This window comes from Lethenteron reissneri, unplaced genomic scaffold, assembly GCF_015708825.2.
Source record: "Lethenteron reissneri isolate LAM-NWPU_2019-01 unplaced genomic scaffold, ASM1570882v1 scaffold_1640, whole genome shotgun sequence".
Taxonomy (NCBI): Eukaryota; Metazoa; Chordata; class Hyperoartia; order Petromyzontiformes; family Petromyzontidae; genus Lethenteron; species Lethenteron reissneri.
Window position 1 is genome coordinate 2478326 of NW_026891378.1, and position 60948 is coordinate 2539273.

General features: G+C 49.6%; 1 protein-coding gene and 1 pseudogene across 1 annotated transcript; one reads left to right on the forward strand and one right to left on the reverse strand.

The window, feature by feature from the left end:
* Nucleotides 1–9350: 9350 nt before the first annotated feature.
* Nucleotides 9351–27923, forward strand: LOC133339108 (E3 ubiquitin/ISG15 ligase TRIM25-like; annotated as a pseudogene).
* An 18908-nt stretch (nt 27924–46831) lies between these two features.
* On the reverse strand, nt 46832–53448 carry LOC133339098 (E3 ubiquitin-protein ligase TRIM62-like). Its single transcript, XM_061547216.1, has 6 exons — nt 52878–53448; nt 51611–51706; nt 50565–50798; nt 49364–49386; nt 48731–48825; nt 46832–47385 (listed from the first exon to the last, which is right to left on the reverse strand). Exons 1-6 carry the CDS (start codon nt 53436–53438, stop codon nt 46832–46834), a joined length of 1563 nt encoding a protein of 520 aa, XP_061403200.1. The 5' UTR covers nt 53439–53448.
* Between the last annotated feature and the right edge of the window lie 7500 nt (nt 53449–60948).

Sequence of the window (60948 nt, forward strand, 5' to 3'; positions counted from 1 at the left end):
GCCGTCTGGCAGGCCCCCCGTCCACTGATAGGGGTGCTTAGGGGAAGTGAGTTGGGTGAGGGGGCGTGCAATCTCGCTGAATTCCTTTACAAATCGACGATAATAGGTGGCGAGCCCCAAAAATGATCTGATACCCGTCAGATTCCTTGGCCGTGGCCACTCCACTACGGCGCTTACCTTCTCCGGATCGGTGCGCACGCCTGCCTCGCTGACACGATGCCCGAGGTACCCCACCTCGCGTTGTGCGATGTAACACTTACGTGGCTTTAGCTTGAGATGAGCCGCTCGCAGTCGCTGGAACACCTCTCGTAACCTGGACCAGTGCTCCGACAAAGATCTACTGAACACTATCACATCATCCAAGCAAATCAGGCACTGTTCCCATTGCAAGCCCCGCATCACCAACTCCATCAGCCGCTGGAACGTCGCGGGCGCATTGGTGAGTCCGAACGGGAGTACTCGAAACTCGAATAGTCTCATCGGTGTGGTGAATGCGGTTTTCGGCCGATCCTCCTCCGCCATCTCCACCTGCCAGTACCCGGACGCGAGATCGAGGGTGGAAAAATTTCGCGCTCCGGCGAGGCTGTCAAAAGTGTCATCGATGCGGGATATGGGGAAGGCGTCGCCGAGCGTGACTGCGTTCAATTTACGGTAATCGACGCAGAACCGGGTTGACCCATCCTTTTTCGTTACTAGTACCACTGGGGCTGACCAGGGGCTCGCCGAGGGCTGAATTATGTTATCGCGAAGCATGTCCCCAACCGCCTCTTTGATCTGGGCGCGTTCGGGTGTGCCCTCTCGGTACGCAGGGAGTTTGATGGGTCGGGCTGCACCGGTGTCAATTTGGTGCTTAACAAGGTCGGTCCGACCCACGTCCGAGTCATGTTCGCTGAACACGTCGGCATACTCCTGCAGTTACTCGCGCAGCCGATTGTCCTCTCCCTTAGGTAAATCTGCCCATGGTACATGTAACGCGTCGAGCAGGGAAACGACCTCGGCTCGGGGAGTCGGGCCGACTCGCCAGGCCAGGTCCTGGTCACCCTCAGGACGACCGGGGTCCTCAGCCCAGAGTGTGAACACCGGGTCGTCAGAGTGGCGTGCGTGCAGGGGGTGTACGGTGGCTATCGGGGTGCGCCGTCGCAGTATCGCTGGGGTACTGTGAGGGTTAAACATCCGCATAAACAATCGGTCCCCATCTGCGTTTACCAACATGGCGGATCCTACGACCCCATACCGTTTTGCCAACTCCAGGTGAGAAGTTAGCATTACCTCCCCTGATGGTCGGAGCGCGGGGTCGGTGAGGGATGTTGCCACCGGCACCAGCATCTCGGTGAGCGGCCCGATGGTGACTGCCGTCGCCAGAGTAGCGGCCACAGGTGCGAAGCGGGGATGCATCGGTTCTCGTCCCAGGAACGGAATCCGCTCGCCGTTGTTCTCCATGGTGGCACATCGCTGGCGGGGTTGCACGTTAAGTCCCAGCTGTTCTAGGAGGTCGGTACCTGCAATACACTCGTGGCACAACACACTCGACACGTAGAACTCCTGGGTGCACACCTGGCTGCCTATGTGGACCTCTAGGGTGGCTCTCCCCAGCAGCCCCATTCCGGCTCCGCTCGCCATGTGCAGCGCGCGGTCCGGGGCCTGCAGGTGACGCACGTCGACCCTGATCGCGCTGCAGTGCGGTGCGCTCACGAGCGAGGCCACCGCCCCCGTGTCCAGCAGGATTCGGGTACGCATTACGTTTACCTCTCCTTCCACCAGCGACGTGGCCCCTTGATCCCCGCCACCAGCTCCCGTAGCCAGTCGCCAGTAGTCACCGTTTCCGTGGGCGTTGTTGCTGGAACCTGTGTAGAGATCACTCGCTCGCCATTATTCTCATTATCGTCTATTTGTATCGGGACCGCATCGATTGCACCCCTAGTTGGTCCACGCTCTAGGGGGCGTTGGAGTTTAACCCCCGCGTCTGCCTAGCTCGGGTGAGTTCAGGACAGTCTCTCATTAGATGCCCTCGGCGGTCGCACATGTAACATGTCCGGGGAGGGGGGAGGCGGCTCCGTAGTGGGCCCCCTGCCAACTCCCTCACCCCCCATTACGCCGCTGTCCACCCTCCGCCTCTAATCGGGCTACCCTTCCAGATAACCCTCCTACCGTGGCGCGTAGGTCCCCCATCTCGGATCAGATGGTCTCAACGGAGGATTGCAGTTTGGTCATATTTTTATTCGCTTCCTCGCGTACTTGGGTTACCCTCTCACCTACTTGGGTTATCATATCTCCCATGCCGGCCTGTAACCCGGCTACCCACCCCGGGGTTGTCTCGCTGGGTCTCTGGGGCTCCCTTGCCCGTCCCCTTACTGCGATGGCGAGCTCCTCCTCCTCGTCTGAGAGTAGGCTCGCTACGGCGCACTCTCGTCCCCTCCCTCGAGGCTGCACGCTCTCACCAGAGAGCTTCTCGCATTTACGCGCGCGCTCGACAAGTGTGTTAAAGGAGAGGCGTGCACCGTCTATATTTGGCTGCCACCACGGGGTGCGTGCCAAATATCGCTGGACCTTCCCGGCGGCGAGGCTCTCAATTACTTTCGCCTCGTGCTCCGGGTACGCGAGCTGGGTCAACATGCGTACGTCCTCGGCGTAATCTCGCAGATCCTCGCCGGGTTGGCGACGGCGTGCCTCTAAGGCCGTCTGCGCATCCTCCTCGTCATAGGCGCCGAAGCGCCGTTCGAGTTCGCACATTAATTTTTCCCACTGAGTTTGTGCGCTTGCGGGCAAAGCTTCCACAAAGTCAGCTGCTCGCCCATCTAAATGTAGCTCTAACTGCTGCAACGCCTCCTCATCTGACCACCCATTAACTTTTTTAGCCCCCCTGATGCTGCGGGCAAACGATTTCCATGATGGAATTCCTTTGCCCGTAAATGTGCATTTGATTTTAATCTGGGTTGGGGGGCCTCTTTCCCTTGGGGGTGCGGGGGATCGTCCCGTTTCTGACACCAATATGTGGGGGTCGCTGGCCCCCGAGATCCCTCCCTCTGTACCGCTAACGGCCGGGTTAACCTCATTACTCGCCCCCTCGCTACTAGGCGAACCGCTGTTGGGTTCTTCACCCATGGGGTAAGAGCCGTCGCTCGATGATTCCCCTCCCCCGCGGGTCCACGTAGTAGGCATGATTAATTACGTACGCGCACACCCACACACAGCTCTGCGCGGCACTCACTCAACACTGACCACTCACGTTAGGATCGCGCACCTGTATTATACACGTAGTGAACGTGCGCGCACACACGCATACAGCTCCACACGCGATACCCACTCTTGCGCCGCTCTGCGCAGCACTCGCCGCCTGCTGGCCGCTCACGTTATGATCGCGCACCTGGGGTACGCCGATTACGCACGCCGCGAGCTTACGCATACACAGTACCACACGCGTTCACACTTATAATACGAGATCACACGAGGCCACGATCAGCTGTTAATGATTTATTGTCTGCTACCTGGGACTGGTTGTTGAGTCAGTTTGAATCGACGAGGCTGCCTACTCTACTATCCCGGGACCTATTCCCTATTTATCGTTCACGAAATACTTTTACCTCCTTACTCACGGTTTGAGGCATTCGACGTTCCGTGGATTTTCCTCGCTGCTTGCCTCGACACGTCGCACGGAAGTCCGGAGGGCAGAGCTGGGGGCCGTCTTGGACGCTGGCTTCTCAGAGTCAGAGAGAGCTCTACCTCGCTACGCTCCCTTTTATCCTAATTCCCGGACCCAGGCCCCTACCCCCTTCCCACGTACCGTGCGCCTTCGATATGCTAATCGGATGTTCCGCAAGTGCGACGTTCCGCAAGTTAATTCCTTTCTCACGCATGCCTTTGTTATTGCAGATTATGCGGCGGCGTCCATTACAAAGGTGCGCCGTGGGAATTTGTGCACGGCTCCCCGCGTGACCCCGCTCTCCCGATTATTCATACTAACAGCCTTATCCTTTAACTCCCCTAACAATGGTGCCTGCGTGCCCGAGCGTAATTATGCCGTCCCTCAGCTGCCTGTGCGGGGGTGCCTGATTATGCAATTCAGATGCGCTGCGTGTTTTCTAATGATGCTCCTCCATCACAATGCTTATTCCCTCTGCCTGCCCCGTCGATACTGGCGTGTGTGGGGTGTGTGGGATGCGTTTCACCCGCGGTGGCCGAGTGGCCCCTCGCTGCGACCTTGCAATCTTAAGGCCGGTCGCAGCGCCGCGGTGCAAAGTAGCGTCGGGGGAGGTCGTCCAATTCCCTGGTCGCCGGAAACCGTGAAAGTTTAATCCCGATAAGGGCTTCTCGGATAAAAACCGGTCGGCCAGGTGACCTCCCCTCGGAGCTCTCTGGGGGGGGGGGGAAATGCGTGCGGGTGTGTTCATGTGAGGTGAGGTGAGGGGGACGCGGGGTCGGCTCCGTCGCTTGGTGGTGGCGAGGTCGTAGATGGGGCGCCTGCTGAACGGCTTCGTGGCGGCGGCATCACAGTACTATACGATTGCAATTTGTAGTTATAAACTTAGTTTAATTAGTATTTATCTAGTTTCAGTGATTTGCACACCTGTCCTATATTTTACACCCATATCCGTTGTTTGGACTGTTTGTTATTGTAACTTTCTGACCCACCCCTACTGGACATCTTTGAAAAATATCTTTAAAAATTATTGGATTTCTCGAGTTTAAAGATGCTGATTCAGATTCTATGTATGTATGTATGTTGAACTTCTTTCGCACCGTACATAGCCAACCGTGCTAATCGGAGGTGCGGGGTGATCACAACAAACGAAACAGAACCATCAGTTCTAAAGAAATTTGTCTTAAATGTTCGAGTGATCCAGACGCCAAAATTCCTGTCCTTCTAGAATGCTTGTCTGAAGCAAAACTGGCTGCATTTAAACCTGGGCAAGACAGAGTACAAGATAGTTGGCTCAAAGCAGCGTCTGAGAGCGTGGCAGGGCCACATCGATCCTCTACTGATTAGGAGAGCTCGCCCTCTCCGTGTGTCCAAAGTATGCAATCTCGGTGTTCTGTTCGATCAGAGCTTGAACGTACGCTCACAGCTCATAGCTACGTTCAGACACTGGCGGAGCCAGTGGGGGGGGGGGGGGGGGTGGCACGTGCCCCCACAATGATCCGATCGAAATCCCTAATTTAGATCGGATCATTGGGGTTTATTAGTAATAAATCGGCATTTTGCGACCCCCACTGCCACTGTGTAGCATATTATTATGTGCCAGGGACTCTATGAGATGACAGGAGAATAGTCTTAGTCCATAATTGGTAATAAGTAACGGCAAAGCAGTTATAAGTGACTCAGAATTGTGCGCAGTTGCGTATACAGTACACGACTTCCCTGAAGGCATTCACCTTCTGCGAGCGCGATGCCGATCACACACGGTTCGAATTCGACCCTCGATCGATGGCTGCGCCATCGCCGCACACGCATCGAATAAAAAGCAAAGTACAAGTCCTTACTTACTAACAACTCCTATCATTTTTCATTACTGGAGGGATTGCCCCCTACCTGTTTACTGTGGGGGAGATTGTGAGTTTTAGGTATCCGTCTATTCGTGATTAAAGTAAAAACTTGTTTTAGTAACTGTTGAAAGAATATAGATTGGTCTATAATCATTCTTACAACGTCCGCACTAACTAAACTGCCCACATTCAGTAAAACAGTAGCTGTGCAGGGTGCAACGGTCACATTCTAAAGGTGTTCGTGAACCTTATTGCATGCAGTCCCGTATTCTTAGTATAGCAAACAGCCTATTATCTCCGAAGTGTAATAAAGCATTTCCCCGCTTTTCAAAGAATGCACTTTATTGGTGCCGAGTCACCTATTTTTGCGTACAAAAATGCAACTGGCTGTTTCTTAAAACGTTCACATAACATCCGACTTTTTCACATATTCACCAATGATTCAGACCCTAGTGAGTCAGACACGTGACGGTATACCACAAACATTTCAATAAAAATCCTCATTCTGTCCCGTTCCAATCCTTAAGCGGAGAGGTAATTCCTCAAATTATTACCCGTACCACACGACCGTTCTATTTCTATACCCTGAAACGTAGTCAAATAATCCCCACAAACCGCACGGCGTGCAGCGGCCTTCATCCCGCAGTGGATTAACAAAAGGGCTGTACACGAACAGCGTATTGCATTGTGGTTAGGATACGGGATCAAGAATTCACGAACGTGTGTTGAACTTGTTTCGCACCGTACATTGCCAACTGTCCAAATCGGTACGAACTGTTTTCTGTGAAAAAAAAAAACGCAAATTAACGTAAGTTAAATTGCGTCGACACCCGAGCAATAATTTGCATGTAACTTGGCAACTTGGGTGTATGCAACGGAATCGCTTCTACATGGACGTCTCTGCAACATTTTGCTCACAGTGTAACGAGACTACTTTCAAGCATCTCCTTAGCGAATCATAGCAACGTTTCGCATCATCACGCGCTGCACAGTTCTGAATTGTGATAAACAGTTACAATCCAAATGCAGGTGAGGAGTCGTGTTAACCAGAACAGGGGGCAAACATTTTAGTCACTGAGACTTGTTTTTTGTTGTGCAACTACTCGCACAGATTTTGACAAAGTAGCTGCAGGTTACTAAATCGCACAATTTCGAGTGATTTGGTTGCGCAACTCATCTTTAATTTTGATTAAGAAAATGTGAGACAATCAGTTTTGTCATTTTCCAAATTATATCATTCAATCCGTGTTCATAATCATCAGCATTGTCCTTACCACTGAAACATGTAGGATCAGTAACACGTTACCTTGATGATACAATACCACGGTAGAAGCAGTAAATGCTTATACAGTATGTGGTTAATTTAAGCGACAGCTGATTGTGGTGTACCTCGAGACATCTGTCACTTCTACCTTACAGTACATCCCCTGCTCAAAGGAGACAAACTTAACTCACGATTCATGAATGCACTTAACAATAACGCTGGCATGCGCTCACATACAGCAGGATGGATAAGAGAAGGAGGTGTCAAGAGGAAATACTCCACATATTCAAGGGCCTCTCAATCAAAATTGATAGTTGGGGGATGTTTGGCTGTTCCAATCACGGTTCTTATCTTAATGGCATTTATATAGCACCTTTACGAAAGCGCTTTACAGCCATTATAAAATTGTATACAGCATGATAAATGAAATGAAGAATTGGGTTATTTTAAGGGCCCGTTGTGATTTCTAGAACGCGGGCTATCCCATGCTTGTGGGACAACGACTTTTCGAATAGAATGCCCTCAGAAATTGACGGAGTAGAAGTGTAAGGGAGGCGGGTGCAATGTCGCCATTCAGGCATTGGTGAGGGAGTCAGTAGAGATCACCGCTGGGCATAGAGATGTCGGTTCCCTTGCGGTACCGGAAGCAATTGCATTCGGCTGACCCAGATGCGGCGATTCTCCTGAAACCATCTAACAGTGTGACACACGAGCTTACGCTGACTCATTAATCCCCCCCTCACTTTGTGCAAGAGCGCAGAAGTGTGGTCACCACATCTACGCCTCTAAATAAGGAGCAAAACAGTTAGACTTCTCTACATATCTGGCTGTCGCCTGATGAAGCTAGTTGTAATTACTGGCGAAACGTCGTACTCAGATTGTACATGTTGTGGCCTGGCTCTCCAACACACAGGTGTGCTGGACTAGTGACGAATTGGCATGTTCTGTTGACGTGACAACACTTACTAGTTGGCTGTGTCGGGTGGTGGCGGGTTTTAACTACACATGTATATATCTACGCGATCTTAAACACAAGTACTGAGTGGTTAATGAAGACATTATTCCTTCCAAAAGTATTTGTTTGGTGATTGAACATCTTAACACAACTGTTTTATTTCCAGAAAGGGTAACACTTATTCTTATATTTGAATACTGGCAAGGGAGGTCCCATGAGGTGTTAAGATGTTCATACACAAAATGGATGTCTTTTGCAACGAATAAGTCTGCATTAATTACACAAACTTATTTGGTGTTTGAACATCTGAAAACAACTCCTGTTTTATTGCCAGAAAGGGTAAAACCTATCGTTATTATTTTCTCACACTTTGATACCGGCAAAAAAAGGTCCTATTTTTTTTTTAAAGCGCTGATGTTGATGTGTTACGGCCAGACTACCCCTGGGGCGCCTGCCCCCCGCCCACGTGAGCGTTTAACGGTGCCGGGTTCAGCAAAGGGCCTCGCCCGGTGGTTTGTGACTCCACAAACTGGACCCTGAGCCCCAGCCACGTGACCGAGTTAAACACGGAAACTCCCACCGGTGTCTCACAGCTCGACAACTGCATCGCGACTTTGAGACAGGAACACATTATTTTCATGAAGTAGTTTAAAGTGTTAAACTTAAAACAAATAAAATGAGGCTGAAAAACGAAGATAAGAACAACAATCTCATGGAGTAGAGCGGCATGAAGCAACGAGTTTATTCGCAGCGTTCCCCTGCCAATTCAGCTGATACGAGTTGAGGTGAGGTGAGTTGAGATGAGGTGAGTTGAGGTGAGATGAAGTGAGTTTAGGTGAGTTGAGGTGAGGTGAGTTGAGTTACGATGAGGAGAGGTGAGTTGAGGTGAGGTAAAATTAGGTCAGTTGAAGAGAGTTTAGGTGAGTTGAGGTGAGTTGAGGTGCGTTTAGTTAAGGTGAGGTGAGTTGAGTTACGATGGGGTCAGGTAAGTTGAGGTGAGGTGAAATGAGGTGAGGTGAGTTGCGATGAAGAGAGGTAAGTTATAATGGGGTGAGGTGAGTTGAGGTGAGTTTAGTTAAGGTGAGATGAGGTGAATTGAATTGTTATGAGGTGAGTGAGGATGAGGATTTGAGACGAGGTGATCCGAGTTGTCTTTTTTAAGCCACCCCTGTAGTGGAGACGTCTGTACTTGCTCACACGTCAACACATTCCAGGGCATATCTCGTGATATGCAAATCAAACTGAAAGACTTCCTGCTTCCTTGTCACCTAGTTACGTGGCTTGTTCCTTGTTTAGCGTCTCAGACGCAGCCAGCGACAGCCTCAGTTTAAGACAGAGACTGTCTGAGCTACAGTCAGCAACTGTCTGAGCTACAGCCAGAGACTGCCTGAGCTCCAGCCAGTGACTGCCTGAGCTACAGACAGAGACTGCCTGAGCTAAAGCCAGAGACTGCCTGAGCTACAGCCAGAGACTGCCTGAGCTACAGCCAGAGACTGTCTGAGCTACAGCCAGAGACTGCCTGAGCTACAGCCAGAAACTGCCTGAGCTACAGCCAGAGACTGCCTGAGCTACAGTCAGAGACTGCCTGAGCTACAGCCAGCGACTGACTGAGCTCCAGCCAGTGCCGTCTTTGAGTTTAGCCACAGGGCCATGGCGAGTGCGGCTCCCAGTGGTAGCGAGGCTCCAGGGGAGTTGACCTGCCCCATCTGCCTGGACGCCTTCCGCTGCCCCTGCACGCTCAGCTGCGGCCACTCGTTCTGCCTCAAGTGCGTGGAGGGCGTCTGGGATGCGGCAGAGTCCTTCTCCTGCCCGCAGTGCCGAGTGACCTTCCCTCAGAGGCCCAAGCTGAACAAGAGCTTCACGCTCGCCAATATGGTAGAGCAGCGTAGTGCTGCAAAGAAAATGGCCACCGTGGTCTTGTGTGACTTCTGCAACGATGGCACGACCTCTGCCTCCAAGACCTGCCTCAAGTGTGATACGTCCTACTGTGCGACTCATGTAAAGCCTCATCAGGAGAACCAGAAGTTCAGGAGACATATTCTGGTGGCTCCAGGCACGAATCCTGAAGACCGCAAGTGCAAGACGCACAGGAAGAGGATCAAGTTTTACTGCCGACAGGACAAGAGCTTGGTCTGCACAACCTGCACCATCGCAGGAGACCACAAACGTCACAATGTGGCTAAGCTGGAGGATGAGCACAAGACACGGGAGGTGAGACGGTCTGCGTGTGTGAGCGGGAGCCTCTCCTGCATGAAGTCATCATTTCCCAGTATGAGCTGAACAATAACATCCAGCTAAATATAATTCCTCTCTCAGCTGCCCATTGTTTCTTCACATTTTAACAGACATGTTTTACTATGAAGTATGCTGAGGTTGTCATAGTGCAGAAATAATACAACCACAAGTTAGTATCAATCCTGTTTTTTGGCATTTTTTTTATAAAACTGAAGAACTGTAATGCATACAATGTGTTCTTAAAATTACGTGAGTGCATAGACTGTGGTTTGTATATAAAAAAGTGGTTTGTGGTAGAAAAGAGCAGAAACTTTTTTATTTTACCAAGGGAAGCTCACTGAGCTATGTAGATTTTTTTTCAGAGGCAACCTGGCCACAAAAGACAGATCAACAAAATGGCTTATCAGGTCTAAATGTATAGCAGCCAAATACTCACCCTTCCTAAACGTGGACAGAAACACCGGAGGACCCGGAGAAAAATCCATGCGACCATGGAGAGAGACATGCAAACTGCATAGAAACAGGCATCAGGGTCGGGTTCGAACCAACGACCTCCTGTATAGCAGGCAAGGCAGATAACATCTCGTAACTCCGGCACCCTGTCCACCCACTACTCAGCACCGCTCACTACTCACGCAGCCCCAACCACTACGCAGGTAGCCCAATCCACTGCGCAGGTATCTCCACCAACTACTTCAGTAGCCCCCCTCCCCACTGCTCAGATCGCCCCACCCGCTACACAGGTAGCCTCACCACACTAGTTAGGTAGCTCTGCCCACTGCTCAGGTAGTCCCATCCACTACTTAGGTAGCCCTCCGCACGATTTAGCTCCTCGAAACATCAGTTCCCTGCTGCGCTTGCTCCTCCGGAGCTCCTGCCCCCGTCACTGTGCAGGGGTTCGCGTGGAGCGGGGGTGAGAGGGGACGCTCGGAGAGTGAATGGAGTCTCACCTGGTGACGTCTCTCACAGAAACAAATTGGAGAGGAGACGCGGGCGGTGGAGGGGAAGAGGAGGGAGGCGGAGGAGTCCGTGAGGCGGATGGAGGCCGCTCGCAGGGACGTGCAGGTACCGCGTCTGGGCCGGACTCTGTGACCCGTTGATTCCACCCTGAGTAGGGGTTGTGATGGAGGACAACTCCATTCATTCACGCGGGCTTCCATTGGCTTCGAACACATCGTGGGACGAGAGGCAAAACAGTCAATGCACCTCAATAATCAGGACAAGCAAAGAGGTGGTTCTCATCTCTACTGATATACTCAATCATTGGTTGAAATTCCACATTCCCATATCTCCATATAACTTACCACTTCAACGTTCTTTTATCTATATTGATCAGATGAAGTGCTCCATACCTATTATCCAATACTCTGGTGGCAGAGTTTGTGGATCACATGCAGACTTTTGTATGCCATTTTATTGAAACCAATCAGGCATTAGAGTGGCCAAGTGCAAGTGTAGTGGTTTCACGGAGAGTGGAGGCGATTTATAGAGGCAACGCATTTATTACAACAACGGTAACAATAGCAGTCTCACACAAAGGGGTAGCGGCCCCTTACTCTACTGCCTGGGGAGGTACGGCCTCACCTGCCCTATCAGTGGGGCGATGGGCTCTTAGTCCTCCGGCTAAGATTGACCTAGGGGAGGCTACACTGACCCGACCCAGCCAAGGTACGGGTCCCGACCACTGGCCCACTGAGTCCCGGCCCTTAACAGGGCAGCGGGTCTACGGGTCCCAGGGTCCTAGGCTAGCTGGTCTTCTGGCTTCAGTATTCGGATTGGCCCCAGATCCGTCCAGAGGTCCGGCTTTTATACGCCTCCCCAGGTTTGTCCGCCCCTGACCACGCCTCCCTTCCAGAGAGTTCCAGGGGGGAATTTATAAAACCCCACAGCCCCCCCCCCCTGCTTTGGGGCTGGGGAATATGGCGACACTTGTGCCGGTCCAAGTTACTGCCCCCGCCAGTTATGGAAAATCGTGTTGTAGTGAAAATGCACAGTGGCGTTATCAGAGGCAGAGGAAGAATGAGGCCGCAGTGCTGCATACTCGTATCACTGTCTGGAGACCTTCAGAGTTGCACTCGAGTCACCGACCTGAATGTCATTTCACAAAGGACCAGCCATTTAATGAACAGAGGAAGCATTTCTTTCACTTTGCAGGGATCCATAACAGATGAAAAGGCCTCAATCTCGGTCAGATTCGCACACGCGAGAGCAGCGTTGGATGCGGAGGAGAAGGCGGCTTTAGAGCAAGCGGAGAAGAAATGGCGCAAGCTGCTGTCCCTGATCGAGAAGAAGATCGCTCACGACCAGCGCGAGATCAGCGAGCTCCAGGCAGCAGCCACTCGCCTGCAGGCCCTAGCGCAGGAGAGGGACTCGCTCACGTTCCTGCAGGTGAGCAATGAGTCTCCAGTGTCGCTATTGGCCCAGAGCCCTCTCACCAGCAGCAATAGAGGGAGGCTCCTGAATGAGAGCTCGCATCCACTGGGCTTGAGAACACAGCTCCACTCATGGACTCGCATCGCAGCTCCAGTAGCTGCCATGTGGAAGGCCAGCTCATATTTTTTCAGTTAAATTAATTCTCTCTCCCGTCCTTTAACAGATTCCCATTAAGTTTGTTTCATTGTAAATATAAACTAAATATTATTGGAATTGCACTTTTTAAATAAACCCTGTAACAAAAATGTACACGGTATTCAAGATTGTCATCAGCCATGATCTATTCACTGATGGATGAAGGCCTCCCCAAGCTGTTGCCACATCTCATGATGCCGCGATGCAACAATCCACCAGCGCCTGCTCACGAGCCAATATCATCTCTGCTTCTTACTTCGTGTACATCCTCTTGGATGCGCTACCTTCAGTGTTCATATTCGTGAAGCTAAAATACATACGAGGCCTCACACGCTTATTAGTGATATCCTTGTGTATTGACCACCACGTCTACAAGACCTGCCACGTGTGCATTGGTGACGCCTGAAATTACCAGTCCTAAGTTACTCTCAACACAGATCAATATCAACCGGTCTCCCTGAAATAATTGCCCTGCAAATTAGTGTTGGTCCTCATGGGGGTGGCGAGACGTTAACTACCTCGCCTGGTATACCGGAGGTCGTGGATTTGATCCCAAACCTGACATTCCTATTTATTTTGAGTTTTCATGTCTCTCTATGGTCGCATGGATTTTTCTCCACGTCCTGCAGTTTTTCCATCCACATTTGTAGTGGGCTGCTATCATTTGTGGCCAGGTCGCTTCTGAAAAAGAGCTCTATCGCTTCGTGGGACTTATGTGGAAAAATATAATTAGTTTATAGTTGCCTTTCAACCGGTCTCACTCTGAAATATTTGCCCCGTAAGTTAGTGTTGGTGATGATGGGGTCATAAGCCAAGACTTTGGGGTTTATTTTCCACCCACGGTGTTGCAGTGGGAACCCCACTGATCACAAGGGAATGGAAGTAGAGTCACAGTAACGCATCTCTCTCTTTCCCATAGGGGCACCTGGAGGAGAAGCGCAGGAAAAAGACGACTATCACTCACGACTCGACACAGGACAACATGGGACTGAGTGTGGGGTGCGGGCAGTGATACATTGGCTGTGTGGTGATACTGTGTGTGATGATGCCGTGTGATGGTAATGCTGTGTGATGGTGCTGTACTGAAGGCGATCAAGAGTCTGAGACCAGGAAAGGCACCGGGCAGAGATGATCTCCCAAGCGAAATGCTGAGGGAGGGTGGCGTTTGTGCACACTGCCCTATATGACATCATACAACAGTCTTGGCCACTGGATGGATTCCGCAGGATTGGAAGGATGCGCTGGTGGTTCCCCTCTTTAAGAAGGGGGGTCCACACAGACTGTAACAACGATAGGGGTATCTCAACATCGCCTTGCTAGGCACGCTGAGGAGAGGCTTGCGGAGCCCCTATGCAGTTTCAGGAAAGGGCGGTCCTGCACATAAGCCATATTTTCTGTCCGTCTGCTACAGCAGAGGTGTAGGGAATTCCAACAAGACCAACATCTCTGCTTTATTGACCGGGTCAAGGCCTATGATATCATCAGTAGGCCTGGGCTCTGGGTTGTTCTTCGTGCTTTCGGAGTCCCTGACCCTCTGCTCACCCTCATTAAGGACCTTCATGATGATGAGCGGGCCCGGATAAAACTACGTGGCTGGGAGTCAGAGCCATTTCCTGTACACCTTGGGGTGTGACAGGGATGTCGTCTGCCCCCCACATTATTTAACATCAATTTTGACCACGTAGTTCGTGAAGCCTTCAATAGCTGTACTGGAGGATTTTCCATTTGGTACAGATATAATGGGAGGCTGATCGATGCCCGGGTGCGGTCAAGGGATGGCTCCCTATTGCTCAACCACGGAATGTATGCCGACGACCTGGTAATTGCTACTCACTCGGAGGAGGAGTTCGAGATGCTGCTGCTGAAACTGGAGCGTGCCACTACGAGGTGGCGCCTTACCATCAGCCCCACCAAAACTAAGCACCTGCCTGGGTATTTTGTACCATCGTACACTCCACCCCCACAACTCTCAATCGGTGATGGGGCAGTTGTGGAGAGAGTGGAGAGTTTCCCATACCTGGGCAGTGTGGTCATGACCGGCTCCGGTTTAACAGCAGAGGTCTCACTCCGAATCAGTCGAGCGGCAATATCTTTTCATTGGTTGCGTAACGCTCTGTGTAAGCTACCTGGTCTGTTGCTCCGCACGAAGTTTCAGGTCTTCTCGGCCAAGGTCATTCCCTCCCTTCTCTACGCTTGCGAAACGTGGAATGCCCTAATTGAGCATCTTCGCCGGTTAGAAACATTTAGGCTGGCCTGCCTACGATCCATCCTGGGTTTACCAGGCTGGATTGTGTGAGGAGCTTACAAATCCTTGAAAGATCTGGACAAAGTCCCATCGGTGAGCTTCTCCGGCAGGCAAGGCTGCGTTGGCTGGGTCATGTAGCTCAGCATGCCCAGCCAACGCATGCCTAAACAGCTTCTGTTCGGCCGGATCGAGGGGGCTAAACGGGCGCAGCATGGGCTAGAGAAGAGATGGAGTGATGTGGTACAGGAGGATGTGGAGCTGAGTGGACTTGCCAATGACTGGTACAACAACGGAGGACTGAGGAGCGACGCTCACAACAACGAGTGGAGCGCCGGGTGGCTAAAGCGCAGCAAGTTGGCACAGTCTAGGGCACAGTTGGTGCTCTAGTCAGTCATCTCAATCATCTCAGTCAGTCGACCCGTGGCACCTGGGTCTGCCCCGTGACCTCCTGCCAGCGGGCGTTCGACACTTCACGTGGCCTCAAGGTGCACATGGCCTGGCACAAGCGTCTTGGTGACGTCACTGCCACTTAGTGGCGAATGGCGGTTGTTGTTGGTGCTCTATGTGATGATGCTATGTGTGTGGATAGTAGTGCTGTGTGTTGATGATGCTGTGTGGTGATGATGCTGTGTGCTATGTGGTGATGCTGTGTGCTGTTTGGTGATGCTGTGTGGTGATGATGCTGTGTGCTGTGTGGTGAATATGCTGCGGGTGATTAGGCTGTGTGTGATGATGCTGTGTGTGAAGCTGTGTGGTGATGCTGTGTGATGATGCTGTGTGCGTTTATGCTGTGTGTGTTGATACTGTGTTGTAATGCTGTGTGATTATGTTATGTCTGGTGATGCTGTGTTTTGATACCGTGTGTGGTGATGCTGGAATTGTGAGAAGAGTGATTATGCTTTGTTTGATGAGTGCCTGTGTGATGGAGCTGTGATGATCCTGTGAGTGACGATGCTCTATGTGAGAGAGTAGCCATGTCTGCTCTGCTTTCACAGGACAGGGAGGGCTACAGCAGCTCCACCCTCAACTCCTAGTCAAGAGGACATTGCCTCGCTTAAAGGCACCGAGGGAACTGTGGCCAAACTCCTGTGTGAGTTATTCAGTGTAAATCATGGGTGATGGGTCCATCTTGACAATAAAATGTGTGCACGAGGTCGACTCAGCCTCAAATAATTACCTGGTGTTTTATACGCATCACCACTAGGGAGACAAAGGCGGGCAGGCGTAGTGGTGGCCACCCACCCCCTCGTGTGTCGTGCCAGCCCTCAACGGTGCTGATATTCTCCAATAGTCTGTAAAGGCTACACGGGAGATCTTAGTCATTGCTCACATCCCATCCCAAGGCCCTACTGAACAGAGCCATGAGACTCAGTGTGGTGTTCTTGGGTAAATAATCAGCATTACGAGTCAGGGGTAATTGTTAATATTGAGATTCACTGAGTGCCTGTGAATGTGTCTGTGCATTTGTGCGTGGGGGGAGTGGTGGCATAGTGGTTAGCACACTTGCACTACGAACCCAGTTACCTGGGTTTGATTACCCGCCATGGCTAACATCAGTGGTAGGTGATATCTGATCCCGTCCTGGGCCTCTGCTAGGCAGTTTCAACCTCACATTAGTTACTGATGCTGGTAATAGTCAAAATGATGGTGGTCGTAATGAGAATGGTGCTAATGATGCTGATGTTAGTGATAATGTGAGTGATGGGAATGGTAATGGGATTGGTGATGGTGTTGGTCGTGGTGATGGCAGTGATGGGCGTGCTGATGGTAATGATGGTCACATTGGTGATAATATAGGAGGTGGTGATGGTTTTGCTGATGGCGCTGATGGTGATAGTGATGATGATATTGGTTAAGGTGGTCATGGTAGTGATGGTTGTGATGATGGTTTAGATCAGGGGTCCTCAATCTTTTTAAACAGGGGGACAGTTCACTGTCCCTCAGACCGTTGGAGGGCCGGACTCTAGTTAAAAAAACTATGAACAAATTCCTATGCACACTGCATATATCTTATTTTGAAGTGAAGAAACAAAACGGGAACAAATACAATATTTAAAATGAAGAACAAGTAAAGTTAAATCAACAAACTTGCCAGTATTTCAATGGGAACTATGGGCCTGCTTTTGGCTAATGAGATGGTCAATGTCCGGTTCCATATTTGTCACTGCTAGTCGTAACAAGTGATGCAAGTGTGCATCCGTTAGTCTAGATCTGGTTGGAGATTTCAAATGTTTCATTCTGGAAAAAGTCTGTTCACAGACATAAGTGCTGCCAAAGATGGTTGCCATTTTGAGTGCATGGTTCCTGAGATGAGGATATGTCTCAGAGGGGAGAGATGCATAGAAATTATGAAGGCTGCTTGACTTGAATGCGTCTTTCAGAGAGTCACATTCTGCAGTTCAGCCAGATCCATTTGGTAAATTGTATCCACATTTTTAATGTCAATAGAAAATGGGTTACGGAAAAGCTGTATGTCCTGTTCATGGAGATGAAGCTCTTTAAATCTAAATTGGAACTCTTTTTGCAATTTTTCCAGTGAATCCACACATGTTTTGTTTGGGAATGCAACCAATGTTTTTTCCGCTAACAGATTTTGAGTTGTGGGGAGATGGCAGAAGTTTTCCTCCTTCACTTGTTTGATGAGGAGGCCTAATTTTACTGCAAATGCTTTGACATGTGATTGCATATCACAGATGAGCTTACCCTTTCCTTGAAGTTGCACATTGAAACTGTTGAGTAGCTCTGTTACATCTGTCAGAAAGGCAAGGTGCCATTTACATTCTGCATCATTGAGCTCTGGTACTTCTTTGTTTTTTGAAAGCAGAAAAGCTGTAATCTGTGGAAGTAAGTCATAGAAACGTTTCAAAACTCTCCCTCGACTCAGCCAACGGACTTCTGTGTGGTACAGAACATCTTCATAGTCAACATTTATCTCAGACAGAAATTCCTGAAATTGTCTGTGGTTTAGTGCATGAGCTCCAATGAAGTTAACACAAGATACCACAATTTTCATAATAGAGTCCCACTTCAGTGATTTACTACACAGCGCTTGTTGGTGGATGAGGCAGTGTATGGCTATTGGATGAGAATGGTTATGTTTGTCCATCTCTTGGTTAATGCGAGCAATTACTCCTTTCTTAGACCCCACCATGCTAGGAGCACCATCAGTTGTCACACTGGCTAGTTTAGCCCAGTTCAGTTCCAAACCATTCACAGTTTGGCAAACATTTTCATAGATAACCTCTCCTGTAGTTGTTCCTTTGATGCTTTGCAGTGCAGCAAGCTCTTCTGTGACTTCGAAATAGTCATTCGTCCCACGATTAAAAATTATAAGTTGTGCAGAATCACGAACATCATTGCTTTCGTCGAGTGCCAAGGAAAAATAGGAAAGTTTTTTTTTTTATGGAGTTTTGCAAATGCTGATGCAAATTGTCTCCCATTTCTTCAATCCTCCATGTAATTGTAGGTCCTGAAAGACTCACTGTACTAAATAAATCGGCCTTCTCTGGACACATCTCTTTGGCAACAGAAAGAAGGCATTCTTTAACAAATTCTCCCTCCACGAATGGTCTGCCAGTGCACGCTATTAGCTTGGCAACTTGAAAACTTGCTCGCAGTGATGAAATATTTAGCTGCTTCTGATTCACAAAAGTATTTTGCTGAGTTGTTAATGTATTTTTCAGTTTTAATATTTTATCTTTTCTCACTTCTCCGACCAAACAATCATATTTATCTTTATGTTGAGTTTCATAGTGTCGACGTAAATTGTATTCTTTGAACACAGACACTATATTCTGGCATATCAGACACACAGCTCTTTCCTTGTACTGCATGAAAAAGTAATCATAAGTCCACTGTTCTTTGAATATCCTACACTCCGAGTCAATTTTTCTCTTTCTTGACATCATTGTTTCCGAGGGAGTCAAAATTGCTATTAGTAAAATACCAATATATATACAGCGCTACAAAAACAATATACCAGCAATAACTTTTCCTACACAGAGACATACAGACTGCACTGCCCATCAATGCAGTCTGATTGGGGGAACTCCGCTTTTACCCCAGGCTCACACTGGTGCGGGTGCCATTAAAAAGTTAATTAAAAAGTAACAGACAGGCAGCGGCGGCAAAAACACCCGGCGGGCCGGATAAATGTCCTCGGCGGGCCGCATGTGGCCCGCGGGCCATAGTTTGAGGATCCCTGGTTTAGATGGTCGTTGTAATGGTTATGATGATGCTGGTCGTGTTAGTTATTTTGGTGATAGTGATGAAGATGGTAGTGATGGAAATAGTGGTGATGGTAGTGATGGTGGTGATTGTTTGTGATGGTGCTCGTGGTGGTGATGATGGTTGTGATGTTGCTTATTGCTATAGTGATGCTGCTGATGTTCATAGTGTTTATGATGGTGGTGATGGTGATCCTCATGTTGTTGTCATTGATGATATTGATGACGAGGATGCTTGGTGATGGTGATGTTTGTGATGTTATTGTTATTGGTGAAGATGATGGTTGGTGATGGTGGTGATATAGATGGTGGTGATGGTAGATGATGGTGATGACGGTGTTTTGTAGTGATGTTGTCATCACTGTTGTCACAGATGGACGCTCACCGACTCTGGACACAGACTCAGCTCATAAAAAACTCCAGATCTCCTCGGATCTCAGGACGATGACGCTGACCGGTTCCTCCCAGTGTCGCCCCGATCACCCACACCGGTTTAATAGTTGTCCACAAGCCCTGTGCCGTGAGAGCTTCTCGTCGGGCCACCACTACTGGGAGGTGGACGTGGAGGACGCGCGGATGTGGCGGGTTGGAGTCGCGTACGGGATGATCCCACGGAAAATGAGTGGTGGTGCTCCACATCTGCTGGGAGACAGCGACACGTCCTGGTGTTTAGAGAAAAGTGACAATTTATATTCCAACAAGTTCTCAGTGGTTCATGGTGGAGTGAAGACTGCACTGTCGGTGAAGAAGGCCCCCTCCCCCAGCAGAATTGGGCTTCACCTGCACTGGGAGGGGGGGCTCCTGGCGTTTTACCGCACCGACTCCATGGAGGTGATCCACGAGGTTCGGCAGAGATTCTCACAGCCTCTCTACCCTGGGATGTGGGTGCGGAGTTGTAATGAACCATTGAAGATCGTGGATCTGCATCCTGAGGATGAGGAGAGATAGAAACCCAAGAAACCGAGACAGGAACCCAAGAAACAAAGGAGAGGGTGGATGTTGAGGAGAGGGCGAAGTGAGGGTGAGGGGAAGGTGGAACGGAAGGTGGGGGAAGGTCACGGGTTAGCGTGGAGGGTGATGGTGAGGGTGAAGGGTGAGGGGAGGGTGAGGAGAGGAGAGGATGTGAAGGAGGGGTAGAGAGAGGGTGAGGGGTGTTGTATATGTCGGGTTATGATATTTTGATTAAAATAATAAAAATTAAATGAAGATTGGAAAAATGCGCAAGTTTTTTGAAATTATGCTAATTTATGTAATCATATGCATAAATTGTGATAATTATGGGATAATCATATTACTGTATGCGAATGCTTGCGATTATGTTAATGTGGGCAGTTATGATAATTAGGCTTGGCTTCGCTGCCCAGTGTCGTATTTAACAATTGGGATAAAACAATTATTCTTGCTTAAACATTTATTGATTATCTCTTAGTGTGCTTATGTTATGTTAGGTCTCCAAATGCATATCTCAACGCAGGATACAGTTATTATAAATAAGAGTTATGCATGGACTTGGAAAGAAACACTCAACACATCTGTGTTAAGCAATTTCAATTCTGAACAAAAATATGACACTCTAATATGCGAACTCTCATGCTCGGAATTATCCACGTTACCATCGGGGAGATTTCTCTCAGTGAGCAGCACATTTAACCATCAATGCTTTTTTTTTTCAACCGCACATACCATTAATTCCACTGCGTTACGAGCATATCCGGCAACAGGTAGAGTCTTAAAACAGGCATGCAATGATAGTCATACAAAAGGCAATAAGAAAATTATTATTATATCCCGAAGGCAAAAGCATACGTCAATAGATTCGTCGGCAAGATTACATTTTTAACGAAATGTTTTGAAACAATGGTGTGCGAGTGCGTGCGTGTGTTCTTTGTGGGAGAGCGTATTTCTGGCTCCGCTTTAATTAATTCTTAAGCGAGATTCTATGACAAAGGAACAGGTTTGACACGATATTCTCTCTCTGTAAACGTGTAGATTCGTGATGAAGATTTCAAGAGTTTAGTTTGCGTCGACGAATCTATTGGTCGTATATGCGATAAAAAGATATGGAAAAAAAAACTAAGGCACTTATAAATGACTTATTCTAATCACGCGATGAGCCGCGATGCCTTCACGGCCAGCTGATGATTCATACTTTTATAATTGGTCTTCTTATGATTGGCTAGGGTTGATTCCATTGTGTGGGTATGTGGGATTGTTAAATCCTTTATTAAATCCTTTATATTAAGTTCGCTTGCTTGCTTGCTTGCGTGCTTACGACCGTGCAAATCTTTCGGTCGTTTTTTAACCCACTTCCCGTGATCCAATCGAGCTGACATTTTGCACACAGACTCGTTGTGCGTGACAATTTATTTTCGTGAAAAAAATATTTCCAAAATTTCCCACTTTTTAGGAATTTTTTTTTCATATTTAATTTAAAATACCAATGTGATAAAAATGAAACTCTTACTCAAGAAAAACAGAAATGAATAATAAAATAAAACCGATGCCACGCATATAAAGGATTTATAGTGAAAAACTCTGTTTTTACGGGTTAATTTTTAAATCCTTTATATTAAGTTCACTTGCTTGCCTGCTTGCGCGCTTACGACCGTGCAAATCTTTCGGTCGTTTTTAAACCCACTTCCCGTGATCCAATCGAGCTGACATTTTGCACACAGACTCGTTGTGCGTGACAATTTATTTTCGTGAATTTTTTTTCCGTAACTTTACATTTTTTAGGATTTTTTTTTATTTAATTACCAATTGCTTAATGGTGGCAGGCAATCATCTGACCCATAGGTTGCAGCCATCTTAAGCCAGAGGACGAGAGGACTCTAGCCGCCACGCATATAAAGGATTTATAGTGAAAAACTTAGTTTTTACGGGTTAATTTTTCTCTTTGGTAAATTCTTGCGTGAGTAACGCCGGCGTGTTTCGTGGATTTGTGAGTGTGAGGGGGGGATACGAACGGCTTCGGAGAAGTTGCCTCTGGCTCGGCGTGGTTTGCAGAGAGCCGCGGCTTTCTCTCTCGCTGCGAGATGAGTGGCGTCGGCCCGATGCTGTCCTTGGAGAGGCTCGGTCGCTGGGTGGCGCCCGGTGGGGCTCGGCGTGGTGCTTGGCGGCGCTTGGCGCTGGCACCCGAACTCTATAGGTGCTCGTTCGCTCGTTCGCTCGTGCGCTGGTGGCTGGCACCTTTGTGCTCGGCGATGGAGGACGTTGGGTTGACGTTGGGTGTCTTCGCTATTGCTCGAGAATGATAACTGAAATCACCGTCAGTTTCACTCGCACCTCGGCGGCTTGGTGTAGCGGTGGTGCAGACCCCTGCCTGGCTTAGTACGTCGCTACTCAGCCAGCCCCTCCATACTTGCTGATTTTGCTGAGTCTTCGGTGTCGGTGGCGATGATGTTGAGATGCTCCTCGGCCAGGCTCCGGTGATGAGATGAGATGCTGATGACATGGCAGTGCCTCGGTTTATATCTGAAAAACCGCTCTGCTCTCGCGATGCCTTCAAAGTGCCGGAACCATATACATTTTTTCGTTTGCTTGTGTCTGAACACAGCTGCGTGTGCGTGTCCGTGTGTGTGCGATTTATTGGAGTAATAAAGTTCTTCAAGCGAAGCAGCTGTCTCAGATCGTCTGTTCAGCCTCTGCAATAATGAACCTGGAAGGGGGGGGGGTCTTCCTCGTGAAATTGCATCGCACCGTGCATGCATAATCCCACCCCTTTTTCCGTTCACAAAAGACCAACTTTGCTTTGATGTCGCTTGGTGTGGGCAAAAAAGGGGGGGTGAGGCTTCCTCGCTGGCCCTTCGCAAACAAACGAGTTTGCTTCAGATGCCCCCCCCCCCCACGTGCCTATAATTGTTAACTTGGAAGGAGGGGTGGTTTCCCATCTCCGGCGTGGGTGTAACTGTTTCACACAACTTCCACGTTTTCCGTTTCTCTTTAGAAGTAAAAAAAATGTGACTCACTTTAATTATAATATTACTTAGAATTTTGATTGTAAGTGATTCAAGGTATGTTGTAGCCGGGTTCACGGTATTTCCATCGAGGTTTGATCTTTTTTTATGGGGAGATGGTCTCCTTTGTGTGTGCAAATCTCGCCATCCGTGCTACGGGAAGACAAAGGCGGTCGGGGGCTCCCTCTCCACAGAGCACACTCCATCCTGCACCCCGGGCTTGCTATCTGCTCTCGAGTCATTATTGTTATATATATCCCAAAGTTCGGGAATTCGCTTTGACCTAGGAACGACCCTGACTGCCATAGTTATTATTGTTATTTTTTATCAGGTCGCGTAGAGAATTATTAAAGGTAACCAATAATTAATATCGAATTAATAAGTGAGGAGTCATGGTCCACTGGTGTAGATTGTAGCCTGGTCTTAAATTGGAGTGAGAATCAATAATGTGCGCTTAATCCTTTTCGCTAAGTTTTGGTTTTTCGTTATTAGAGGAAACGTGAAAAAGTTAATCAAAGCGAAACGCCTGTGTTCGCTCTCGTCGGGGGAGGCGGGCGTGTGTTTTTTTTACGACTGCCTCTTCCGTTGGCGGGAGGTTGGATGTCATAATCTTTATGGTTCATCTCCTGCCCTCTGGCCTCGAGTGTGAAAGGCAGCTGTGGTGAGGATTGGGTGTTACGGCCTTTGTTTGCTTCCACGTGGCTATGTGAACCAAAAAAAATTATTGGCAGAATTATTCTTAATATTAATTTTGGAAAAAGGGGCATATATACAACAGGTGAGAGGGGGCACTCAGAGAGTGAGTGGAGTCTTCCCTGGTGACGTCTCTCACAGAAACAAGTGGGAGATGAGACGCGGGCGGTGGAGAAGAAGAAGAGGAAAGCGGAAGAGTCCATAAAGCAGATGGAGGCCGCTCGCAGGGACGTGCAGGTACCGTGTCTGGACCAGACCCTGTGACCTCGTAACTCCACCCTGAGTAGGGTTTGTGATGGAGGACAACTCCATTCATTCACGTGGACTTCAATAGGCTCTGAACACATCGTGGGAGTAAAGACACAACGGTCAATGTGCCTCAATACCCAGGACAAGCAAAGAAGTGGTTCTCATCTCCAAAAGGGAACTGAATCAGTGGTGGAAATTCCACATTTTTCGGATGGGGTACCAATATCCCCATGTGAGCTGCCAATTAATGTTCTGTTATATGTCTATTCTGGCAAGATGAAGTGGTACATACCTGTTATCCAGCACATTGGTGGCAGGGTTCACATTATATATATGTTTACAATATGTATCGCATTGTGCTATGAACTCAAGTCACCTGAGATCAACTCCCATCAAGGAATTACATCAGTAGCGCGTAATATCTGTAAAGCCACAACAATGCAATATACTCAATGCACGCAGTGTGATTTAAATAATGTGCATATTCACGTAATCTATTCACAGTACATCCCAATTCTGTAATTTGCAATGTGTTATGTGAGCATAAAAGTTAATTTGAATTTAAAAAGAGTATCCGACATGTCCAGTTCTCATCGGTGCACCGATCTTATCACTGCCAAGTCAGGAAACCCAGCGTCGTGTCTAGTCCCAGAGAGGCTTGTTTTGTGGTAGGAATACAGCTTGGAAGCGTTGCTGACCAGGTAGCTTCAATGATGTCACTCTGCTCGCATTACACACACGTTGTGCAACTCTACGAAAAGTCGGTGTTCATATTTAATTAGAATTGAAATTCCTTATTTTTCTCAGATTTGTGATTCACTATTTGCGATTGAGTCCTGTGTAATTTTGAGGGTTATGATAGGTGATAATTGTATTGTTTATTGGCTATCGAAGCCGTGATATACAGGAGGGGTTCATCCTCCATCAGGTCAACTGGGTTACAGGTCAAAACGTCTCCCCTAGGGTGGGTTGCATGGCCACAGTGGCAATACTGTGGATTGAAGTTAATGCATCTCGATGGGTCTCGATGGGTCTCTGTGTATCTCTGAGTGTCTCCATGGGTTTAGTATACAGTTCATAGTTTGGGTTGTTTGACCACAGTCACATTGCCCTATATTGACTCAAATGGGTCTCTATGCATCTCTATTTGTCTTCATGTGTCTCTGTGTTTCTCTATGGGTCTCTATATCTTAGTCTCTATGTATCTCTATGGATCGCGAGGTATATCTATGGGTCTCTATAGGTTTACTTTATTGCCCATAGTTTGCGTTGTATGGCCACAGTGGCTTTTCCATTAATGATTGAGGAAAGAGAGGTGTAAACGCCACCTCCCTAAGAAATAGATCAATCGTTGCCAGATTAACTCCTCCGTTAATTATTTAATACAAACAAATCACACACCCTGGCAGGGATCGATGACCGAGGTGAGGCAGAGAATCTACGGCGAGTTCGCCCGCATGAGAGCAGCTCTGGACGAAGACGACAAGGCAGCTCTGGCTCGTGTGGCCAAGAAGGGGCACGAGCTGCTGACCCAGATCGAGAAGAACATCGCTCACTACCAGCGCGAGATCGGCGAGCTCCAGGCAGCAGCCACTCGTCTGAAGGCCCTAGCGCAGGAGAGGGACTCGCTCGCCTTCCTGCAGGTGAGCTATGAGTCTCCGGTGTCGCTATTGGCACAGAGCCATTGGCAGCGTCAGAGTTGAGGCTGCCGAATGAGGTTTTCAAATCGACTGCGCTTTGTCAGGTACGGCCTGAGCTTCCGCCCGGTCCTTGCGTGCCGTCGTCCCCAAACACAGTTTGCAATGTTAGTCAGTGTTGATGCTCATGAGGTCATAAGCCAGGACTTTGTGGTTTATATTCTACCCGCGGTGTTGCAGTGGGAAATCCACTGATCCCATGGGAATGGAGGCAGTCACAGTAACGCACCTCTCTCTCTCTCTCCCACAGGGGCACCTGGAGGAGACGCGCAGGTACAGACGATTATCACTCACGACTCGACACACGATAAAATGGGACTGAGTGCGAGGCACGGGCAGTGAGACACTGCCTGTGTGGGGGGATGCTGTGTATGAGATGATGCTGTGTGTGGTGAAGCTGTGAGTGGTGGTGCTGATTGTGATGATCCTGCAAGTGATCATGCTGTATGTGGTAATGCTGTGAATGATTGTGATGTGAGTCGTGATGCTTTGTGTGATGCGTCTCTATGTGATGGAGCTGTGATGATCCTGTGAGTGATGATAATCTATGTGTGAAAGTGGCCGTGTCTGCTCTGCTTTCACAGGACAGGGCGGGCTACAGCAGCTCCACCCTCATCTCCCAGCCAAAAGGACATTTCCTCGCTTAAAGCCACCGATGGTACTGAGGCCAAACTCCTGTGTGAGTTCTTCAGTTTGAATCACAATAAATTATCACCGTGTGTGTGTGCACGAGGGCGACTCAGCCTCAAATAATTACCTGGTGTTGCGTATAAACATCACCACTAGGGAGACAAAGGTGGCCAGGCGTAGTACTGGCCACCCAGCCCCTCATGTATGGTGCCAGCTTTCAAAGGTGCTGATTTTCCCCGACAGTCTGTTAAGGCAACATGGGGAATATTTTTCTTTGTTTACATTCTGGAACCTGATCCTGTATTTAAACAAAATCGCCACGAGGGAGAAAAAGGTGGTCGGGCGTGGTGCTGGCCACCCACCTCCTCGTGTGCCCTGCTGGCCATCATAGATGCACGCTAACAGCACTTGCCCCAATGGTTTGTTTAGGCTACACAGGGGAACTAAGTCTTTGTTCACATCCCACTACTGAACAGTGTAAGTAATCAGCATTAAGAGGCAGGGGTAATTGTGATTTTGAGATGCAGTGTGTGCCTGTGAATGTATGTGCATTTGTGCGTGGAGGAGTGTTGGCATAGTGTTTAGCACACTGCACTACGAACCCAGTTACCTAGGTTTGATTACCAGCCATGGCTAACATCAGTGGCAGGTGATATCTGATCCAGTCCTGAGCGTCTACGAGGCAGTTTCAACCTCAAATGAGTTATTGATGCTGGTAATGGTCATAATGATGGTGATAGTGGTCATGATGAGCATGGTGGTAATGATAGTGGTGCATCGGCCAGTCATCTCAGTCGACCCATGGCACCTGGATCTGCCCCATGACTTCCTGCCAGTGGGCATTCTACACTTCCCGTGGCCTCAATGTGCACATAGCCTGGCACAAGTGCTGTGGTGACGTCACCACCACTTAGTAGCGAATGGCCGGTTGTTGATAATTGGTTGTTTACCCTTCTATCTGGCAACAAAACTGACACCTTTTTACAAGGAGTCATGTTTGCATAGACCGCAATACCTGCAGTCATAATACAAACAAAAGACATAACTCTGATAATGTGGTTGGTGATGGTGATGTTATTGTTGATGGTGAAGATGATGGTTGGTGATGTTGATGGTGGTGATGATGGATGATGATGACAGTATTCTGTACTGATGTTGTCATCGCTGTTGTCACAGACAGACGCTCGCCGACTCTGGACATAAACTCAGCTCATAACTAACTCCAAATCTCCTCGAATCTCAGGACGATGACGTGGACCAGTGCCTCCCAGGGTCGCCCTGATCACCCACACCGGTTTGATTGGTCACAAGCCCTGTGCTGTGAGAGCTTCTCGTCGGGCCACCACTACTGGGAGGTGGACGTGGGGGATGCGCAGTGGTGTCGGGTTGGAGTCGCGTACGGGACGATCCCACGGAAAGGGGATCGTGCTGCACAGCAGCTGGGAGGGAGCGACTCATCCTGGTGTTTAGAGAAATGTGGCAACAACTTCTCAGTGTTTCATGGTGGAGTGGAGACTGCACTGTCGGTGAGGGGGGCCACCTCCCACCGCAGAATCGGGCTTCACCTGCACTGGGAGGGGGGGCTCCTGGTGTTTTACCGCGCCGACTCCATGGAGGTGATCCACGAGGTTCGGCAGATATTCTTGCAGCCTCTCCACCCTGCGATGTGGGTGGTGTATTGTAATGATCGATTGATGATTGTGGATCTGAGTCGTTCATCCTGAAGATAGGGAGAGATAGAAACCCAAGAAACGGAGAGGGGGGGATGTTGAGAAAGAGGTCAAAGCGAGTGTGAGGGGAAGTTGGAACGGAGGAAGAGGTAAGGTGAGGGTGAGGGTAGAACCGAAGCCGAAACCGCAAGTTTAACTACACTTTCAACCGAGACCGAAACAGAAAGGTATATAACCGAAGTTACCGAACACAAGATTCATGAAATACTGTATGTCATGATGAAATTCTACTTTAATAAAAAATAAATCTAGAACTAATCATTCTGAGCCTAGAGTAAGAGTCGCTAAATATCAAATCTTTAGGTGTTACTTCTTTAGTAATAATATCCAAACAAACGAATGTTGTAGTTAATAGATACCAGTTTTTTTGCATTCTCGCCCAGCAGGTTGCTTCGCCTTGCTTGCATCAGAATCGACTTTAGTGAAGTAATCCCACACCGCATGTTTCGACATTTTCACGGTGATTAACTGCTCCGTTTATTAACTTTAATTTTCTACTTCACTCAGATTCGTAATTTCGTTATCACTAATTCGCTACAGAACTATTAACTAACTGCATATCAATATTGTCAGACTTCCAATCTCGGTATGAACACGCGCGTAGACTGAAGCGAACGCAACACATAAGCCAAGGTGGGCAGGCGGCTGGGAACAGACAACAGAGGCACATTGTTGTCGTCCCGCCAAAGAGACTCTGTGATGCCGCCGCCACGAAGCCGTTCGGCAGGCGCCCCATCCCCGACCTCGCCACCACCAAGCAACAGAGCCAACCCCTTGTCCCCCTCACCTCACCTCACATGAACACACCCGCACGCATTTCCCCCCCCCCCCCAATAGAGCTCCGAGGGGAGGTCACCTGGCCGACCGGTTTTTATCCGAGAAATCCTTATCTGGATTAACTCTCACGGTTTCCGGCGATCAGGGAATTGGATGACCTCCCCCGTGCTACGTTGCGCCGCGGCGCTGCGACCGTCCTTAATATGGTGTGGTCGCGGCGTGGGGCATTCGGCCACCGCGGTTGAGGCGCATTTCCCCTCACACACACCCCCACGGGTCGACGAGACAGACGGAGGAGGGAGGGGACAGCATGAATAGCGGGACCGCAGGGGCTCTTGCGCATAGTCATGGAGGGTTGGGATCATTACGCTTGAGCGCGCAGGCCCCATTGTTAGGAAGGGTAAGGGAGTAATTAGGATGTACGCCGCCAACGCCGCTCACTGATTAGCATATCAAAAGCGCCCGGAACCGCCGTGCGCGGGCTCGAGGTGCACGAGCCCATTGTTCAGCGCAGCATCCCTTTGAGGTAGGGAGGATAAATAGGGGGGCGCAAAGGGGAAATCGGGCTCTTCCTCCAGCGCCAGGCGACCAGACGCAGTTCCAGCCAGCGACCCAGACGTCCGTGCGACGCACCGAGGCACGCGGTTAGCACAAGGATCAGCAGACCGCCGTGGACACTTAACAGTAAGTAAGAAGGTGAATTAGAATCATAGCAGATAAATCGGGAATAGGTATAGAGGTATCAGCGTAGGCCAACCTCGTCGACTCACTGATTTAACATCTAGTTCCAGGTAGCGGATAATAAATCATTAATAGCTGATCGTGGCCTCGTGTGATCTCGTGTTATAAGTGTGAACGCGTGTGGTACGGTGTATGCGTAAGCTCTCGGCGTGCGTAATCGGCGTACCCCAGGTGCGCGATCATAACGTGAGCGGCCAGCGCGGCGCAGAGCGGCGCAAGAGTGGGTATCGCGTGTGGAGCTGTATGTGTGTGCGCGCACGTTCACGACGTGTATAATACAGGTGCGCGATCCTAACGCGAGTGGTCAGTGTTGAGTGAGTGCCGCGCAGAGCCGTGTGTGGGTGTGCGCGTACGTAATTAACCATGCCTGCTACGCGGACCCGCGGTGGAGGGGAATCCTCGGGCGACGGCTCCCACACCACGGGTGAGGAACCTAGCAGCGGGGGGGCGATTGATGATGTTAGCCCGGCCGTTAGCATTATCGAGGGAGGGATCTCGGGGGCTAGCGACCCCCACAACTCCACCCACGGATGCAAATGCAGGCTGCCGTCTGTTGACATTAGCAGACCATCTTTGTGGCTGTAACCTAGCTCCCAAGCTGCTGCTGCTGACGTGTGTGTTTGCAGCCTATTGCATAGGATTGCCTAGCGCCGACTGACCGGCCGATAGGCAGAGAGATAGACGTAGCACTAGCGTTATATTCTAAAAATAGATCTTCGGTTGACGACCGAAAGTCAATATCAGTTTCGGCCGAAACCGAAACCATACCGAAAGTTAAAAATTGACTTTCGGCCGAAACCAAAAGTAAACCGAAATAAAAAACATTGGCTTTCGGCCAAAACCGAAAGTATGCTAAAAGAGGCCATTTGCCAACTTTCGGCGCCGAAACCGAATTTAGGTCGGCCTCTAATCATCAATATCACCAACATAATCAACATCATTATGCCCATCATCACCACGACCACCACCATCACCACCATAAACTACCAAAAAACCACCATAGTGACATCCATCACCATCATTATCACCATAACAATCATCACCACCGTCACCATCATCGCCACCACCACTGCCACAATCATGACCATCATCATCATTACCACCATCATGATCACCATCATCTTCACAATAATCACAATAATTACAATCATTACCATCATCAATACCACAAAAACCACCAAAGTCATCGAAATAAACACAATCATCACCATGATCATCATCATCATCAATACCACAAAAAACACCATAATCATCACAATAATCACAATCATTACCATCATGGTCATCAATACCACAACAAACACCATAATCATCACCATTATCACATCCATCACTATCATTACCGTGAAAACCACAATCACCCTCATCACCATTTCACCATTATTTCCACCACTAACACCTTCATAACCATCACCATTACTATCATCATCACCATCATCATCACCCCCCTCCTTCAGAAATCCCTTATCTCCACATGAAACATTTAAGACATAATAAACACCACGTAACGTTTAACTCATCCCATCAGTCGCAGGCACGACCTTCTGGGAGTGCCTAATAGAAGCGGCATTTGGTTCAATGCAAGCAACACTATGGACCGGTTTCAACAATCAGTGTCTCATCAGCAGCAGTCAGGCTTTATTTAAACCAAGGCTCACGAACAGCCCAGATGTTGCAATGTGATTATAATCATTACTGTACATATGTTAATTAGTTTTCCTGACTGGATTCATGGCTGCCTGCCTGGCGAGCGGGCGAGCAAGTGGTGACGTCACGACGCACATCTGTGGGATGACGTCACCACCGCACCCCACAGCGTTGAGCCGGGTTCTTGCGTTGTGCTGACGTCACAACCCCCCCTCTCCATCCTAATCCACCATTCACCCCAGGGTGGGCATTCCACACAAATGAGTGGGATGCATAATCATGCTATCGTGTTGTACTCAGATCATCATACTAGCAAACTACATTAGGAAAATACATGTTGCTGGCTGGATGGCTGGAGGGAGAGAGGGAGGGACGGACAGTTAGGTACAAAGGCCGTGCGGGCTGCTCGTGTTTGATTAGAAAATAGAAATGTTTAATAAAAAAAATTAAGGAAAAAAAGAATCACGCATCACGTGTTATTGTCTTGAGTATTACTATTTATACAAAGTGACTTTAACCTACAGTCTAAAGAAAGCAATACACGTTTAATGTTCTTGTAGGGAGACGGAGTCTTCGTAGAGGAAACACGGTTTATTATACCAAACAGTTTACACTTAAACCCTAACACAAAGGGGTAATGGCCCCTTTCACCCACAAGCTGGGGAGGTACTTCGTCCGGGCTATCGTACCTACAACTCTGTCTACTCTAGCCCTCCGGCTAGCTAGACCTAGGGGAGGCTGACCCACCGCTGGCCCGGTTGGTCTCTGACCACTGGCCTGTCCGGACCTGGCCCTTAGAAGGACATCAGGCCGAGGGAACCTCAGGGTCCTAACCTTTCGACCACTGGCACCGCACTGAGCCCCGGCCCTTAGAAGGACGTCGGTGGCTTGGGGTCCAGGGTCTTCTTCTCCAGGCGGCTTCTGACTTTGGCTTGAGGCGAACTGACTCGCACTCTTAGGGACCCGCCTTATATACTCTTTCTCCCTGAGGGGCGGGGTTTTGTGGGATCGTAGCTTCCCCCAGCCCCCTCCCCTCAGAGGGGTTCCAACCGCCGTTGGCCCGACCGGTCCAGACCGGTTTCTACCGCTCCCCACCGAGGGGCGGGGGGTACTGTGGGATCGTAGACACTGCCCACAGCCCCCTCCCCCCGGCGGGTCCCGGCCAGGAGTACACAACCATCCCGTACCGGTAAGCACCCTGGTTCTGGCACGCGTGTGTGTCAACATGACCACCACACTTGTAATCATACGCAAACTTACACACTTGTATTTAGAATCATGTAAGCTACATATCTACGTTATTTTGAATGCGTAAATATACATATTAAACTTTAAATATGCTTTTATAGACATTTTATAGCGTTAAATTCTCGATTGATTTACGTCAATAATGTTAATACAGCATTTTTACCTATCATAACTACTTTTGATTTAAGTCACACTTACAAACGAGTTTTGAGAATAACCTAAGCAATGTAACTATGTTGCTATAAATGTTAACATTCGCAGCTTAAATCCAAAAAACTTTATTGAAATATTTACCTCAGAATGCTATAGAGTTGTTACATTCTTAATCACGTAACTCTACCTGGACAAGTTGTAACCTTACACCACTGTTCCCTACCTCATAGCACAGTAAATGTAATCAGCACAGTGACTTTATTTCACGTGCCTGTACGCAAGAAGTAAAACTTTTACCTCAGCCCGTGTCTCACCGCCTCGCTGCTTAGCAACATCACTGCCGCCAATCTGATGTTGGTTTCCCGCCAAAATCAGGGGTCAGAGGGCAGGTGGGCGGGGCCTGAGGGCAGGTGGGCGGGGCCTGAGGGCAGGTAGGCGGGGCCTGAGGGCAGGTGGGTGGGGCCTGAGGGCAGGTGGGCGGGGCCTGAGGGCAGGTGGGCGGGGCCTGAGGGAAGGTGGGCGGGGCCTGAGGGCAGGTGGGCGGGGCCTGAGGGCATGTGGGCGGGGCCTGAGGGCAGGTGGGCGGGGCCTGAGGGCAGGTGGGCGGGGCCTGAGGGCAGGTGGGCGGGGCCTGAGGGAGGGGGGCGTGTCCTGCGTGGGTCAGCGTTGAGCTCTGATGAAGCCACCTTTGGGTGTGGATGCAGGTCACAGTGTGATGATGGACCGCCTTGCTCCTCGGGAATGCAACGTGAACGTTCGTTGCGATCACAGATCGCGGACGGTCGTCCAACTTCTCTCAATGGAACAACCAAACACAGCCACGGATTATTCTCTCTCTCGTGCGCGTATGTGTCACCAGGGGCCGTCCATAAGTGACGTCACGCGATTTGAGACGATTTTTGACCCCCCCCCCCCTCGTCACACGGCGTCACAAAAAGTCAGACCCCCCTCAAATATGACGTCACAAAGCTCTGCCCCCCCCCCCCCAAAATCATATTTCCATTTTTTAAATAAAACATGCTTCAAATCGCTTTAAACTATTGTCATTGTAGTGCGTATTTAATGTGGCGCTGCACTCTGATGTTGTAGGAGTGTTGTTATAACAATGAGTGTTGTTATAACAATGATATATTTATTTAAAGTTGGAATTTTGATGTGACGTCACATTTCTCACCCCCCCCCTCGTCACACATCGTCACAAATGACTGACCACCCTCCCCCCAGGTGCGTGACGTCATTTATGGACGGCCCCACAACTAACTTCTGTCACATTTCGATTTAAAGCTTTCGTGACTGCAGGGATTCATCTTCTTGGTTATTTCGGTAAAGTCACGTAGAAGGGAAATAATAAAATAATAAAAATAAAACATAATAAAATAATTCTCACGACGTTTCGGCCACAACACAAGCAGCCGTCCTCAGGTGAAACCCAGGTCTGTCGAGGCGACAGCGTCTGAATGAAACAGCACACAAGCTTGGAGCATATATATAAGCTGGGCGCCTTGACAAAGGAATTTGCATATGAAGAGGAATTTAGCATATTTATGGGAAATGCAGGAATGTGATTAGTACTACATATGCCTGTGCATTATGCAGGATTAGCAGCATCAAAGGGAGGGGATATGGGAAATGCAGGTATGTGAATAGTATTAATTATGCCCGTGCATTATGCAGGATTAGCAGCATCAAAGGGAGGGGGTAGGGGTAGCATTAATAAAGGGAAGGAGTGTTAATAGTATGCAGCTGCAGTAACTAAAACCAACACGTAAACAACTAAAGTATAAACTACATAGTATCATCAGTATACTAACTATACTCTACAATAAGCTGAGTTACTAACAGTAAGTAATACATTACAATTCAACGTCGTAAAAATTATATATTATATCATATGCTTCCATCTATACATTGTATTATTATACCCACCCTAATGTGTATCACACTGCTATATATTCACTATACAATTATGATACTATATATTACTTTGTACATTGTATTAAGCATATAAATGTTATACTATTTGTTATTATACACTGTACCATTGACCGTCGTGTCAATGGGTGAGTAGTGAGAGGAAACTTGCAGCGGAGCAAAGAATCCATTCCCTGAGGAGAATATAATGCCAGTGAGTGGAACGCGGTCTGAAAGTCACCGTAAACGTGAACACAATCAGGATCTTAACTGATAGATGGAAGCATATTATATAATTTTTACGACGTAGAATTGTAATGTATTACTTACTGTTAGTAACTCAGCTTCTTGTAGAGTATAGTAAGTATACTGATGATACTATGTAGTTTATACTTTAGTTGTTTACGTGTTGGTTTTAGTTACTGCAGCTACATATTATTAACACTCCTTCCCTTTATTAATGCTACCCCTACCCCTTCCCTTTGATGCTGAATTAGTACTATTCACATACCTGCATTTCCCATATCCTCTCCCTTTGATGCTGTTAATCCTGCATAATGCACATGCATATGTAGTACTAATCACATTCCTGCATTTCCCATAAATATGCTAAATTCCTCTTGATATGCAAATTCCTTTGTCAAGGCGCCCAGCTTATATATATGCTCCAAGCTCGTGTGCTGTTTCATTCAGACGCTGTCGCCTCGACAGACCTGGTTTTCACCTGAGGAAGGCTGCTTGCGTTGTGGCCGAAACGTCGTGAGAATTATTTTATTATTTTTATTATTTTATTACTTCCCTTCTACGTGACTTTACCGCAAGAACCAAGAAGGTGTAGTGTGTAGTGTAGTGTGTAGTGTAGTGTGTAGTAGTGTAGTGTATAGTAGTCTATAGTAGTGTATTGTGCATTGTATAGTGTAGAGTATAGTAGTGTAGTGTATTGTGTCACATGGTACAAATAAGTGGCAAAAGAAAATACACCTGCATAGGGAAAGTGAGTGATTGAAATTTTGAAACACCTGCAGCAAACAAAGTGTCAATCACCACCAGAGACTAGAAGGTGAATAGAGGAAGACCCCAGGGCTCTCCGCTCTTGAACTCCAGCCAGCAGGGAACGAGAGCGGTACTCAGAAACCGGCCACGCTTCCAGCTTGGACACCCGGTGGGGTGCAGGGAAGGGGCAGAGGAGCACAAGGAGGCTGCCTCTGACACCTCCCTATGGTAGAAAGGAGCCAGCAAGCGCCGGATCGCTTCCTCTACTCCTCCGACGACGATGGTGTCAGGCTGGCGGTGGTGCTCGAGTGGCCTGCTGAGGTGCCATCTGTTGTGGAAGTGTAATAAAGCTCTTTGAGACGACTTCTGTAATCCGTCTTTTATTCACTTTAGGTTACAGTTACTTCACGCTGCTGATAGGCAGCGTGAGAGGGACAGATAGAGAGAGACGCACTGCCACGTGGCAACTCGGAGCCCCGCTCCCGCGTGGCCCCTTCCTCCGTTCGTTCCCGTTCTGACCACGTGTCGTTCCTCTCGACCCCTATTTAATACCCGGGTCACGTGGTACGCTTCCGCCAATCCTCGATAGCCTGCATCAAATCTTCCAGGCTCCCTCGTCAGCTCCCGGGACCACGCCCCTGACTCGTCTCCCCATTGGCTGAGGCCAAAGCCAGCAGAACCAATCTCAATAGCTGTCACCTCTCCATCACGTCAGGGCCATGCCCCCAGGCATCCCCCCATTGGCTGTAAACCAGGACCGGCAGAGCCAATCACCATGACAAGTTGTGATACGTCAGTGAGCCAGATATATTCTCATATTATAGAAGTACTGAAGGCGATCCAGAGTCTGAGACCAGGAAAGGCACCAGACAGAGATGATCTCCCAACCGAAATGCTGAGGGAGGGTGGCGTGTGTGCACAGACTGCCCTAAATGACGTAACAATAGTCTGGAACACTGGACGGGTTCTGCAGGATTGGAAGGATACCCTGGTGGTGCCCCTCTTTAAAAAGGGCGACCGCACAGACTGTAACAACTACAGGGGCATCTCACTACTTAGTGTGCCGGGAAAGGTCCTGGCAAGGATTATTCAAAATCGCCTTGCTAGGCACGCTGAGGAGAGGCTTGTGGAGCCCCAATGCCGTTTCAGGAAAGGGCGGTCCTGCACATGCCATATTTTCTGTCCGTCTGCTACAGCAGAGGTGTAGGGAATTCCAACAAGACCTACAACTCTGCTTTATTGACCTGGTCAAGGCCTATGATACCATCAGTAGGCTCTCGGTTGTTCTTCGTGCTTTCGGAGTCCCTGACCCTCTGCTCACGATCATTAAGGACCTTCATGATGGTGAGCGGGCCCGGGAAAACTATGTGGCCGGGAGTCAGAGCCTTTTTTTGTACACCTTGGGATACGACAGGGATGTCCTCTTGCTCCCACATTATTTAACATCTATTTTGACTACGTAGTTCATGAAGCCTTCAATAGCTGTACCGGAGGAATTTCCATCTGGTCCAGATATAATGGGAGGCTGATCGATGCCCGGGTGCGGTCAAGGGATGACTCCCTATTACTCAACCATGTTACGTATGCCGATGATCTGGTGAATGCTGCTCACTCAGAGGAGGAGTTGGAGGCGCTGCTGCTGAACCTGGAACTTTTCACCGGGAGTTGGGGCCTTACCATCAGCCCCACCAAAACTAAGCACCTGCCTGGAAATTGTACCATCGGACACTCCACCCCCACAACTCTCAATTGGTGATGGGGCAGTTGTGGAGAGAGTGTAGAGTTTCCTATACCTGGGCAGTGTGCTCATGACCGGCTCCGGTTTAACAGCAGAGGTCTCACTCCGAATCAGTCAAGCGGCATTATCTTTTTATTGGTTGCGTAACGCTGTGTGGGAGCTAATTTCAGTTCAGTTCATTGATTAGGTATAGCCCTGCGAGCCATTCGGCTCTTGCAACCGCAACAAACAAAAACATGAACAAGAAACATCTGAAAGTGATTACGTGCAACAAAAAAATCTAGGAAAAAACAGCAGTCTTCCAGATAAAGCACCGTATATCAATGCTGTGCGCAAGAATCCCAGTGGGATGCAAGTCAAACAATAACAACCATAAGACAATTTAGATTATCAGTCTAACTCTGTACTACTGTAATGCGGGCATAAACGACCTTCCGGATGTGACGTCACGGGGGGAGGAGCTACGTCACGTGGGGGAGAGGGTTCAGGTCTTAAAGGGGAGAAACCGGAAGAGAAGGGAGGTTGTTGGAGACTGGGTTAGAGTAAGGCCACGCAGGGCGGAGGTTGGTGGGGTGGCGAGATCGCCACACACACACACAGAGAAGGATCGGCACCGTCGGCCAGCGGTGACCGACCCCGGAGAAGCGGGGAGCAGCGGTGAGGCTGCAGCAGCAGCGGGACTGCCACGGAACAGAGGGAGCAGCGGTGAGGCTGCAGCAAGGGCGGCTGGGGAGACCGCACAAGGAGAGCAGCAGCTGGGCTGCTACGGAAGAGAGAAAGGCTACGGGAGCGACGGCTGCCTCGGGCTGCCAAGCGGAGGGTCTCTGGGAGAGAGCCGTGTGGGAAAAGTATACGAACCCGAATAAACACCAAGACAGATACAGTGGTCGAGTCCTTTATTACACTGGTGTCAGAAGTGTAACGGCATGTCAAAGCAACTGAGAAAAAATAATATTCCGACGCCATCATCTGCTTCATCATCCGACGACGACGACCTTCCTCCAGCGATGGACCCGACTGCGATGGGGGAGGAGATCCGTGCTGGAACGAGTGCGGGTCCGGGAGTTCAAGATGTCGCCGCGTCGGCGGACCCGTCTGCATTAAAGGACGCGGATCTGCGATGGGGACAGATGGCGGAGCAGCTGGAGACACTGAAAAATGTACTGGCGCAGTTATGTGAGCTCGTCACGCCGAGGACGGCGTTGGGGAGAGCCGAGGGTGGTCCACAGGTCGCCGCCTTGCCCTCGCTGTCGACGCCATCAGCCACGCGGCACGAAGATGCCATCTTGGGCGTGGCAGGAGAAGAACGGCGGGAAGCCGCCATGTTGTGCTCTCCGCGGCGGGAGGCCGCCATCTTGACCACGCCGCGATGCGACACCATTTTGAACATGCCTCCGGATGAGTCATCTGCTGAGGACGGCGTCATCTCACTACTGTTAAGGAATTCTCCATCGGGTGCGATTGGAGCGCTTTCGCCTGCAGGTTTTTGGCGGCAGTACGCTCTGCAAGGTGGACTGACGCTGAGGCATTGGAGGTTCTGCCGACTCTTCTTGATGACGAGTCGGTCAGATTCTTTCGTTCTATAACGGCCGAGAAGAAGAAAACATTAAGAGGAGTTTTCGACGAGATGGCAGATGCTTACGAGCCACCGGATGATGCTCATCGCCGGTTTGTTCAACGACAGCGAGCACCCGAGGAGTCGCCGGTGGCATACAGGGGTGCAGTACTGGAGTTGGCTATGGCCGCATACCCGGAGACGAAGCCTGACCTGCTTGAACCTCTCATCTTGGGTAAGATGCTCGAGCTGTCCCGGGATCTGGGGATTCCTATGCCGGTGTGTGGCCACGAAAAGCTGACATCCCGGGCGGCAGCCAAATGTCTGGATGCCCAGTTTAACCTGCGCCGATGGAAGCAAGTCACGGCGAGGACGGGGGGGCCCATCGTCGAAGGAGGTGCCGTGGGTTGGGATCCCAAGAAGGCAATGTACGTGCCTGATGGGGAGAGCCCGCAGGAGCTGACAGCCGCCTCCGGTCCGTGGTCGGCCCGCAATTGGCCGGGCCCGCGAGCTGCGCCGCCGACACGGGCGCGTCGGGACAGGGGGGCCTGCGGTGCGGCGCAACGACGTCGACTGCTTCCGCTGCGGGCGTAAGGGCCATTACGCCAGGGACTGCTGGGCCCGCGTCCCGGGTCCGCCCCAGCAGGAGGCCTCGTCAATGGACGCGCCAAGGAAGGAACCTCCGAGACAGGCAAGTCGGTGCGCACCAGACACCCGGCAAGGCTTTACACCTCACCCATCACCGTTGTCGTGCGATCCGGGTGTTGTTAACAACGGGAGGCCATCGGCTGGGCCATGTCGCTCGGTAACGCAGTGGCGTAAATTGGCACGAAGGGTCGTCGCGGCCGCTACTGGTTCGTCCACTGTACCTGGTACTATACAAGGGGTGGACGTGCGTATTTTGGTTGATTCCGGAGCGTCCGCGACCATTATATCGGATGTCATTTTCCACCTGTTGGGCATCCCACCAGAGGCCGTGCCTCCGGTTTACGGGTCGTGCGTCGCTGCGAACGGGGGTAGCATGGGCATTGTGGGCCAGGTGGACGCTAAGATATCTATCGGGGAAGTGTCGGCCTCGGGAATTGTGTTAATTTCAAGATCTCTGGCAGTTCCTTGTTTGTTGGGAACTGATTTTCTGGCCAAGATGCCCATTTTGATAAAAATTAATGAAAACTGTATTGAATTGCCGGGTGGCCGTAAGATCTCGTTTCTGCCGTCGCCCTGGGGGCGACCTGCTCCCGCCGCCCAGGTGCAGGTGCTGTCCGAGGTATCTGTTGATATTCCACCTGGCTCACAGATGCTTATTCCCTTACGGTATCGGAAGCCTCTGCCTGGTCGGCAAGGCGCATTTGGGGTTTTGTTGTCACCGTCCGCCACTATAACGGCCGGATCGGCGCTGGTTGGGGCGCACACTATTGTCTGGCCGGACCAACAGCCATTTTTGCAGGTGCTTAATGCAAGTACCGAGAATGTATGTGTTCCGGCTGGTACGGTTGTGGCACATGCCACTACGGCGTTTACGGCACAGGATTATCTGCACAGCCAGGGCGTGGTCGCTGGGGTTTCAGAGCCGGGAGCTTCAGATAATCGCTGGATTGCCGATTTGTGTAGGGAAAATCCTTCCCTGTCCGAGGAACAACGTTGTGCGATTCGTAAATTGTTATTGGCTTATTCGGATGTGTTTAGCTCCGACGATTTGGATCTGGGACGCACCTCGTTGCTTTACCATCATATTGACACAGGGGACGCTGCCCCTATGCGGTTAAACTCACATCGGATGAGTCCGGCCGAGCGAGAACACGTTCGAGGGGCAGTGGATGACATGTTGGCTGCGGACATTATATCTCCTTCTAACAGCCCATGGGGCGCGCCTGTTGTTTTGGTCAAGAAAAAGGACGGCAAATTGCGATTTTGTGTCGATTTCTGGAAATTGAATAAAATATCTGTGGCAGATGCGTATCCCCTGCCGCGTATGGATGACTCCCTCGATGCCTTGTCGGGGGCCAAGTTCTTTTCTACGCTAGATCTCTCGTCGGGATTCTGGCAACTTCCCCTTGACGAGCCCTCGCGGGAGAAAACTGCATTCCGTACGCCGCAGGGGTTATTTCAATTCAATTGTCTTCCGATGGGGCTGAATGCTGCCCCTGCCACATTTCAAAGGTTGATGGAGCTGGTATTAACGGGGTTGCAGTGGGAGACATGTCTGATATATTTAGACGATATTATCGTCTTCAGCCGCACATTTGATGAACATTTACGGCGGTTGGAGTCTGTGTTCACGAGGATGCGTTCCGCGAATTTGAAGTTTAAGCCTAACAAATGTCACCTACTGCAACGGTCCGTCTGTTACTTGGGGCATATCGTGAGTGCTGATGGGGTGGCCACGGATCCGGACAAAACAGTGTGCGTCCGGGATTGGCCAACCCCGGCAACCGTGGGGGATGTGCGTCGGTTTTTGGGATTTGCCTCATATTATCGGAGATTTGTTCCGAATTTTGCGACGATCGCGAGGCCCTTGCACCTCCTTACGGGTAAAGGACGAAAATTTGGTTGGGGACCGCCAGAAGAGGCGGCCTTTCAGGGCCTGCGCGATCTATTGGCTACGGCGCCGACGTTGGATTATCCGGATTTCGATCACCCCTTCATTCTTGATACGGACGCGAGTGACACGGGCATCGGCGCGGTGTTGTCTCAGTCCAAAGGGGGCGTGGAGCGCGTGGTGGCGTACGGTAGCCGGGTTTTGTCTCCTGCAGAAACCCGCTACTGCGTCACTCGCATGGAACTTTTGGCTGTTGTTTTTTTTCTACGACAATTTCGACCGTACCTCTACGGTCGTTCGTTTATTGTGCGCACGGATCATGCGGCCAGTTGGCGCGTTGGTTGGACACGCTGCAAGAATTTTCCTTCCAAATTCACCATCGGAAGGGGGTGCGTCATGCGAATGCAGACGCGCTTTCTAGATTGCCGCAGCGATCCCCTTGTGCGTGTGCGTCGGGGACGCATAGGTGTGCGCCGATTCAGTCTCCCCCTCAGCCTGTTGCGTTGGCCGTCGAGGTGCCTGATGCTCCAATGGAGCCGGGACCAGCTGATGGGGTTTTGAATCTTCCAAGGTCTGTGTGGATTCGGGAACAAATGTTGGATGATTCGTTGTTGTCTTCACGGAAGCGGTCTGCGGGGGAGAGTGGGGGTCCGGGTACGGGCGGTGTGCCGGAAACCGCTCTCTGGGATGGTCTGCTCATGTGGAGGGAAGGATTACAGGAACGCTGGCGTCTGGTTGTACCGGCATCCTTGCGGTACGAGTTGATCAGGACTCTGCATTGCGACACGCTCTTACATCTGGGGGTGCAGAAGACCCTGTTGATGTTGCAGCGACATTACTTTTGGCACGGCATGGCGACAGATGTCGTCGGGCACGGGCGCGCGTGTCCCGATTGTGCCCGGCGAAAGCCACCTAAACATCCTTATGTGCCGCCGATACAGTCTATTCAGGTGTCTCGAGTTAATGAATTGGTGGCACTGGACATTTTGGGAACCTTCCCACCATCTGCGAGGGGTAACAAATACTTGCTGGTTGGGGTGGAGTACCTCTCCCGCTGGCCGATGGCCTGGCCGTTGCCCGACCAGTCGGCCGCGTCTATTACAGACGCCTTTCTATTTGGGTACGTTATGGACAAGGGTGCGCCGGAGAGGCTCCTCACAGACCAAGGCCGGAATTTTTCTTCTAAATTGTTGGGGGAAGTGTGCGCGGCTCTTGGGACTAAGAAAATACGGACATCTCCATACCACCCACAAACGGATGGTATGGTCGAACGGCTAAATCGGACCTTGTCCGCCATGTTGTGTCACACGGTGAGTGAACAACAATCAGATTGGGATTTGCACATCCCTGGGGTACTTTCGGCGTACCGGATGACGCCGCATGCGGCTACAGGATATTCGCCGTATTTCCTTATGTACGGTCGTGAAAACGTGCCGCCGATGGATGTGCAGTTGGGAACCGGAGTGAGGAGACCTGTTAAGCCACTTCCGGATTACATTCGGGACACCGTTCGTCGGGTCACTGAGGCGCGGGAGGGGGCCCGCATGGCTACGGCCAAAGCCCAGGCCCGGAACGAGCGGTATGCTCGACGCTCCAAGGGGGAGTGCCCCTGGAAGGTTGGGGACCTGGCCTGGCTCCATTGCCCGCAGGTGCGGCCAGGTACCTCTCCTAAATTACATAAACCATGGCAAGGGCCGGTTCGCCTCATCGAGGTTCCCAACCCTCAGTCGGCACGTGTTCGGATTGGATCTCGTCGTTGGTTCGTTCACACGTCACGCTTGAAGCCATATGTTGCCCCTCTACCTGATGCGTCATCTCCTGATGTTGCCTTGCCGGGGTCTGTTGCTGCCGACTCACCCTTGCCTGTGTCCGTTGATCTTGCAAGAGCGCCTGTCGTGCCTGTTACAGACAGACCGGCCGTGACACCGCAGGGGACGAGGGGCTCTGCTCGGGGGGTGCCTGCCAGGACTGCGGGAACTCCGAGCCCTGCAGCCCTTCCGACCCCGCTGCGAGCACAATCGCGGGATACCTCCGAGGCTGAGCCTTCGGGGATACGGGACCGGGACGTTGGCGGGCCTCCAATAGCGACAGGAGGACTTCCTCCTGTCGCTCCTAAAACCCCGTCACGTTCCCGCTCTGCGGGAGGGCCGCCGACCGTCCGGGACGGGCCGGCGACCCGCACACGTTCAAAATCCCTTACATTTCGTTGATTGTTAGTGTTGTGCTCTTGTTCTTACTGTTATATTTATTGTATGCTTCGTGTCCTTTAGTGTGTTTCGGTCGTGTTCGCTCGCATTACTTGTTGGAGTTGTTGTTCAGCCGAGGTCGGCTGGATTTTTCTCTACGGGGGAGGGTGGTGTAATGCGGGCATAAACGACCTTCCGAATGTGACATCATGGGGGGAGGAGCTACGTCACGTGGGGGAGAGGGTTCAGGTCTTAAAGGGGAGAAACCGGAAGAGAAGGGAGGTTGTTGGAGACTGGGTTAGAGTAAGGCCACGCAGGGCGGAGGTTGGTGGGGTGGCGAGATCGCCACACACACACACAGAGAAGGATCGGCACCGTCGGCCAGCGGTGACCGACCCCGGAGAAGCGGGGAGCAGCGGTGAGGCTACAGCAGCAGCGGGACTGCCACGGAACAGAGGGAGCAGCGGTGAGGCTGCAGCGAGGGCGGCCGGGGAGACCGCACAAGGAGAACAGCAGCGGGGCTGCTACGGAAGAGAGAAAGGCTACGGGAGCGACGGCAGCCTCGGGCTGCCAAGCGGAGGGTCTCTGGGAGAGAGCCGTGTGGGAAAAGTATACGAACCCGAATAAAGGACACCAAGACAGATACAGTGGTCGAGTCCTTTATTACACTACAACAAACAAATATGGCTAAACCAGAACCTTTTCGAAATCACCAAAATAAAGCTACAAAAACAATGTAACAACAGTAATCATAGGAACTGTGATTCCAATTTAACAATAAACGATATACATAACATGTACGACCAAACTTTGCAACCATAGCTGGCTGCATGAGTCACTGCATAACAGCAGGAGTATCAGTAGGAATATCAAAAATTTTCAATGTATCTTTAAAGATTAGCACACTATAATCAAAACACAAGATGTTACTTTGCAGCGGTCATCCGGAGCGATACATTTGATTTCAGGCCACTGAATAGCAGTGGCAGCTAGGGTTGTACAACTCCTCTAGAGAAGTTTTGAGTGAAGATCTCATAGGTAGTGATTCAAGTTGCAGTTTATTGGCAATAGCATTCCAGACCCTGGGGGCTTTAATAGCAAAGGCCCTTGCTCCAGTATTTGTACGGCAATAGGGAATGTGAAGCTGGTAAATGAGCGAAGACCTTAGGTCAAATTTGTTCTTTGAAACAGAGAGGAGATCCAGCAGGTAGTCTGCGGATTTTTTGTCGTCATACGCATCATGAGATGCGGCGTCTTTTCATAGACAAGCAGTACATTGCACACCATTGGGTAGCAAAAACGTCGGCTTCCTCATGCTCACATTTCCCTCATGATGCATATTACGACCAACGAAGGTGGCGTCTCTCGCTCCGCACGAAGCTTCAGGTCTTCTCGGCCACAGTCATTCCCTTCCTTCTCTACGCTTGCGAAACGTGGACCCCCCTAATAGAGCATCTTCGCCAATTGTAAATATTTAGGCTGGCCTGCCTACGATCCATTCTGGGCTTAACCAGGCTGGATTGTGTGAGGAGCTCACAAATCCTTGAAAGATCTGGGCAAAGTCCCATCGGTGAGCTCCTCCGGCAGGCAAGGCTGCGTTGGCTGGGCCATGTAGACCGCCTGCCCAGTCACCGCATGCCTAAACAGCTTTTGTTCGTCCGGATCGAGGGGGCTAAACGGGTGCGGCACGGGCTCGAGAAGAGATGGAGTGATGTGGTACAGGAGGACGTGGAGCTGAGTGGACTTGCCGATGACTGGAACCAGCGGTGTCAAGATCGGCCTCAGTGGAGGAGGCTCGTGAAGGACGCTGCTGGGCAGTTGGAGGCAGTCGTCCTCCAACAACAACGGAGGGCGGAGAAGTGACGCTCACAACAACGAGCGGAGGGCCGGGTGGCTAAAGCACAAGTTGGCACAGTAGGGGGCACAGGTGGTGCATCAGCCAGTCGTCTCAGTCAGTCGACTTGTGGCATCTGGGTCTGCGCCGTGACCTCCTGCCAGCGGGCGTTCGACACTTCACGTGGTAGCTTCAAGGTGCACATGGCCTGGCACAAGCGTCGTGGTGACGTCACCGCCACTTAGTGGCGAATGGCGGTTGTTGTTGATAGTGATGATGATGGGGTGATGATGATGTTGGTGATGGTGACGATGGTGCTGATGGTGAATCGCAGGGATGAGGAGGCGTGGTGAAGTGAGCGCGCACTGCAGGCAAAGGAGCGGACACACAATCCTGCGATTTGTTCTGCACCGGCGACACCTCTCATGTCCGCCAACCTGAACCTCACCCTCCCCCTTCACCCTACCCCTTCACCCTACCCCTCCATGCTCACCTCTCCCTTCCCTCAATTTTCACCTCACCCTCCCCTCACCCTCACCTAACCTCACCCTCCGTTCCACCTTCCTCTCACTTCACCCTCTCCTCACCATCCCGCTTCTTCACCGTTGATTGGGTTACATGTTATACTAATAGGGGTTTTTTCCCTTTATTCTGGCAACAAAACTGACACCTTTGCAAGGAATAATGCTTACATTAACCACAATACTTGCAGTCAAATGTAAACAAAAAACAATACTCTGATAATTTATGCATTGTCTTTGAAACTGATTGGTCCACACCAGAGACAGCTTTCTTTGGAGCCTAGTCTCATATGGTGTTCGACACCATATGAGACTAGGTGTTCGACACCATATGAGACTAGGCTCCAAAGAAAGCTGTCTCTGGTGTGGACCAATCAGTTTCAAAGACAATGCATAAATTATCAGAGTATTGTTTTTTGTTTACATTTGACTGCAAGTATTGTGGTTAATGTAAGCATTATTCCTTGCAAAAGGTGTCAGTTTTGTTGCCAGAAAAAAAGGGGAAAAACCCCTATTAGTATATTTTGGTACTGGCAAAGGAGGTCCCATGATGGGTTACATGTTGTTTATGTCATTTATTGTGAAAATTCCGTCACAGTTCCTATGATCACTGTTTCATTGCTTTCATGGCTTTATTTTGGTGATTTCAAAAAGTATATTGGTTTGGCCACGTTTGTGTTGTTGTAGTACAGAGTTAGACTGATTGCCTTAATCTAAGTTGTCTTGTGGTTGTTGTTGGTTGTTTGACTTGCATCCCACTGGGATTTTTGCACACAGCGTTGGTGTACGGTGATTTTTTTCTGCAATGTTTTGCTGTCTTTTCTCGGATTTCTGTTTACACTCACATATTCACTTTAAGATGTTTTCTTGTTAGTGTTTTTGTTTTTTGTTTGTTGCGGTTGCACCCGATTCAAGAGTCGAATGGCTCACAGGGCTATACCTAATCAATGAACTTGAACTTGAACCTAACCTCACCCTCCGTTCCACCTTCCCCTCACTTCACCCTCTCCTCACCATCCCCCTCTCCACCGTTTATTGGGTTTCTATCTCTCTTCATCTTCAGGATGCACGACTCAGATCCACGATCTTCAATGATTCATTAAAATTATCCACCCACATCGCAGGGTAGAGAGGCTGCAAGAATCTCTGCCGAACTTCGTGGATCACCTCCATGGAGTCGGCGCAGTAAAACGCCAGGAGCCCCCCCTCCCAGTGCAGGTGAAGCCCGATTCTGCGGGGGGAGGGGGCCCCCCTCACCGACAGTGCAGTCTTCACTCCACCATGAAACACTGAGAAGTTGTTATACCATTTCTCTAAACACCAGGACACGTTGCTATATCCCAGCAGCTGTGCAGCACCAACACTCCATTTCCGTGGGATCGTCCCGTACGCGACTCCAACCCACCACCGCCGCGCGTCCCCCACGTCCACCTCCCAGTAGTGGTGGTCCGACGAGAAGCTCTCACGGCACAGGGCTTGGACACAGACATCAAACCGGTGTGGGTGATTGGGGTGACCCTGGGAGGCACTGGACAGCATCATCGTCCTGAGATCCGAGGAGATCTGGAGTTGGTCATGAGCTGAGTTTGTGTCCAGAGTCGGTGAGCATCCGTCTGTGACAACAGCGATAACTTCGTCACTACAGAACACCATTGTCACCATTATCCAGCATCACTACCATCAACATTACCATATGCAACCATCATCTTCACCATCAACAATAACATCACAAACATCACCATCACCAAGCATCCTCGCCATCAATATCATCAATGACAACAACATAAACATCACCATCACCACCATCATCAACACTATGAACATCAGCAGCATCACTATCACAATAATCAACATCACCATCATCACCACCACTAGCACCATCACAAACAATCACCACCACCATCACTACCATCACCACTATCCGCATCACCACCATCATCAACACTATCACCAACATCACCAACACGACCAGCATCATAACATCACAACGACCATCAAAACCATCATTACCACCATCATTACCATGACCACCATAACCAATATCATCACCTCTACCATCAGCACCATCAGCAAAACCATCACAAAATTCACCACCTATATTATAACCAATTTCACCATTACCATCACGACCATCACTGACATCACGACCAACACCACCACCAATGCTATCACCATTCCCATCACTCACATCACTAACAGCATCATTACAACCATCCTCATCACGACCACTATCACCATCATTATGACCAATACTAACATCAGGAACTAATGAGGTTGAAACTGCCGAGCAGAGGCCAGGACTGGATCAGATATCACCTGCCACTGATGTTAGCCATGGCGGGTAATCACACCCAGGTAAATAGGTTCGTAGTGCAGTGTGCTCACCACTATGCCACGGCTCCCCCCATGCATAAATGCACAGACACATTCACAGGCACACATTCCATCTCAACATCACAATTACACCTGACTCTTAATGCTGATTATTTACACAAGAACACCACACTGAGTCTCATGGCTCTGTTCAGCAGGGTACAGGAATGGGATGTGAACAAAGACAGAGACCATTGGGGCAAGTGCTGTTAGAAAGCGTCTATGAAGACCAGCACGGCACACGAGGAGGTGGATAGCCAGCACCACGCCCGACCACCTTTGTCTCCCTAGTGGCGATTATGTTCAAACACCGCATCAAGTTCCATGATGTAAACAAAGATAAATATTCCCCGTGTTGCCTTAACAGACTGTCGGGGCAAATCAGCACATTTGAAAGCTGGCACGGCACATGAGGGGCTTGGTGGCCAGCACGACGCCTGGCCACCTTTGTCTCTCTAGTGGTGATGTTTACACACAAAACTAGGTAAGCATTTCAAGCTGAGTCGACCTCGTGCACACACACACATGATGATCATTTATCGTGAAGATGGCCCCATCACCCATGTTTCACACTGAAGAACTCACAAAGGTATTTGGCCACAGTTCCCTCGGTGTCTTTAAGCGAGGCAATGTGCTCTTGGCTGGGAGCTGAGTGTGGATCTGCTGTAACCCTCCCTGCCCTGTGAAAGCAGAACAGACATGGCTACTGTTTCACATAGAGCATCGTCATTCACAGGATCATCACAGCTCCAACACATAGACACGTATCACACAAGCATTACTCACATCACAATTACAGCATCACCACATGGCATTACTATCACCACACATAGCATCATCACACACAGCACCATCCGACAGCATCACACGGCTTCACACACCACACACACACCATCATCATCAGACAGCTTCACCACACACCATCATCATCACAGCATCACCACACACATCATCATCACACAGCACCATCAGACAGCATCACCACACACAGCATTATCACACACAGCTTCACTATCACCACACATAGCATCACATACAGCACCATCACACAGCATCACCACACATAGCATCATCACAGACACCATCATCATGCATTATCACCACACACAGCATCATCACGAACACCATCCCCACACACAGCCAATGTCTCACTGCCCGCACCCCACACTCAGTCCCATGTTGTCGTGTGTCGAGTCGTGAGTAATAGTCGTCTTTTACCTGCGCGTCTCCTCCAGGTGCCCCTATGGGAGAGAGAGATGCGTTGCTGTGACTCTGCCTCCAATCCCTCGTGATCAGTGGAGTTCCCACCGCAACACCGTGGGTGGAATATAAACCCCAAAGTCTTGGCTTATGACCCAATGATCACCAACACTGACTTACGGGGCAAATGTTTCAAAGTGAGACCGCTTGATAGTTAACGATAAACTACAATTTATTTTCCAGGTAAGGCCCACGGAGCTATTTAGCTCTTTTTCAGAAGCGACCTGGCCACACATGATAGCTCAACGAAGTGGTTCATCTCGTGGAAATTTAACGCAGCCCAATACTCTAAACGCACGTTTCAAATGTGGAAGGAAAAACTGGAGGATCCAGAGAAAAATCCATACGACCATGGAGGGAGAAATGTAAACTCCAAATATATAGGGACGTCAGGGTTGGGTATACCAGGCTAGGTAGTTAACATCTCGCCACCCCCCTGAGGACCAACATTCATTTGCAGGGCAAATATTTCAGAGTGAGACCGGTTGATATTGATCTGTGTTGAGAGTAACGTAGGACTAGAAGTTTCTGGAGTTACCAATGCACATGGTGCAGATCTTGTAGAAGTGATGTTCCAGACACAATTATATCTTAAATAAGTGTATGAGACTGTATTTATTTGAGCATCACTAATACGAACAATGAAGTTAGCGCATCCAAGTGGAGGTATACAAAGTAACAAGCAGAGATGAAATCTGGTCGTGAGCAGGCGCTGGTGGATTGTTGCATCGCGGCACCATGAGATGTGGCAACGGCTTGGGGAGGCCTCCCTCAATAAGTGGATAGATTATTCATAATATAGGTCGCGAAAGCCTACGTGTTAAATGGATAGATTATGGCTGATGACAATCATGAATACCGTGTGCATTGTTGTTGTATGGTTGATTTCAAAGTGAAATTCCATTAACATTTAGTTTATATTCACAATGAAACCAATTAAATGGGAATCTGTTAAAGGACGGGAAAGATAATAAATTCAACTGAGAAAAGATGAGCTGGGCTTCCACATGGCAGCCACTGGAGCTGCGATGCGAGTCCATGAGTGGAGCTGTGTTCTCAAGCCCAGTGGATGTGAACTCTCATTCAGGAGCCTCCCTCTGCTGCTGCTGCTGGTGAGAGGGCTCTGTGCCAATAGCGACACTGGAGACTCATCGCTCACCTGCAGGAACGCGAGCGAGTCCCTCTCCTGCGCTAGGGCCTGCAGGCGAGTGGTTGCTGCCTGGAGCTCGCTGATCTCGCGCTGGTCGTGAGCGATCTTCTTCTCAATCTGGGACAGCAGGTCGCGCCCTTTCTGCTCCGCTTGCTCTAAAGCCGCCTTCTCCTCCGCATCCAACGCTGCTCTCGCGCGGGTGAATCTGACCGAGATTGAGGCCTTTTTATCTGTCATGGATGCCTGCAAAGAGAAACAAATGCCACCTCTGTTCATTAAATGTCTGGTCCTTTGTGAAATGACATTCAGGTCGGTGTGACTCGAGTGCAACTCTAAGGTGTCCAGACAGTGATACGAGTCTGCAGCATTGAGGCCTCCTTCTTCCTCTGCCTCTGATAACGCCACTTTGCATTTTCACTACAACACAATTCGCCATAACTGGCGGGGGCTGTGAGGCAATGAAATCATCAAATACCATCATGAGTACATTTAGCATCCATACCATTATCATTGTGCAAGTTTATCAGGACGATGCTTTGTTTACCTTTGCATGAAGCGAAGGGAAATCTGTAAAGAGCCTTAATGAAATGAGAAGTTAGGCCAATTCCTCCTTAAATTAATATTTTGAATGTGAGAGAAAACCACATGTACGGCTGAAGAGAAGGGATCATGAAACCACTTGCTATACTGCCACCTGGCCACCCCAAAGCTTGAGTGATGTCAGTAAGATGGTGTACAACAGTCTATGTGTGATCACCAACTCTGCCACCAGAGTATTGGATAAGAGGTATGTACCACCTCATCTGACCAATATAGTTAACAGTCGTTGAAGTGGTAGGTTGTATGGAGATATGGGAGTGTGGAATTTCCACCACTGGAGATGAGAACCATCTCTATGCTCGTCCTGATTATTAAGGCGCATTGCCCGCTTTGTCTTTAGTCTCACGATGTGTTTAGAGCCAATGGAAGTCCACGTGAATGAATGGAGTTGTCCTCCATCACAAACCCTACTCAGAGTGGAGTCACGGGGTCAGAGTCTGGCCCAGACGTGGTACCTGCACGTCCCTGCGAGCGGCCTCCATCCGCCTCACGGACTCCTCCACCTCCCTTTTCTTCTCCTGCACCGCCCGCGTCTCCTCTCCCACTTGTTTCTGTGAGAGACGTCACCAGGGGAGACTCCACTCACTCTCTGAGTGTCCCCTCTCACCCCGCTCCACGCGAACCCCTGCACAGTGACGAGGGCAGTAGCCCCGGTGCAGCAATGGAGGCTGGGGGATCAAGTGCTGCAGGGAACTAATTTCACGAGGAGCTCAAACGTGTTCAGGGCTACCTAAGTAGTGGGTGGGGCTACATGTGTAGTGGGTGGGGCTACCTGCGAAGTGGGTTGAGGTACCTACGTAGTGGTTGGTGCTACAAATGAGGTGGGTGGGGCTACCTGCGTAGTGGGTTTGGCTGCCTGATTAGTGGGTTGGGCTACATAAGTAGTGGGTGGGGCTATCTGAGCAGTGGGCGGGACTACTGGAGTAGTGGGCGGGGATACCGTAATAGTTGGGGGGGTTATCTGAGTAGTGGGTGGACAGGGTACCGGAGTCACGAGATGTTATCTGCCTTGCCTGCTATACAGGAGGTCGTGGTTTCGAACCCGTGCCTGATGCCTGTATATATGCAGTTTGCATGTCGCTCTCTATGGTCGCATGGATTTTTCTCTGGGTCCTCCGTTTTTGTGTCCACGTTTAGGAAGGTGCGTTTAGAGTGTTTGGCTGCCATACATTTAGACTTGATAAGCCACTTCGTTGAGCTGTCATTTTTGGCCAGGTTGCCTCTGAAAAAGAGCTTCATAGCTCAGTGGGTTACACTTGGAAAAATATAAAGTAGTTTTATTTTAGTTTTACATGGTACAAGGAGGGTCTGCAATGTCGCTGAGTGTCCGAGAAATTCCGTAGAGAGCATCTTGATGAAAATATAAATACGGTCAGAAAATACTTGGTCTGTCAAAATCACGTGACATTTCTGGAACGCCACGTCCAGTGACCCGGTAGCTGCTGTAGAGTGCGGCGCTAAACTGGCACAGACCGGCACGAGGCTACCAAGCGGTGAGCACTGCAGCTCACGCAGTTCCAGTCGTTGTACATTTCGTTTACATTTTAGTGAATGCTTCTCTCTACCACATACGACATTTTGTATACAAACCACAGTCTATGCACTCACGTAATTTTGAGAAAACATTGTACACATGAAAGTTTTTCAGTTGTATCAGGTCATACTGGTAAATTATAACTTCACGCAGGAGAGGCTCCGGCTCACACACACAGACCGTTTCACCTCCCGTGTCTTGTGCTCATCCTCTAACGTAGCCACATCGTGACCCTTGTGGTCTCCTGCGATGATGCAGGTTGTGCAGACCAAGCTCTTGTCCTGTAGGCAGCAAAACTCCAGCTCCTTTCTGTGCGTCTTGCACTTGCGGTCTTCCAGATTCGTGCCTGGATCCACCAGAATGTGGTCCCTGAACTTCGGGTTTTCCTGATGAGGCTTTACATGAGTCGCACAGTACGACATATCACACCTGAGGCAGGTCTTCGAGGCAGCAGTCGTGCCATCGTTGCAGAAGTCACACAAGACCACGGTGGCCAATTCATCTGCGGAACTGCGCTGCTCCACCAGGTTGGCGAGCGTGAAGTTCTTGTTCAGCTTGGGCCTCTGAGGGAAGGTCACTCGGCACTGCGGGCAGGAGAAGGACTCGGCCGCATCCCAGGCGCCCTCCACGCACTTGAGGCAGAACGAGTGGCCGCAGCTGAGCGTGCAGGGGCAGCGGAAGGCGTCCAGGCAGATGGGGCAGGTCAACTCCCCTGGGGCCTCGCTACCACTGGAAGCCGCACTCGCCATGGCCCTGTGGCTTCACTCAGAGACGGACGCTGGCTGTAGCTCAGGCAGTCTCTGGCTGTAGCTCAGGCAGTCTCTGGCTGTAGCTCAGGCAGTCTCTGGCTGTAGCTCAGGCAGTCTCTGGCTGTAGCTCAGGCAGTCTCTGGCTGTAGCTCAGGCAGTCTCTGGCTGTAGCTCAGGCAGTCGCTGTCTGTAGCTCAGGCAGTCGCTGTCTGTAGCTCAGGCAGCCACTGGCTGTAGCTCAGGCAGCCACTGGCTGGAGCTCAGGCAGTCGCTGGCTGTAGCTCAGGCAGTCTCTGTCTGTAGCTCAGACAGTCTCTGGCTGTAGCTCAGGCAGTCGCTGGCTGTAGCTCAGGCAGTCTCTGACTGTAGCTCAGGCAGTCTCTGACTGTAGCTCAGGCAGTCTCTGTCTGTAATTCAGGCAGTATCTGACTAACTCTGGCAGTCGCTGGCTGTAGCTCAGGCAGTCTCTGACTAACTCAGGCAGTCTCTGGCTGTAGCTCAGGCAGTCTCTGTAGCTCAGGCAGTCGCTGTCTGTTTCTCAGGCTGTCGCTGGCTGCGTCTGAGGCGCTAAACGAGGAACAAGCCACGTAAATGGGCAACAAGGAAGCAGGAAGTCTTTCAGTTTGAGTTGCGTATTACGAGGCGCGCCCTGGAATGTGTTGACGTGTGAGCGAGTACAGACGTCTCTGCTCCAGGGGTGGCTTAAAAAAGAAGACTCGGATCACCTCGTCTCAAATACTCATCCTCACCTCTACTCACCTCATCGTAACTCACCTCACTTCAACTCACCTCATCTCACCTCAACTCACCTCATCTCACCTCAACTCACCTCACCTCAACTCACCTAAACTCACTTCAACTCACCTCATTTCAACTGAACTGGCAGGAGAACTTTGCTAGTAAACTCGTTGCTCCCTGCCGCTCTACTCCACGAGATTGTTGTTGTTTCCAGAATCAAAATCAAAGGGTTTTATTCGCCAAGAAAGTTCGCACAGACAATGAATTAACTTTGGCAGGAAGGTGCATACATTCAACATATAGGAATCTTAAATCTTAAATAAGTGGTGTACAAGTCTAACTATACTAAAGGTACAACGTCTAACTAATACTAAGGGGATAAAGTATGTAAAAATTTAGAATAAAATAAGATTTTTAAATAGCTATACTATACAATATAAAAATACAAATAGGGTAACATAGTGCAAATATGGCAAGGTGTCATTGTGCAGATAAAGTGTTAAAGTCAGTGTGAGCCCTTGGCCTTGTTGAAGAGGCCAGCAGTGGATGGGAAGAAACTGTTTTTGTGGCGTGAGGTTTTCGTCCTGATGGACCGCAGCCTTCTGCCGGAGGGGAGTAGCTGGAACAGAGAGTGTCCAGGGTGGGAGGAGTCGGCCACAATCTTCCTCGCTCGCCTCAGGGTCCTCGAGGTGTGCAGGTCCTCGAGGGTAGGCAGATTGCAGCCAATCACCTTCTCAGCAGTGTGGATGATACGCTGCAGTCTGCTCTTGTCATTGTCAGTGGCAGCAGCGTACCAGATGGTGATGGAGAAGGTGAGGATGGACTCAATGATGGCTGTGTAGAAGTGCACCATCATTGTCTTTGGCAGGTCGAATTTCTTCAGCTGCCGTAGGAAATATATCCTCTGTTGTGCTCTCTTTATGAGGGAGCTGATGGTCAGTTCCCACTTAAGGTCCTGGGAGAGGATAGTGCCCAGGAAGCGGAAGGACTCCACAGTGTTGACTGGGGAGTCGTACAGGGTGATGGGGGTAAGTGGGGCTGTATTCTTCCTGAAGTCCACAACCATCTCCACTGTCTTAAGAGCATTACGCTCTAAGTTGTTCTGGCTACACCAGGTCACCAGGTTGTCAGCTTCCCACATATAGTGAGACTCATCCCCACCAGAGATGAGCCCAATGAGGGTGGTGTCGTCCGCAAACTTCAAGAGTTTGACGGACGGATGACTGGAGGTGCAGCTGTTGGTGTACAGGGAGAAGAGCAGAGGGGAAAGGACGCAGCCCTGAGGAGATCCGGTGCTGATGGACCGGGAATCAGAGACTTGTGTTCCCAGCCTAACGCACTGCTTCCTGTCAGACAGGAAGTCTGTGATCCACCTGCAGGTGGAGTCGGGCACGTTCAGCTGGGAGAGCTTGACCTGAAGCAGGGCAGGGATGATGGTGTTGAAAGCAGAGCTGAAGTCCACAAACAGAATCCTGGCATAGGATGCTGGGGAGTCCAGGTGCTGTAGGGTGATGTGGAGGGCCATGTTAACTGCGTCGTCCACAGCCCTGTTGGCTCTGTAGGCAAACTGCAGGGGGTCCAGGAGAGGGTCTGTGATAGCTTTGAGATGTGCCAGCACCAGGCGCTCAAAAGACTTCATTACCACAGAGGTTAGGGCGATGGGTCTATAATCATTAAGTTGTTGGCCTTAGCTTTTTGGGTACAGGGATGATAGTGGAGGACTTGAGACAGGCTGGTACATGGCATGTCTCCAGTGAGGTGTTGAAGATGCTGGTGAACACTGGAGACAGCTGGTCAGCGCAGTGCTTGAGGGTCGCTGGAGAGACAGAGTCTGGCCCAGCTGCTTTGTGGGGGTTCTGCCTCTTGAAAAGTCTGTTAACCTCTCCCTCCTGAATTGAGAGAGTCATCTCTGTAGTGGGGGGAGAGGGGATGCCTCTTGGGTGGGAAGGGGTAGTTCAGGACAGTCCAATTGTCTTTCAAATCTGCAGTAGAACTCGTTCAGGTTTTTGGCCAGACGGGAGTTGTTAGTGGTGTGGGGGGCTCTGGGCTTGGTAGCGGCGTTCAAAATCCAGTATATCCTGGTGGAAGCGCTCGCCTTGATCCTCCGAGTACACTCCCATGTTCTCCTTGAATTTATCAAGATGGGCATAAAGGATATGGGCTTTGAGGGACATCCTACAGCCCATTGTGCCGTAGTTCTTCACCAGCCTCAACCAGCTCCACATAGTTTTTGACCTTGTGTTTGCCCAGAAAGACAAAAAATCAGTGCAACAAAGCTGTTCCAAGCCGCTTCCTCCTTACTAGTGAGCTTCTTGGGGGATTCATTGCACTCCAGGATATTCTTTATCTGTGATCCGATGAAGACACCGGCTTTGACCTTTGCCTCAGACAGCTTAGTGAAGAAGTCTTGAAGGTACTTGAAGGCTGCCGACTCTTTATCTCCAACTCTGACAAATCGTTTCATAAGGCCCAATTTGATGTGCAGCATTGGCATCAGCACCTTCCGGGGGTCCACCAATGGCTCCCACTTGACGTTGTTCCTCCCCACAGAGAACTCGATCCGCTGTGGCCAATCCCACCTGTGTAAGTGCGCATTGGTTGTCCCTGCCGTCCCAAAGGCAAATATAGCAGGGAAACTTGGTAAAACCTCCTTGGAGACCCATCAGGAATGCCATCATTTTGAAGTCTCCGATGACCTCCCAGCCGTACTCATCAGACTACAAGTCGTCCAGCAAGGTATTGATGCTGTTGTAATCCTCTTTGAGGTGCACCGAGTGAGCCAGGGGAAGAGACGTGTACTTGTTACCATTAGGGAGCAGCACAGCTTTGAGGCTCCTGGATGAGCTGTCAATGAAGAGGCGCCACTCATTCTGGTTACAGGCGATTCTGATTGCCACGAACAGACTGGTCACATTGTGGCAGAAGAAGAGCCCATCTTGACGGGTGAAGAAGCTGCAAAAAGGTTGGTGATGCTTCCTCTGATCTGCGACTTGCACACTTTCATCCAATAAGTTCCACTGCTTGAGCCTAGACGTCAAAAGCTCGGCATTGGACTTGGTGAGACCAAGATCTCTAATCAAGTCGTTGAGGTCTTTTTGGTTGGGGTAGTATGGTTTCTCTCCTCAGCTCCACCTCTGAAATTGTCATCTGGATCTACATCTTCCTTGCTCTAACTTGCTGCTCTCTTCTAAAGACGGCTGCTCTCTCTCTGGAGTGGGTACGGGGAGCTCATGGCAGTGTGTTACCGGGGTGATGGATGAAGGAAGGTCCTGATACGTGATAGCAGGTGCATTATTGCCAGTCCGACGTTTGGAAGGGTCCACCTTGCAAAAGTAGCAGTTGCTTGAGTGGTCACTGAGTTCCTGCCAAATTATTGGGATAGCGAACTTCATGGCTCTCTCTTCCCCTCTGTACCATCCTTCAAAAATAAATTTCACCCATGACTAATGTGTAAGAGAGTCTGACATTTTTCATGTTTATTTTTTTCAACATTGAAAATTGTAAAACATTTTCAAACTAAAAACTTAATTTAAAAAAATTGGAACAAATTTTATAATATAAAATTCTCAGCAACAATTGTACATGTTACCTTCCTGAGTTTTATTACATTGCTTGAAAGTGAAATGAGGTGCCGAGGGTTTGTCTTGATCCCCGACAGGAATGCCGAAATATGCCTTGTAGGTCTCACACATTTTAGCAGATCCTTCCAGAGTACTTTTCGCTCGTCTTGATAAATTGGCCACAGACATAGCAAAATGTGTCTGCCGGATGCTTGCAGCCTCTTGATGCCATCTCAGAAAAATGCAGATATGTATCCACTTAGGCAGCTGGAACTAAACTGAACTGGTGGGCTTAAGGCCCCTGTATTTATACTACTATTTATATTACTGGAAAGTTATATAATGTTCTAGAAGTTACTCCTAATTTACTCAGCACTGAATATCTTGAAAATAGGTAAATTCCAAAATATCACTGTCCTGGTCACAAAAGAAAAGGTTGTGGGGAATAGCCAATTCTGTACTTTTGAGGCATAAGCAATGAGTGTAATTCAGGCGTGTTAAGAAAAAGTCATGAACTAATGATGACAGGTCTGCGGCAAAGAGGAGCGGGCACAACCCTCCGAGTATTTGTAGGTGGTAGATATCTGCTCTGAACGTAGCTATGAGTTGTGAGCGCACGGTCAAGCTCTGATCGCTGCAGTCAGTTTTGCTCTGTTCAAACAGCGACCTCAGACAAGCATTCTCAAATAACAGAGATGGCGGCATCTTGATCTGACGGACATTGAAAACTAATTTCTTTAGAACTGATTTTTGTGTTTGGTTTGTTGTCCTCACCCCGCACCTCTGATTAGCACGGTTGGTTATGTACGATGCGAAAGAAGTTCAACATACATACATAGAATCTGAATCAGCATCTTTATTTCAACTGGAGGAATCTAATGAGTTATGAAGCTCTTTTTCGAGATGTGCAGTAGGGGCAGGACAGAAAGTTACAATAACAAACAGTACAAATAACCGATAGGGGTGTAAAATATAGCAAAGGTGTGCAAATCACTGAAACTAGATAAAGACTAATTAAACAAAGTATATAACTACAAATTGCAACCGATTTTTTCTACACGTACATTTATTTAATGAAGATTTATGATGTTAAGGGAGGAAACAAGGTTGTTCCAAAACGTTGGTGCTGCAACAACAAAGGCCTTGTCACCCATTCCAATTCTCGTTGTTGGGATAGTTTACAGGCAATTAGATGTGCGTCTTAGGTTTCTTTGGCTTGACAGTGCGCTTTATGATTTAGCTAATTAAAGCACAGATTTGCCAATAAGGGTTTTTATGCATGAACAGGGCCCAATGTAGATTTCGTTTTGCATCAAGTGATGTAAGATTGGATTTGAAGTCGAGGTCACATTAGTGGGTGCTACATGGTACATACAATACAAATAGAAGATCAGAATGATAAATGGGGTTTAGTCTGTTAAGTGTTAGATTAGTAGCTGATGTATACGCAGCGTCACCATAGCCACCGTACCTTGTTATTTAACAATTTGTGGACGAGATGTTACCACAATGTACCTTTTTGATAATGGTCTGAGATGTATCTCTAAAATAATTTAATCGTACTGTCTGACAATTATAGCTGACTGTGTCTTGAGTAGAATATCATGGGCAAGAGTTTCAAAAGGCTTTTTACGAGGATACAATGCCACGTTACAGACAGAAAATGCCGATTTGTCATTCATTTAAGCGCTACAGCCGATGGTGGTGTACCTCGGCACATCTGTCACTTCTCCTGCTCAAAGGAGATGAACTTAACCCACGATTCATGAACTTAACAATAACATTAACCCTGGAATATGCTCACACAGCAGAACGGGGAAGATAAGAAGGCGTTCCAAGAGGGAAACACTTCACATATTCAAGGGCCTCTCCATGGACATGGATAGTCTGGGGGTGGTTGGCTGATCCAATGGCGGTTGGTGGACGACCTTGGCTTTGGTGATGTTCAAGAGTGGTACTGCCCACCCACCCCCACTCCTCGTGTGCCGTGCCGGCCTTCAAAGGTGCAACTCGCTAACAGCACGTGGCTCAGCAGAAGTGTGCTAAGGCTGTACGGGGATATTTGTGAATACCTCTACAGTCTTGTCATCTCCCACAGCTCCGAGATTACGTAGCCATCGCTGCAATCATATTTAGTCAGCTGGGAAGTGTAAGACGGAGTTCATTCGCAAATCAGTGGGGTATCTCTCAATGGATCACCCTGTATTAGGGTGATTTCTGAAGGTTGTGGTGTATATGTTAAAGGTGGTTTCAGGTGTTGGTGGTTTGTGGTATATGCAGGAATGAACGCTTTGTTACAATGTGGCTTTTTATTAAATGGTATATGGGCAACTACACGAGGTTATTTTGTTTTAGCCAAATGAGAGTGAGTAAGTGGGTGCATGAGATGATGAGTAATTAAATCAGTGAGTGGGTGAGTGTAAAAGTGACACAATGTGAGTGAGATGGTGAGTGAGTGAATTAGTGATATGGTCGGTGAGTGAATCTATGGGTGCGTGAGATGGTGGGTTAGGAGGATGGTGTGGTGAGTTTAGGGCGATGTATGTGAGGTGAGTTAGCATGAGATATGTTGAGATAAGATGACGTGAATTGAGATGAGGTGTATGAGGATGAGATGAGTTGACATGTTAGTTGAGATGGCCTTTGACCAGGCACCACTGGCGCTCACACATCAGCACTTTTCATACCGAAAGAACCAAAGAGCAGTGCAGTACTTTATGATCACAAATACGACAAATGCACGCATTACACCGTGACCACGGGACTCCGGGAGGAGACCATCGACGACTGCCAGGCAGGCGGCTCCGAGACCTCAGACTGCAGCTGCGCCAAGCTGTTCAACGTGCGGTCGGAGGTGCCGGCCAAGTACAAACACCGTCTTTTTGAGTGCACACTTCTAGAGCGCAGTTGTCAGTGCAAAACAAGACACCCCCTGCTGGGTGCTGGGAATCCTTGAGGCTGCAAACGACCTTCACTGCAGATTTGTGTATCCCGGGTTCATGCTGCCTCAAGGCCGTAGCCATGGAGTCAACATTGGGGGAGACCAAATCTTCCAGGGGGTCTGGGGGTCCCCCCCCCAGAAAAAAAATCTAAATTTAAAAACGAATTTCCTGCCTAAAATATAAAAAAAATTCACTAACAATTATGATGGACTTTTTATTTATTTTTTACAATAATGTCTAATAGTGTATTGTATTACATTGCTCTGTTTT

Coding starts and splice junctions, on each gene's coding strand:
- LOC133339098 (XM_061547216.1), bottom strand. CDS start 53,438: ATGGCGAGTGCGGCTTCCAGTGGTAGCGAGGCCCCAGGGGAGTTGACC. Junction 50,799..51,610: donor CCGCTCGCAGGGACGTGCAG/GTACCACGTCTG, acceptor TTCTCTTTGCAG/GCATCCATGACAGATAAAAA. Junction 47,386..48,730: donor AACTGTGGCCAAATACCTTT/GTGAGTTCTTCA, acceptor CTGTTGTCACAG/ACGGATGCTCACCGACTCTG.